The sequence below is a fragment of the Papaver somniferum genome, chromosome 10 (genome assembly GCF_003573695.1).
Source record: "Papaver somniferum cultivar HN1 chromosome 10, ASM357369v1, whole genome shotgun sequence".
Lineage (NCBI taxonomy): Eukaryota > Viridiplantae > Streptophyta > Magnoliopsida > Ranunculales > Papaveraceae > Papaver > Papaver somniferum.
The window spans coordinates 42,357,498-42,429,586 of NC_039367.1; the positions used below are offsets into that span (position 1 = coordinate 42,357,498).

The 72,089-nt window shown below is 35.1% G+C and overlaps 3 protein-coding genes, 3 long non-coding RNA genes and 1 other non-coding gene across 35 annotated transcripts in view; 2 read left to right on the top strand and 5 right to left on the bottom strand.

Moving 5' to 3' along the window:
* Positions 1-20,241: 20,241 nt before the first annotated feature.
* On the bottom strand, positions 20,242-21,934 carry LOC113317509. The gene is made up of 2 exons (XR_003343601.1): positions 21,388-21,934; positions 20,242-20,618 (listed from the first exon to the last, which is right to left on the bottom strand). It is a non-coding gene; the product is annotated as an uncharacterized LOC113317509 (long non-coding RNA).
* Positions 21,935-23,818: 1,884 nt separating this feature from the next.
* Positions 23,819-26,195, top strand: LOC113317201. Its single transcript, XM_026565340.1, has 5 exons — positions 23,819-24,027; positions 25,250-25,364; positions 25,468-25,557; positions 25,682-25,780; positions 25,873-26,195. Exons 1-5 carry the CDS (start codon positions 23,960-23,962, stop codon positions 25,975-25,977), a joined length of 477 nt encoding a protein of 158 aa, XP_026421125.1. The 5' UTR covers positions 23,819-23,959; the 3' UTR covers positions 25,978-26,195.
* Positions 26,196-26,347: 152 nt separating this feature from the next.
* On the top strand, positions 26,348-27,976 carry LOC113318508 (rubisco accumulation factor 1.1, chloroplastic-like). The gene has a single exon (XM_026566680.1). The coding sequence runs from the start codon at positions 26,427-26,429 to the stop codon at positions 27,765-27,767; it is 1,341 nt and encodes a 446-aa protein (XP_026422465.1). The 5' UTR covers positions 26,348-26,426; the 3' UTR covers positions 27,768-27,976.
* Positions 27,977-30,121: 2,145 nt separating this feature from the next.
* Positions 30,122-32,164, bottom strand: LOC113318893 (peptidyl-prolyl cis-trans isomerase CYP19-3-like). Its single transcript, XM_026567175.1, has 2 exons — positions 31,972-32,164; positions 30,122-31,065 (listed from the first exon to the last, which is right to left on the bottom strand). The coding sequence occupies exon 2, from the start codon at positions 31,045-31,047 to the stop codon at positions 30,523-30,525; it is 525 nt and encodes a 174-aa protein (XP_026422960.1). The 5' UTR covers positions 31,048-31,065; positions 31,972-32,164; the 3' UTR covers positions 30,122-30,522.
* On the bottom strand, positions 31,448-31,590 carry LOC113319909. Its single transcript, XR_003345881.1, has one exon. It is a non-coding gene; the product is annotated as a small nucleolar RNA snoR135 (small nucleolar RNA).
* A 5,646-nt stretch (positions 32,165-37,810) lies between the features above and the next one.
* On the bottom strand, positions 37,811-48,260 carry LOC113318774. 7 transcript variants are annotated; one of them, XR_003344800.1, is made up of 17 exons: positions 47,847-48,260; positions 47,201-47,334; positions 47,044-47,080; positions 46,896-46,942; positions 46,565-46,606; positions 46,376-46,453; positions 45,014-45,133; positions 43,560-43,639; positions 42,406-42,519; positions 42,000-42,216; positions 41,163-41,386; positions 40,499-40,608; positions 39,876-39,946; positions 39,645-39,782; positions 39,288-39,391; positions 38,612-38,744; positions 37,811-38,329 (listed from the first exon to the last, which is right to left on the bottom strand). It is a non-coding gene; the product is annotated as an uncharacterized LOC113318774 (long non-coding RNA). The 7 variants fall into 7 exon arrangements; XR_003344804.1 differs by lacking the exon at positions 39,288-39,391 and having other exon boundaries at positions 47,201-47,324; XR_003344803.1 differs by lacking the exon at positions 39,288-39,391 and having other exon boundaries at positions 39,884-39,946.
* Positions 48,261-64,428: 16,168 nt separating this feature from the next.
* The window catches only part of LOC113318380, an 11,530-nt gene continuing 3,869 nt past the window's right edge, over positions 64,429-72,089 (bottom strand). For 8 of the 23 annotated variants that reach the window (XR_003344481.1, XR_003344474.1, XR_003344467.1 and 5 more), the window contains 7 exons: positions 71,039-71,136; positions 70,672-70,877; positions 69,466-69,688; positions 67,851-67,967; positions 66,408-67,747; positions 65,550-65,776; positions 64,429-65,230 (listed from right to left, as the gene is read on the bottom strand). This is a non-coding gene — a long non-coding RNA (uncharacterized LOC113318380). Of the gene's footprint in view, positions 65,231-65,549; positions 65,777-66,127; positions 66,222-66,407; positions 67,765-67,850; positions 67,968-69,465; positions 69,689-69,858; positions 70,003-70,671; positions 70,878-71,038; positions 71,137-72,089 lie in introns of all 23 variants that reach the window. The other 15 variants (XR_003344483.1, XR_003344477.1, XR_003344486.1 and 12 more) reach the window with 15 other exon arrangements.

Here is a 72,089-nt window from a genome sequence, read left to right on the forward strand (position 1 = left end):
CTCATTGCTTGTTTCACCCCTCTGTTGAAGAAAGGAGCGAGTTTTACATGGACAACCGTCCAACAAGAAGCATTCCAGAAAATACAGCAGATACTATTATCACTTGTTGTTATGAAATCTCCAGTGCAAGAACACTAATACTTTACATAGCTTCCAGTGATGTTGCTATTGGAGCACTTCTTGCTCAAGAAGACGAAGAAGGTATCGAACGTCTGATCTACTACTTCAGCCGTACGATGAGAGACGCTCAACTCCGATACCCAAAAGCCGAAAGATCATGTCTAGCATTGGTGCATGCAATCCAGAAATTCAGGCATTATTTACTATCCAACAGAGTCGTACTCGTTTCCAAAGCCGACCCTATAAAGTTTTTACTATCAAAGCCAGCCCTGATTGGGGGACCAGCAAAATGGCTACTTCAGATGTCAGAATTTGACATAGCTTGTGTACCGCCTAAAGAAATCAAAGGCCAAGCAGTTGCAGACTTGCTCGCTGCTTTTCCAGGAGAAGATGCAACAATGTTACATGAAGATGTGCCTGGCTAGTTCCCAGAGGTCTTTGTTAGCAAAGAAGAGACGTGGCTTTTATACTCTGACGGATCTGCCACCCCTAGCAACGACACTGGAGGAGAGGGCGTAGTGCTAGTATATCCATCTGGCGAAGTCTTCTCACACTCGTTCAAGTTGGATTTTCACTGCATCAACAATTCAGCAGAATATGAAGCTTTCTTACTAGGTTTATCCTGGCCAAGCAAGCAGGAGCAACACACCTTGAGATAAGAGGAGATTCAAAACTACTGGTCAATCAAATGAACGGAGCATACTCTCTCAAAGAAATCACGCTCGCCCCATTCAGAATTGAAGCTCAGCGGATATTAACTCATTTTGTTGATGCAACGATTGTCCATACTAGACGAACTAACAATAGGTATGTTGACTGCCTAGCAACTCTCACTTCTAAGATGCAATTCGAATGAGCAGAGAAAACAATCATAGTACAGAGGCGTGTTGTGTCATCTACCTGGCTTGCTCAAGTCGAAGACATTCAAGCAAACGATTGGCGAGTGCCTATTATTCATGAATTGAGCAGTTCTCTTTCAGAAGGGAAAGTCAGTCTCAAGGAATTAAATAATTATTTCTTGCTTCATGGAGCGTTATACTATCGAAATCCTGATGGGTCCTTATCACGATGCCTCGAAAACGACGAAGCGGGTGAACAATTCAAACGCATACATGAAGAAATCTGCGGACAGACGTTGGTGGTAACACTTTACAAAAAGCTTCAAAGGATGGGATACTATTGGCCTTCCATGGAGACTCAATCAAGAATTCTGCAAAGATCTTGTCCCAATTGTCAGACGCCTCCTCATCACTTAGAAGCTTTGACAGTCCATGACACTAGGGACTGAAGGAACCTTACATCAAGTACCTTCGAGACAATGAATTACCGTTGGAAAAGAAAGAAACAATCAAACTCATTCAGAGAGCTAAAAGATTTGTCTTTCTTGATGAAATCTTATACCGCAAAAGCTTTGGTGGGGAACTTACTGAGATGCTTAGCTGAGCATGAAATCCCAACAGTTTTAAAAAAAATGCACGATGGAGAGCATCAAGGAAAAAGGAAATTATTTCTCCAAATTCATGAGAAATATTATTGGCCGACCATGGAAGACGACGCGGCTGCGCATGTTCAGAGATGTCATCAATGCCAAGTCCATGGTAATCTCATCCACACTCCTTGTCTCCCATTAAATTTTGTGAATATTCCATAACCTTTCTATAGCTGGGGACTGGATATCATCGGGAAAATCAATCCAGCATCTTCGAAGCAGCATGAATACATCATCACTGCAACTGAGTATTTTACCAAATGGGTTGAAGTTATTCCTCTTCGAAACACCACTGGAGTCACGATTGCAGCCTTCATCAAAGAATACATAATATGTAGATTTGGTGTTCCTAAACACATTGTTACCGATAATAGAACTCTTTTTGCCAACAAGCACGTGACAGAATTACTCGAGGAATACAGCATCAAACAAGTTTTCTCCACACCGTACTATCCCCAAGGAAACGGACAAGCAGAGAGCACCAACAAAACTTTGATCTGAATTCTCAGCCGACCAATTCATGATAATCCTTGAACGTGGCATGAACAATTACCTATGGCTTTATGGGCCTATCAGACCGCACCAAGGAGCTCGATCGGAAATTCACCGTACTCTCTCGTCTATGGAGCCGACGCCATACTCCCAGCAGAAATCAAAATTCCTTCACCAAGGATTGCAACAGCTAGTAGAGTACAATGGGATGAAGCCGAAGTATCCAACTCAAGAATCGCTGAACTGGACATGCTTGAGTCGAGGAGGGATAAGGTAGAAAAATACGTGGAAGCATATAAACAAAGGATCTCCAGATCTTACAACAATATGGTAAGACCCCGAAAATTCCAAGTAGGAGATTTGGTATTAAAGACAACAAAGCACATTCAACAAGATACGTCTGCTCCCAAGTTTTCTCTGAAATGGGAAGGACCATATGTAGTCATCAAGGCAGTATCCAGTGGTTATTACAAGATCTTATCTATTGATGGAGGAGTGGAAGGAAATATAATCAATGGTAAATGGCTCAAAGCATATTATTTCTGGTCTGTAGAAAACAATTACCTTTTCATCATTTCAAGCATTTTTCAAAATGTAATTTATGTTCCTTCAAAGAGCGTGCAAAATGCTCCTTTGTTCATTAAACATTTCATAAATGAAAAAAATTTCTTCATGCCATGATCAATTATTCTACCTAAAGAAAAAGCCTAAACCTATTCGAAAACAACAATCATAAATGCTCATCTAGAGCACACCGTCCAATAACAGATAATTCTTACTGGACATCATCTTCAACTTTGTTCGCAAGTTTTCATTTCTTATCCTCAGATCTTCAATTGCTTTGTCAACCCTCACTGATTCCAAAGCTAGTGCTCTCTCTCGTCCTCCATGATAGCAGTCGACGAGGAAATCATGTTGGCAACAATGACAGCTCTATCAATCTTGATGATCTCGATACGACGACGAAGCCAGCCTACATTGAACTTCAAGAGCTCACAATTGGAAACCATATCATTCCATCTGTAAAGCTCTTTATTCTTGACATCCCACAAGTTATTCTTGTTCATATCGTCAATGATAGGCAACAAGCCAGCAACCGTGGTCAAGAGAGTTGGAAGGAAACACCTCCATACTTCCGTGGTGGCGATGTGTCCATATTTTATTTAGATTTTAGTGTACAGCTGCGCATAACACTTGGGCATGATGAAGCCGCCAACAAGTTGATTATCTAGGCAGACATTTTCCATAGGTATGTCAAAAGGAAGTCCAGCAGTCGGATACTCATGAGCAAGGACCTCGACATCAGCATCTACAAGATTGATCGAATTGTCATCAACATGATCATCATCAATTGCTGCTGCTGTCTGTCTTTTCTTCTTCCCGTCCTCAACAACGTGAACATCAACCTACAAATACAGCATTCAGAGTTAATAGATATTTGAATAAACATTCATTCAAGTAAATATTTATCAAAACTCACAGATGTTCCAACACCAACATTCATAGCAGACTTGAAACGAGCAGGGATCTTGATGGTGCGTTAAGGCCTTGAGTTATGTGGGGAAGAAGAAGAACATTGATCACCCTGGTTCATCTGCAACAAATACTTTCTTTAGTCATCTTGACTACACAAAAGAAGGAACAAAAGGGACACCTCGTACCATATTGGATTTCTTGGCTTCCCACTTTAATGGAGATGCATGAGGAGATGAACTACTGTCTAACATGGAGGTATGACAATTAAAATTTCCTCTGTATGATGAAACTAACTCAGAAATGGAAGAAATATTCGCATAGATGATAGACTCAAAGTCCTGAAGATAGATACGGTGAACACTTATCTTCTGTGAACAGTCAATTCAGTTGCGAGTTTTACTGAAACCCTAAGTTTCAAACAAGATCAATACTGGAGACGCGTAGGAAAATAATGTACTGGGGACTGACAATGACCAAAGCTGGACATGGTCAGAGAATAGCCACACGACTTTGTGCACGTCACACGTGGCACATTCTAGTATTTTCACAGATGGAAATCATCAGGGCGAGCCGAAGGGATCATGGTGGATTTTGGCGCATGAACATTGGTCCATTTCATTTGATTCAATCAGAAGGAATCGATATTAATAAAAGGGTTTCTCATTCAAAAAGAAAATCCCAATCCTGAAGTGAAGTCGTTCAAATAATCAAAGAGATGTCTACTACGAAGACTAAAAAAAAAACATTTGAATGCTCGAATAAGATTATGAGCAAGACTAATCGTTAGAGTCACCTGATTCGTCATCATCATCATTTCTGAAGAATCCTCTTCAGACTCTTTCTCAGAATCACTGTCTGAACTAGAGAACTCTTCCTCGACGAGATCACCATTTATTGCATTTCATTGGTCCTCTTCGTCACATTCAGCTTGAAGATCAGCCTTGACCTGCCGCTCAATCTCCCTGTGTGGTGGATATGGCCTATTTTTGCGTTTCATCGGCTCCATACAGGTTCCTCTTCTTCAGCATCTGAGTCTGAGGCTACACCATAAGGACGGGATCGGAGCCTCTCCTCTGCTTCTTGTGTTTTCCGCTGAATTTTGTGTCTCTTCTCTCGATACTCAGCAATTTCCTCCTCCTTGGATTTCCTCTTCAAGAGCTCATCACGAGCATATTTCAACTTGTTGAGGGGCATGCTATTTATCGCCTTCTAAGCATGATCCGTATTGGCACGCATTTTGGCTGCAGAAGTCTTGGAATCTTCCTCAGAAGAGCTAGAGGAATAATCACTGCTGGAATACACCATTTTCTGGAACCAGAGACACAGAATCATGGATGTGCCAATGTAAATTTTACAATGAAATGGTAATTCTTAATTTTTACCTTTTTACGATTCCATTAACAGTAGTTATTGTAATGCAAGAGTTAACACTTCAAAACTCGCTCGTTTCTTCGAACCTACAAAGGACGAGCTAAACTCAGATTTCCATAAAATCATGAACACTTCCACTGTGTGAGCATTTTCCATAGAATTATGAAAACTGAACAATATTTTATCATAAATAATTGTTCACTTTTAAATATTACTCAAAGTCATGCCTTGATTTTCAAAAATATATATTTATATATATATATAAAAACGTGAATTACTCACGTAAATTTTTGAGAATTTTTTTTGACGTGAGCAAAACTCACGCAAAAAAAAATTGTGGATATTCCACAGTTTTATAAAAAATAATAATATATATTTTCCTTCGTACGATCGTCTGTCTTTAGAACGAGGGTTTATTTCGATATTGTGAAAATTCACACCTTTTAAGATAAAGTTTTGGTTTTCATGAAAGCTCATAAACAAAATATTATCACTACACACATGTCTATATATAGAAAAAATCTCTCTTAAGTCAGGGATTATTACTAGTTTCTTAAACTAACGATTGAACGAGCATACGTTTTCAAACAAGGGTTTTTCTACAAAAAGCTCACGCTCATATATGTACATGTATATAACTTTAGCATGAAAAAACATGAATAACTCATGAAAATTTACCTGGTCGGAGGCCGGAATATGGCCGGACGATAACGATCGGCGGCGAGCTCTGGCGAAAATCTTCCTCCTGCTACTGTTGACGTGAATGTGGAGAGGAGATGAGGGAGGTGGTCGTACGGGAAAGAAATAAAAAAATAAAGAAAGGGATTAATTCCTTTTATATCAAATTTTATTTCCAAAACCTAATTTCATAAGAATTTCCTTTTTGGCCCGGACCCGTGAATCCTAAACCGACCAAGGTTTCATCACCAAATCAGCGGTGCTATACCACTTTACGCTTGTTAGACGATGCTCCACTAGGAAATTCGTTCAAGCCATGGTTCGCTCTTGCAATAGAAAATCCGGTAACATCTTATCTTACGACTAAGTTCAATTACTTATTTCGTCTATAACTGGAAAATCACCACCCAATGCTGACAGAGGAATATGACTGTCCCTCACTAAGCATGGGACTTAATATAGATGGTGGATTTTCGACAAGGGATAAAATCGTAAAACAATAATTATACATGCTCCTGATCCAGCAATCAGATGAGTATTGAGGCTCATGTCTCTCATCGAAGCATGAAAGCTCATGCCACAAGAATCTCTGACTGAGAATATTGTCTTTCAGAGTATATATATATGTGTAGCCTCTCAGCTGAGGCAGCGGCATATCTCATGAATGCTGAGCAATTTCAGTAATTACTTCTATATAGAATCGAACGATTAGACGGCTCCTAGACAGCTTGCCTGCTAGTATAGAGAAATAACGTCTTCAGGATGTAACAATGTTTTTCCTGACTATATAAAAGAAATATGACGCTTCCACAAGCTCATATTACTCGACTCTCAGGTAATTAATGCTCCTAGACAGCACGCCTGCTAGTATAAAGCCATATATTAATTATCTATAATCCTTAAATTCATTAATTGAATATTCAGAAATATTCTACGTTCTTCATGATATTTCATTACTTCAATTCGTGGTTATTCCCAGCAGAATTCCATGGGTTAGTGATAAATATTCAACGTACGGGCATCTGAGCCGCTATCGAGTAAGCCCTGACCAAAATGGTGCAAGTGTACTCAGCAATAATGCACTAACGAGCACCTGAATGAACGAACGAGCATTCCAAAATACGAAGGAACGATGAACCTATGCAAAATAGGAAGAATAATAATAATAATAATAAAATATTAGCTAACGCGCTAGGGGACTGGTCCCACCGGCCGGCCAGTCACGCCATGGCCAGTCCCACGCCTAATTCTCTATTTTATTATATTTTTATTATTTTTCCTTGATCTCATGAAAATCACTTCATTTGAACAAATATCCTTCATTTTAAGAAAACTCCTCAGTTTCATGGTGTTTCCTCCGTATCGAGGAAATAATAAAAATTAGGAAAGGTGTCGCGGGACAAAGCTCACTAGCCGGCCGGTCATGCCTTAGTTGTGTCTGGTCCCACACCTTGCGTTCCTTATTATTTTATTATCATTATTTCCTTTATCCCATGAAATTCCTTGGTTTCATGATATTTCCTTCACATCAAGGAAAAGATATAAAATTAGGGAAGACTCACGGGACCGGGCCCTAGACGGCCGACCATGCCCTAGTCATGGCCGGTCTCACACGCCTCTTATTTTATTATTATTAATTATCATTGTTTCCTTCATCTCATGGAAACTCCTTCACTTTAAGGAAAACTCTTTTATTTCAACAAACTCCTTGATTTCATGGTATTTCCCTAAGATCATGAAAAATAATATAAAATTAGAAAAAATACTATGGGACCGGGCTTATTTGCCGGCCGGCCATGCCTTGGCCATAACCGGTCCCACACTTCATGATTCTTTATTTTATTATTATTATTTCCATCATCTCATGGAAATTCCTTAACCTTATGAAACTCCTCAATTTCATGGTATTTCCTTCACATCAAGGAAATTACATAAAATTGGGAAAGGTGTCACGGGACCGGGCTTGCTAGTCGGCGGCCATGCCCTAGCCGTGGCCGGTCCCACACCTTGTAATCCCTTATTTTATTATTATTTCCATCAGCTCATAGAAATTCCTCAGTTTCAGCAAAACCCTGAATTCTTCATATTTTCTCAAATGAATGCTCAAATGCACGCCAGAAAATATCAAAATTCTCAGGACTGAGACACGAACACTTTGGTGACATGAGTATATTACCTTGACCGACCAAGGTTGGATCTTTGGCTTGCAAGAGGTCGGTCCCATACTTTTTTATCATTTGACCTAATTTGTTCACATTAGGTTCAAACTCTTCCAAATAATTTGGAATTTCATAAAACGATCGTCATTCGGTCCCATGACCAACCAGGGTCGGTTTCATGACCCTTGGTCGGTCCTTCATCTCTTCATAATTAATTAGGTTTTATCACCTAAGGTTCAGACGAGCATTATTTCAATAAATGATTAAACCAGCATTTGATCATCTTTTCACCAACTGGTCTTCAAGAGACTTTGGTATTTTGCTCACTAGAGCATCTGGGTGTTACACGTTCGACTCATCATCCCATGTAGTTGGTCCGTCCTTCACTTCGTGGTTGATTTTCAATAAATCATCAATTGATCAACAATTGATCGAAATTAAGGTTTTCGAATCCAAGGTTCATAATTCCATATTCAAACGCTAATAATTTTATGTTGATCCCGTGATCAACATTTTAATTAATATACTCGGTTCAGATGCCAGTATTTTAAATTAATATTTTATTTGGTCATGTTACCAATAATTCATCAAACGAGCAACATTCGCTCAAATGGGAAATATTTGCTCAGACTAAGGAATATTGGTTCAATCATCAATATTCAACAATCCATCGAATGAGCAATATTTCTCACCTTAACTATCAACATTTACTCGAGAATTATACCTTTGTCTCAACAGACACCTTCGATTCATGAGTCTTGGAACATTTGCAAACCACGTTCAACTCAGCAATACAAGGACTCATCGTCCCATGAAGTCAGCAACTGACTAACTAAATACACGTCTGCCTTGCAGACTCACAATCACGAGACATCAATCGTGTTACTTGGGGCATATTAACTAGGATTTTGGTCTGGCGGTCTACGACACGTGTGTTCATACACACGATGAGAATGTGAGCAAGTCGTGCAATCAGTTGGAGGAGTTAGAAAAGTAGCGGATGGAAAATCAACCAAGTCTCCGCACGATGAGCAACTGGTTTTAACACGATTTCCACTTCCCCACTCTTTGACTCCAGCAACTGTCACACTTCATGGGATCAAGGTGTTTACAGTTCTAGCAATATAAATAAGTCTTTGAATCATGATTGAAACGACATAGAATTTTCGTAAAACAAAAGCACATGAACTCATGGTCTGAAAAATTACTCTCAACAGAGCAAATTCAATCAATCAGAACTTATCTTATTTCTTCACGCAGAATACACAACACACTAACAATTTCGATCACCATTTATCTCACACATTCCTCAGCTTCCCTCCTACGGATCGACCCATCCTATCTTGTGACCGAATTGACTCCGGAACGTCCATTGTCTTGGTTTAGGCCGGATTCCTACATATTGATCTCTCGAATTCAAAGCACTCCCTCTTGCAGTGCATCTGTGTGAGGTTAGACAGTTTGCTCGGTTCAAGGAGTTTCCTCCGCACGGTCGTCTCCTCAATTCCTTAAAAACCAGCAACTCGTTTTCCCCATCCTCAATTCCTTATGTTGAGCATTTCCGAATAAATTAATCTATAAGATCTTCTTGTGATTAATTTATTCGAGTTTTCTGGATACAAATTCATGTTTCATGTAATGTGTTAATGTCCAAAGAAATCCTTCTTTTCTTGTAAAAGTAAGGTCGCTCTTGTTGTTTTTTCGGGAATGACATTTTATGGGGGAGAGTTCTTTATTGAACTTGTGCTTAATTGCCAAATCTTTATGGGGATGTGGAATATTGTAGGAGTTATCTTGTATCTTTATTAACTCCTTGATGAATACACTAAGTTTCAACTATGTGAAATCATTGAAACAAAGTTGATATGTTCTCTTTTAGTCATGAATTATCTCTTTTTGAGAATTTCATTATGATCCCGTAATTTTCGTACCTTTGCCAATTTATATTGACAAAAAAGGGAGAATTATTTGGTAGTGCACACTACATACATATGGTTTACGGATAATTATGTAAGGGGGAGTGGTTTTCATTGTGAGATGGAAGTATTGAGTAAAGGGGAGTGATACATATCACCGTAGTATTATTGTCAAAGTTGTGATACAATTGGACTTTGATGTTATGAAATAATACTATGACACTGTATAACAATGATTGAGAGCATTTGTTTTTCATATGTTTTCTTATTGTTATGGCTACGGATCTTCAACAACAATGATGCTGAGTTGAACACGTTCAGAATCACTGGAGTACTTGGAATGGCCGAGAATTCAAGGAATATTGAAGATCCAAGGAAATCAAGCATGATGGATGAGAAGCTACAAAGTTTATTTATTTTGTAATCTATATGTATTGACAGTTTTGTTACTAAAATTGACAAAGGGGGGGATTGTTAGAGTACTGCTCGGTCGAATTCGCAAGCATTGCTATCTCAAGCTTGTTTGTCAAATTTAGCTGATCAAAACTGTAGTCTTGATTTCTAGTATACTTACAGTTATGTCTCAGATTAGGATAGAATGTGTAGTTGAGCTTTAGACTTCACGGCGTTCATCGATTGAAGATCTACTGAGGAGATCTTGGAGGAACTACATCACAAAAGGTATGTGGACACTAAAACTTATTTATCACTCAAAAGTATATTATATTCTATCTCCTAATGAGACTAAGTCGTATAGCTATTCAAACTTTTATATTATATACATTTGATATTTCGAGCTGAGTTTAACTCGTTTATCTATTTTTCGAAATATATGTTGGAAGCTTTTTGCTTTAGCTACGTTCATCATATTCTAGACGAGTTTAGTTGGAAATAATTTATTTGTTGGAAACTAAATAATAAGTCAAAAGATGATCATGTGGAAATTTCCTTGAAACATCTTACATGATTTGTGTGAGACAATCATTTGATGTCGACTCGAAAATTTTCGTATTGACATTCGATCACTTGAAAATTACTTATAAGCTAATAGTTTGTGTGAGACAACTATTGTCGTCTTCTAAGGATGTTTCAACGATTGAAATGGGAGTTTAGAACAAAAACCTTTGTCTGGATACAACACAGTATGCGTACCTAGTATGCAAACTGTTTTGGTATGATTCAGGTCCGGGAACCTTGTTTGTATACCTAGTATGCGAACGATTTTAACTGTTAAAGTCCGGGAACCTTGTTTGCATACTAGTATGTAAACGGTTTTACCTGATTTAGGTGCGAGACTGTTGTTTCATACCCGTTTCAAACGGCTGGACAAGACCAAAGTCCGGAAGCTATAGTTTGCGTACATGTTTGCAAACTTAGTGGTTTCAGTTCTAAAATCGGTTAAGTATGTTTTTCATACTCATGAAAAAATACATTTATGAATTAAGGAATGCAATCTTGGTAACCGTGACTCAATGTTCATGATTTGATTCTTACGAATCAATCTGATTTTGATTCAATTGGTTCATATATATTTCTATGAGATAGTGAACAATTGAACAACTCTATGTGGAACACAATTAGATTCATTTTATTATCTATGATTGATTCATCATCATAGTTGATCTAGAAGTGTTAGATGAATGTGGTTAAGACAAAAGTGTTCATATGGCTAACTTCGAGTTAACTGTTATTGAGTCAACTAAATATACACGTTTAGGTACGGTTACCATATCTAAATGAAGGTATATTTCATTTGTGTGTAACAAGCTAAGATCATCTAACGTGGAGAGATATTACTTTGTTTATAAGCAGACTTAGCTTGAATCTTAAATCAGGTTTTCATCTAACGGTGAATAATATTGAATGCTTTGTTACTAAGCTATATCTTAGCTTTGATTGAAAGCAAACCCTTATTTTAAATACTATATAAGGGAGAACTCTAGCAACTGGAAAACCTAATCCCGGCACTTTCCTGTGTCCTAGTTGCGACTAGAGTCGATTCTCCTTTAACCTAGGTTTTTCCAAAACCATTATAGGTTAACGACTTGAAGACTTCATTTGGGATTCGTGAATCCAGACCCAACTATTTTTTATGTAGTTGCGTGTTCTGATCTTACTTGTTCGATCGTATTGAATATTATCTTGTCTAAGATTTGCTCGAGATTTATCTCCGATGGGTAAGATATTAAAACTAATCACAAAGCTCTTCGTCTAATTCTTTGTGATTCCACAATAACTTCTTCTACTACCATATAGTTAAGTTATTGTGAGGTGATTGATATTTATAGGCTGTTCTTCGAGAGTATAATACCGGATTATCAATTTGTTCCTTCTCACCTTGATTTACCAAAAGACAAAAAAAAAACTTCGTAGGTACTTATGTGGAAGACAAATTTATCTATCAGAACAGACTTATATGTGGGAGACAGATTTGTTTATAAGTCTTAGACTTTGGGTCGTAGCAACTCTTAGTTGTGGGTAAGATCAACAAACGGAATCAAGTGCGCAGAATCCGACGTGGTTCTAGAGGCTAAGGAACACGACTGTATCTTAATCAGTGTGAGACTTGGTTAGGGATCAACTACATTCCAGTCCGAAGTTAACTCGTAGTAGGCTAGTGTTTGTAGAGGCTTAATACAGTGTGGTGTTCAAATCTGGACTAGGTCCCGGGGTTTTTCTGCATTTGCAGTTTCCTCGTTAACAAAACTTCTGGTGTTTGTGTTATTTCTTTTCCGCATTATATGTGTTTATATAATTGAAATATCACAGGTTGTGCGCAGTTCAATCAATTGGTAAATCCGACCTTGATTATTGGATAGGAACTGATTGGCTCTTGGGCATTGGTCTTTGGTACCGTCCAAGTTATTTCTCATATTAATCGGGCTCACAGATTTCTATTTGTTCGGTTGCAGATTGTATTGAGAAATTGAGATATAAATCTTTGATATATTTCTTGATTGAGCTCGGTTTATAAGCTGGTGCTCTCGGAATTATATTGGAGTTAGTCCATACAGATTGCAGAACGAATTATTGGGTGTGGTTGTTATACCCCCGCTTTTTCACCTCCCATCTCATGATTATGCATTGCACACTGATATAACCAATCTACAATGTGAATTCTTTTATCTACATGAAACCAAATAAAATGAAAAAGACTAATATGAATAATGGTGTTTTGATTAAACTTCAACCATATAGAGGCTTTTTCTTTGATAAGATAAAATATGTTGCAGAAGTAGTTTCCGCCAACCATTGTAATCACGACCCTTTTCGATAACCATTGATCTTACTTATATAAATCTTGATCATCGTCGCGTCAGAATTGGTCGTCTTCAACGATTTGCTTGAACCTCTCATCGGATTTCAATATAAGTTCCTAGAGGCTATATTAGAACGCACTAATGGAGATTAGGATTAAAATTATTACAAGGCAAGAAATAGCCATTGCATACAGAAGAACGGTAACATAAAAGAAAAAAGTAAATTACAAAACCTACATTTTAGAGTGATTTATATTGAAAGCAAGAAAGTTAACTATACAATTACAAACCCAAATTTACCTGAAAAATCTGATATATCATATTTAATCCTACTAAATCTGGATTTGAAGAAGAAGATGTTGAAAGAACTAAGTTTAGATAATTTTTGGAAAAACTGGAGGGCGTGAATTCTTTAATTTTGATACATTCCGCATGTTTTCACCTAGTCGATCAGTTTTATACATTCCGCATGTTTTCACCTAGCCGATTAGTATTAGGGATATGGGGGCGGACTATCAGCTAATTCTTTGAAGAAATTAGGATAAGGCCCAAAAAATATATTATTCTTACTGTCAGGCCCAAAGTATTTTTTTGTTTCTGTAACACCCATAATTATTTGAAATTATATATAAAAAAAACAACTAGGAATCCTATTTTCTCAGGGGTATAATTGGCAAACAAACTAGAATGCAATATATCTAAAAAACCGTGCCTTCAAATTTTTTCTAATTGGAAAGCTTTTAAAGAGATTTACACAACGAGTACAAACAACAATATCAAGTTTAAAATTTTAACGAAATAGTCGGAGGTGACTATTCTTTTAGGCAAAAAAATCGAAAACTGATTAAATTCATTATGCAGACACCATCAAAGATGCATAACGCAATATGTCGGCACCACAAAAGATGCATAACACGTTATGCATCCATATATTGGTTCATGCATCCATTGTGCAACCACTAAAACGATGTATACAATTGAAAAATAACATTCCAACAAAAAAAAGGATGTATAACGAATCATGCAGCCACCACATAGGATGCATAACTCCTTATTCAACCATATTTTAGTTCATGTATCCATTAATTTGGATATGCAACCACTAAAACGATGTATATGCCTAAGACATAACATTCCGACAAAAAAATGCATAATGAGTTATGCAGTCATTTTCTCAACTGCATGACATGTTATGCAACCATTGTTTTGGTTGATTTTAGTGCTTAAAAAAAAACGTTGATGCATACATATTTTGGGATGCATGTCAGATTATGCATCCATTTCTCGGATGGATAAAAGATTATGCAACATCTTTTAGTGCTAACAAAAAAGTGGTTTCATAATGCGCTATGTATCCGGCAGGCAGTTTAGTAGGTGCATAACAGGTTACGCAGTGTTTTTTTACGTTGATTTCAGTTCTAACAAAAAATTTGATTCATAACGCGTTATGTAAATTGTCTTCTCGACTGCACAACAGGTTATCCATCCATATTCTCGAATGCATAATAGATTATGCATATATTTTTATAGTTACATGACAAATTATAACTGATAAAACCAAACCAAAACAACATACAATCGAGTATGCTTATAGCCTTATATACAATTGATTGGAATCTTGCAAAGTTATTTATCCATTGAATAATAGTACAAATATTTACTTGATAAAAAAATAAATGAACCAATCAACGTTGATGCACATACATTAATTAAATCACTGGAATTGTCATGAGAGTTATTTTCTTTAGCTTCCTCATATATTCAACAAACTTGATATCCAACGGTAATTTAGACGTTTCATGGTATCAACATGGAAGATCTACTCTATTCAATAAACATTCTAATTTATCTAGGAAACAGACATATCGAACATATCTGAACATATCTGGATTGTAAAGCTACACCAATCAAGAAAAACCCATCTTATTCTTGAACTGATTGTTGATTCTTGTTTGAAGAAATGACATGAGAGAGTTTAATGGATACTAAAACGAAAACTGGAACTGAAATGCAATCTGTTGATGGAAAAGACCAGTTCTATTTAGAGGATACTCACAGACTAAAGAATAAATGAAGGCAATAAGCAAATTACTATGAAAGACGGTGCACAGACAATGATGCACGGAAAAAGAAGAATATTTGACAATATGCAAGTGGTGATTATGATTAGTGTTCTTGTAGGAGTAAGGGATGTATGAAGGGATAAAATACCTGAATTTAGTACTTACACCTTTCCGTGTCATTTTACTGGAGATTATTTTTTTTAGTCTGGTTACCTACACACTCGAAAAAGTTAAAGACTACTGCTACGCAATTTGGCTATGTAACTCGCAGAGATTCTATCGCCATAAGTATATATATAAGTATCATTTTCACATGCGCATAAATGCTGTGTTGCGTCTGTAATCCTTTACAGAATCGAGGACTCGAGAGCATATTGAAGAGAAATTATGTCCGTGCTAGTTAGCATATCCATCTTTCTTTGTTGGTTTGGCAGAGTATACCTGCCAATAAGTAGATAATAGTAGCAAAAAAAAAAAAATTATGGACTTTAATCCATCCAGTACAAAGTCCATATACGTTGTATAAACTTATATGATAACCGAGGACATCTAAGGTCTTTCACCTTCTTGGTTATCCAAAATGAAAAAGACTTGTAAGGTGTAATATGTAAACAAGCACTGTGATTAAATGTGAAATATTCACAGTAAAAGATGATTATGATTAGTGTTCTTACATAAGCAAGGGATGCTGGAGCTAAGGTGGGGCAAATAGGTACTTACAAAGTTAACCGGGATACATTTATGCCTGTATATGAATTTTGAACAAAGATACATAAATGTTAAGATTCAAAATTAAATAGTACTCCCTCCGTTACTTTTTAATTGGCCAGTTTTTATAAATAAATATTTCAAAAAAATAGGCCAGTTTCTTAATTGGGAAAGTCAAATGTTACTTTAATTTTCTGGGACCACTTTTCTTTTAACTTCTTTTGATGACAAGTGTTATGTGGACCATTTCACTTATTTCTTTGGCTGACAAGTGTCATGGGGACCATTTCACTTCACTTCTTTTATTAACAAGTGTCTAGAGGACCACTTTCAATAATTAGTTCTCTTAATTTCCTTAATGTTCTCAAAAAAATAAACTGGCCTATTAAAAAGTAACGGAGGGAGTAACAAAGAGAATATGGTGCAACATTACTGCTCTTAGGGAGTTGGGAAGAACCCTTATAACAATATATTATAAAAACAAAAGTTTAAAAGAAAAAAACAAAACCCTATCGATCACAAATTAGGGTTGAATGACATCAGAGAGTACAATGGATACTACTTGATCTGTACCTTTGTTATCTCCTTTATAGAATATGTGTATCACGATCTAAAACAAAGACTTAAAAACTAACAAAAAATCAAAGTAAAATTCAAGAAAACCTGACCCAAAAACCTTAGATCTACATCAAGATGGAGATATCTTACGCGTGGATCAATGAAAATGAGGTCGATTAGGATATTTGTAATTGGGGAAATGAAGGCTGCCCCGTCAGCACCAACATAAATCGACCAATACTAATCGTCACTCTCACTGTTAAGTTTAGAACTGATGATTTAAAATTACAACTACGAAAGAAGATGATGACAAACTAGAGAAATTGCCTTTCTTTATGAAGAAGAGAAAAGAAGTCTCGGAAAAAAACATAATTTATGAAAATATGGGCTCATGAAGAATCTTTTTCACCAAAAATGAGTGCACGCGTAAACTCTTCCGCACGTGGGTTTGGCGTTGAGAAAAAGTGAAAAAATGGGTATAGCAAGAGTTTTTTTTCATAATTCCTTTTCCTCTTATGATCATGCAACCTAGCTGTTCGACACTATGCATGAGCCATTCTTTTTGGCACCACTACTTTTTGGAGGGGGATCATGATTATTAATGCTAACTTGGTGACACTTATAAGAGGTATCTTAAAGTATGGAAATGACTAACCTACCCTTTACTTATTTTATTATATCAATAACAAAGCAAAATCAAAATCATACTCCTAGCCGGATTTATGAGTTTGAAACTAAAAATTCTCATATTCTTCTCTTCTTCCCTCTTTCAGAAGTTAGTTCGTTACTCGTCATCGTCGGTTTCCTAAATTTGATTTTTTTCCCCACATCTTCCTTTTCTCACAAACCCATTACTTTTAATTCGTTTTTGGTTGTAAAATTTGAGCAGAAATCATCAAAATGTGGTGAAGATGGAAGATACAAATAGTAGTTCGGTTAAGAGACTTATTAGAAAATCCTAGTTTTGCTAACCGAATTTTTGTAGATGAAGAAAACTTCGGTTAAGAAAAAATTGTTTCTAACCAACTCACAAACTTTTTTTCTTAACCAAATTCTTTTCTGTACAGGCTAATGTTGGGTTCAGTTGGATCGTAAGTTTTGTTTCTTAACCGAACTCCTCTATGTAAAAGTAAATATTGAGTTCGGTTAAGTCGATATTTTGTCTACTAAACCGAACAGAAAGTTTGGCTATATACGCAACTTTGCGAACACGCCGAACAAATATCTTCCAAAGTTTGGCTCGGAAAAGGTAGCCAAACTTGACACTCAGGTGGTGAAAACTCCATTAAAGCTAAATTCGGCTACATGTGTCACATGAAACACTAGCCCAACTACGCTTACAGATAAGTTCGACTACCTGTTCTTCAGATATTGCCGAACTTTCCTAACCTAACTGAAACCAATTTGTAAATTTTTCATTTTTAGGAATGTTTTGGCCAATTCAAGCATCATTAACTAAATTTGAAGTATCCTGAGTACCCAAAACATCATACTCTGGTTGTGGATTTTAAAAGAACAAATCTATTATTTTTTTTCAAAGACCCTCTTCTTCTTCTTCTCCCTCTCAATAATTCTTATTTTAAACAAAAATCAACTTATTAATTTAATCTTAATAATCATTAATTAGCTTACCTTAACTCACTAATCATTGCACTAACTTAATAAGAAAGAGTAATTTTTGCATTAAGGTAAATATTTGGATAATGGGTGTTCTACTTTACTTCCAAATGACCTACTAGTGAAAAGAAAATTCCCCCTCAATTAGGGGTGAGCAAAAAGTCCGGAACCGCGGATTTCACCTGTGTCCGTCCACAAAATTGTGGGTGAAACCCAATCCGTAAGATCTATGGGCCGGACACGGGTGAGATTCTCAAATCCACACTTTTAACGGTTTGGTTGCAGTTGGAGTATGCAATCCGCGGATTCACCCGCACCGTAGGGGAAAATTAAGTGATACATTTCACACAAGTGCAGGCTGGATGTTCGAGCAGTATAGGAACTTCATCCATCACATGTACTTCACCATTGAATTTGTCAAACCCAAGTTCGAGTTCTACATCCAACTTGAATACAAACGAGTCGGATACATATCGGTTACCAATGATTCCTGATTTTCCTAACTGCAGATATACAATTCCAAATAGTGGAGCAGTTCTCTCTTGCTTAGATTGTTTCCTTGCATCTGGAACCCCACGTGTGTATGGATATGGAGTGAGCAAAATGACTTTCTTTGCTCAATTCAGGGGTGGGACGTGTACGACTACCAAATCTGGCGATCCAAGTATTGTTATTCACAGGGCAATGTATCTGCTGCTTTAATCGGGTTTCGGGATATATGATACTACCGAAAACAACTGTGAAGATTTTGCATTATATTGCTAGACAGGTCTTATACATCGCAAGAAGATCACATAAGCTATGAGCAAACCAGTTGTTACTAGCGGACAAGCTAATTAAGTACCATGTTATGAGATACCGTAATGATATTGGTGTTCGAGATGATGTGATCAAAGTGTCTGTGGAAGACTTGGTGAAGCTGGGTCTGGGTCCTAATCCTGGTAAGGACGCAGCTCAGGATGGCGCATATGCTTTTAGAAAAGAAAAGTCAATCCATGGACCTGGTTATCCTTTCAGTTCCCAAGCAAAAAAAGAATCTAGTTGAACCAGATTTTGTGCCCGTGCTACGCATCGGGCGGACTTAAAAACCATGCATTTTCATTTGGTGTGGCTCGGTTTCATCTCGCCCTGTCCCAATGCAGGCTTTGGATTTTTTATTTAGGTGTGTATCGGCTTCGGCTCGCCCCATCTCGATGCATGGTTAGATGTGGCGAATAACTAATAAATTGAAAATGAAGAAGAGACTTGTACATGCTCTAAAGAGTCAGCTGCTCAACGAAGAATCACCTGTTCCGGATATATTCTTTTACTTTTCTACTTTATGAAAATAATTTGACGGACCCGAAAATCATGCATTTTTTATTTGGTGTGGCTCGACTTCGCCTCGCCCTGTCTCAATGCAGTGTGTCGGTTTCGCCTCACCCCATCTCGATGGATGGTTTGGATGGGGCTAATAACTAATAAACCGAAAATGAAGAAGAGACTTGTACATGCACTAAAGAGTCAGCTGCACAGCCAAGAATTACCTGTTCCGGATATATTCTTTTACTTGTCTACTTTATGAAAATGACCTGGTGAGACACAACCAGGGAGCTTATGAACATGTATTTCACTGCAGGCCCATGTGATGGCCAACATAGTCAGCTGCAGGTTGAGTAAGCATCTACTTCAAATCAAGCAGGAGTAGTCGATTGAGCATCAAGATGATCTGTCTCGGGTTTCACTTCCTTAGTATTGTTCGTGCAAAGAGAGTTCAAGATAGATAAAACAATTCAATGCACCGTTAAAAGTATTCTCAAGGTTCGAGTTGTGTCTTTAGCCATTTACGGTTTCCAATCCTCGACGTCCTAGTATCCTATTTGCTTAAACAAAAAAATAAAATGATTCGAACTAAACCATCGACATTTTAATGCACCAGTGAATCTGTTGTTATTCTCCAAATTAATGAATTCTTTAAAGCTTTCGATATAAGTTAACCTATGGGGTTACATATGGTGACGACCAAACGATAGATGAAGCTCTATATTATTTACTTAACTCGAGGAGTGACCATTTTCATTGTTGTACAGCCGTCAAGGCATCGATAAATCATTCCATACATTGATAGTTCCAACTTCCAAGTAAAAACTTTTGAGTTTCATCAATAGATGAAAACAAAAGAAAAATTATGAGTTAGCTGGAGGAAAAAAAAACTTACACTAATGTGAAACCAAACAAGAAAGTCTAAAATTCAACCTGAGATCTCCATGACATTTCAAAATTCAAACCATTTTGAAGATTATCAAAATTACAGTTTCAAGCCAAAAGTTTGAAACTAAAAATTAGAATATGATGGAGATGAAGTTAGAATTTCGTCCCATTAGTCACTACACCAACGTAATAAAATATTCTTCCATTATAAACTTGAGCGAAAAAACATTAAGCAACCTTAATCAATTTACAATTTAGCCAATTTATAGCATCATCAACTTCTTCATTACAGTTCACAGTTCTCGGGATAATGAAAGAACAAACCTTCCCTGAACCTCTACACTGCCTGCACGTTCCGAGCTTGGTTCCTAGATGCGCACATGATCTGCGACTCCCTTAAAAAAGATCAATATAAGCTGTGAACAAAGAAGATAATGTACACATAAAAGAAAAGATCTGTAGCTACTTACTAATCTAACGAATCCGTAAAAACAATAAACAACATTTCCCTAGCTAATAACCTGATGCATAAGAAACATTGCAATAAGAAGGTTAAATAGTCCGCCAGCAACACAATATGATGAGGAAGCATGCCCCAAGAATGTCCAGCAAGATACCAAACACAATATGTATTCATAAGAGGTTATGCTAAATTAAACAATCAATGACAAAACAATCACTCATGGAATAGTAATGAAAAAAATAGAAAAACTGCATAATATTAGAGGGATGAGTGAATCATATGGTAATGCACTAAAAAGAATAACACAATATATAAAAAGGATCAGAGGGATTCTAAAGAAAGAAACACAAACTAATACTATATTACTGAAGCTGCAATGGTCTATCTATTTCTTCTGTTTCGGTAGACTTCTATTCTACCGTTCAAAAGGAATCAAAATTCAATATTTTCATGGACAATTGTGATTCAAGGAGAACAATTGTAGAAACAAAACTTGATTAATAAAAGAATTTGGTGTTTTCTTTAATATGCTACATAAACTCAAGATGGCATCATGCAAACTGAACACAAACTGAAGAGCAGATTTAAGCATAACCAAAAAAACAAAAACAAAAAAAAACAAAAAAACAAAGTCGGTTCACCAATTTTAGCATCTAAATTTATATCTCCTTACAGCTAAACTTGTCATTAACTCAAGCCTTTTTACAAACAGATGGATAGTAGTATTCACGGCAACCATTGTTAAAGACATTAAGACCCAAGATAACTACAACTATTTAAGCCATATTTAATCTATCAGTAAAAGAAATCTCAAAAAGCTTACATACCTTGATCAAGCTTGTTTTTTGTGATTCTAATTTGGTTCCTAAATCAAAAAGTAAAATAACCCTGTCAATTCCCCTGTAAAAAAAACAGTAGAGTTTAGAGGGGTTTCCTTAATCACCTCCAAAAACAGCAAATCAACTTCATCCTCTCCAATCGAAACCCTAACTTTCTTCAATAAACCCTAATTAGCCACTGATAACGCTTTTTCTCTAGTAAGGTTAAGCATGTTAAGGTTAAGAAGAAGATTCATCCTCAATTTACAGAACCATAATTACTCAATTCTTCCCCAGAACGGCTACAACATCTAATTCACTTCACCCCGTTCCTCAATCGACTAAACCCACTCCTTAATTCTTCTTGTACATCACTAACTTGAATCAACTTTCTGAGAAACCCTAAGTCCTTTCTCTGAAACCCCCTTTTCAGTTGAGCCTAATTAAATTACCTGACGATCTTCACCACCAGAAACCCCTCTTAGATCTTACTCTTATTCATTCAATGTTCAAACTCTCAGTTTTTGATTCTCAAAGCAATCGCAGAAGAAGAACATGTAGAAGAAAAAAAAAGAAAGAAGAGGAGAAGAAGATAATCGATTCTAGGTTTAGTTATTTTAACGGAGGTAGTGTCTACTTGACTGGCGTTAGTAACGTCCAGTTAAGTTTTCGGTGTAAATCAAATGTAAGAAATTTATTAGCTATACACCTCTACGTAAGTGTCATATACCCACCTTTTGTTTAACGGTGTTACAATCGGTCGGTTAAATATTGGGTGTAAACATAGTGTTATTAAAATTTTAATGTCCCGACAAATAAAATCACGTCACTTGTCCTTTCCAGAATTGATATGTGTGAAAGTTTTTATCTAATTTAATTTGAGGAGGATGTCATACTCACCGTGTAATCGACGTGGGTGCTCATATGACTTAGCATTTTAAAGAAGGGGAGATGTGGGCATGAAATGAATCTTTGGAAGTGGGGATAGGCCTATGAAAATGTTGCTGCTTGACACGCGTTCATATGGTATTTTGTCAACTGTTGTGCGGATTGTTGCTTTTTGCAATGTAGTCAAGTGACTCAAATTACATGGTTTTACCTATTTCCTATCCCCATTTCTCCTAACTCCTATCCCAACTACATAGAATATATTTTATATAACTCTTTTTAAAATGGGTAAATAAAACTCACTTCCTTACTTTCCATTTTAAAAGAACAGGCTGGAACATAATTATCAAATCCTCATTTTCATCATATTTGAAAATGAATTACAAAACTTATTTTTATTCCCGTAATAATATGATAGCATGTTGACAAAATTGGTGATGATTGATTACATTGCAAACCTAATTAAATACTGATAATCCAATTATATGATTCCATCTTAATTTCACTTTTATACACCCATTCTCATTTCGCATCTCGCACCAATACAAAAGATCAATAAAGAAAGCAAAAGTGAATTGCTGATTTTATGGTTGATTACAGGCATCATTCTTTTCAATTTTAGTATAAAACCATCATTAGATAGATCATTAAAAGGAAACAGTTGTTGCATAATCTACGGATGTCAGTAGTGGTTCCGAGGAAGAAAAAAAAGATGTTAGCAGATAGTAGTGGTATTGATCTGTGACTAGATTCTAGAGAAAGGGGATGAAGGAAGACGGTGATGAAAGTCACTCCTATAAAGCAGTAATATGGTGAGTTTTGTTGACCCAATCTACAAAGAGTTATAAAAAAATCTAGTTTATTGGGTTGGGATAGGATTTAGGAAAAGTAGGGATGTGAAATAGGTAAACCAATTACATTATCAGTTTTTTCTGACCCGTAATTTTAGTCAAGTGACTCAAATTACATTATCAGTTTTTTCTGACCCGTAATTTTAGCTCTACAAAAGTTCATTTTTTCTTTGGTCTATCAGCGGCCTGTAATTGCATCTTCTCTGCGGCTTTCAGTGGTAGTTTCAACTTTTTTTTTGTTTGACTAAATTCACGGTTAATCCTCATCTGGTCTGTATCACCCGCTGATCCGTGGATGTGAAATCTGCGGATGATTGGACCGGACACGATTGAATTTTACAAATCCACAACTTTGACGGATTGAACACGGGTGATCCCGAATCTGTTGCACACTCCTACCCTCAATATTGAGGGAGCGGTGCTCAAAAAATGGTTCCTCGGTATGTGAGGCCCACATGCTATTCAGATCACACCAATATCGTGAGGCCCACTATCTATTCGTCCCCACTGAAATTTAGTGGTCCCCACTTCTGATCCTTACGAATTTAATCCTCTCACACGCGTCAGATTAATGTACCTCGAGATGTTCAAAAGAAAATTACTCAAACTGCAAGGATATTAACGTACTTCTGTAAAAAGTGTATAGTTTGCTTTGTCTTCTGGTCTTCTTTAGTGTTCTGTAAAAAAATTTCTTTCTTTTCAAGTATTATTATTATTTTGACTTGATTTAGACCAGCAGGACTGGTTAGTTCGAGGTCGGAGAGAGAGAAGTTAGAGATACCGAGATTAACTCTTACTACTAGAATCCCTCTCTCTTAATACATACATAGACGCCTGAAAGAATGGGATTCATATCTTTTGTTGGAAGGGTTCTCTTTGTCTCTGTTTTTATCGTCTCGGCTTGGCAAGAGTATGTTTTACTTTTCTTCTTCTTCTATAGATCTAGTTACTTTATGTGATCTAGTTTGTGTCTTTGTTTTTAGCTAAACTAGGGTTTTATGTTTTTCTTTAATAATGTTGATATACTTGGATCTGATTGTTATTAGCACTCTGGTTTAGCTTTGATCTATTCGCTGATTGATTTGTTTTTATGGAGACGATGTCAAACTATAGTTTCTAAGATTTTTTTATTTTTTATTTTTATGTTTAAGAAGAGGGCAATATGCATTGACTGTTGTATGCTCTATTAGGTGCAAGTATTTTGTATTATGAAAAAATACAAACCCAATATAACTTAGTATTGCAATGTTTAGGTGGTGTATATATATATTTTTAGTGGTTTTGGGTAGTAATGAATTCACATAGATGTAATTTAGTAATTTGGAAATCGGAAATCGGAAAATTCCTTGTATATTGAAAGAATGGGATTCAGTGATTTCCTTTGATTGATTGAATTTTTGTATATTGAACTCTGCTTTCAAATTTGGCAAGAAATTGAATGGTATATTCTGCTTTCAAATTTGGCAAGAAATTGAATGGTATATTTCCAATTAGTCAGATTTCCAATAATTGTATATTTGATGAAAAATGGGGAAGGCACGTGGGAGGAAATCGAAAGGAGTTCCTTGCCTTAAGGAAAAGCAAAAAAAGAAAAAAAAAAGGAAGGAAATAGAATAAAGGGGTAGTTCTGTGGACTTAGCGGATATATAGTGCGTAGTTCAGTTACCAATTTGGATAGGTTTTCTCATGCAAAAGGCACCAAACATTAGTTTTGCATTGGTACATTCTCAAACTGTTTTGGTCTTTACTGGGTATTATTACCTCACCCTCTCAGTAGGTGTCTGTATGTTAGCTTACATAATGCTTTCTTAAAATCTGTTACATGATTGGAATGGCTGTATTCACTTTTTCAAGAAGTTGGACGACAAATTTCATAATGGCTGAAAAATTCTCTTGGTTCTGAATCTAAAGTATCTTAGTAATGTTTTTTGTTCTTTGTAATACCTTTCATGAAACTTTGTTCTTGACCTCTTCTTTGATGTCTATTGAGTTGGTGCATGTTCCACACCTGCTGTTCTTTCTATACAGTTGAATTGTTGGTATTCCCTTGGTTCAATTATTTTAAAACAGGTAAACTGAATAAGGGGCTTGAGATGGTAGTACTAATGGAATGCTATATCATATTAACTCAGGTTCAATGAGTTTGGAGTTGATGGTGGGAATGCAGCAAAGGCCTTTGAACCCAAGTACAGTATTTTCACCAAGCATGTAACCACTTATACTGGGAAAGAGCTACCAAACATTGAGGTGAGAAATCTGCCTTCTTTTAACTTTCTTCTCATATGGTCTTACACAGTTGATTCTCCTTCTGTACAATGTGATTCAGCATACATGTTTTTGTCCTTAACAGATAAAACATATAGTTGCAGCTGCCATTGCACTGAAAGGGATTGGAGGCGTACTTTTTATCTTCGGCAGCTCTTTTGGAGCTTATCTACTGGTATAGATTCTCCTTCCAGTTTTATCTGTATTTACCATTTTTCTCCCGGAAGTGTAGGCATATACTCCTTTAAGAAACAACTTATTGCGTCCATTTGTTCTTACTTGTGCCATTTATATTGTAGTTGATTCATTTGGCTATCACGACTCCGATCTTATTTGACTTTTACAACTACGATATCGAGAAACCTCAGTGTGTTCAACTGTTCGTCAAATTCACACAGGTATACGTTATCAGATAATCGTTCTTCTGTGTTTCATGTGTCATCATCCTTCGGAAAACAACTGGGATTAACTGGAAGTAACTTTTCTGCAGAGTTTGGCACTTTTCGGTGCACTGCTCTTCTTCTTAGGGATGAAGAATTCAGTAGGTCCAAGAAGACAAACCAAGAAGAAAATTACTAAAACCAAGACGGGTTAGATAAAGACTAGTAGAGGATGAAGTTATCAGATTGCAGACGTACTTTTAGAATCTTAAACTTCTTGTATCAGTTTTACATTTTACTTGCTTTTTTTTTTTTTTTTGAACAGAGATTCATGAAAATATGATCTTCTATTGGATGAACCTTTGTTCTATCGAAATAGAAATCTCTTGTAGTACCAGTTTTTCTGTTAATTTAAAATTTTCTTTTCTCCTAGTTTCAGTTTTTGCTTTAGTTTCTGAAGAAAACTCACATCTTCTGTGGGGCTTATTTGCTATTGTCTATTTACTGGATCCCTTTATAGTAAAGTATCTAAAATATGTAGATTGTATCGTCCACTGCTGTACCAGACAGACGCAGATAAGGTTCTACTTACAGCATCACATCGTCCCAAATATACATTTCTTCTTTCAAGATTTTTCTTCATTCCACTTCCACTCAGAACACCATGCTATCTCTAAACCAACCAAAACCACCACCACAACTCCTCCACCAAACGCTAACCTCCTCTTTCCTTACCCCTCAGCCACTCCACCAGTCTATCTTCGGGATCCAGAAACACCGGTCTAAATCCATTATCACTGTAAGAGCATCACGACGACCGCCTCCACCACCAAGTCAACAAAATCAAAGCCTCTATCAACCATTCCGTCCACCACCAGCGCAAGTTCCAGCTCAATACCGTGATCTAGACCTCGAAGCTCGTCTGGCAATCCTTCGAGACCGTCTTGGCGTCTGGTATGAATATGCTACTCTAATCCCACCACTATTTCAACAAGGATTCACACCTTCCTCCATTGAAGAGGCAACTGGGATCACTGGGGTGGAACAGAACCGGTTAGTTGTGGCTGCAAAAGTTCGAGATTCATTTTCTCAAACAGAGCTCGAACCTCAAGCCCTTGGCTTCTTCGATAATGGTGGTGCTGAAATACTCTACGAAATCCGCCTTCTCTCTGCCGCGCAAAGAGTCGCTTCTGCCCGGTATATTATCGAGAAACGGTTTGATGCCCGGGAGACTCAAGAACTTGCCAAGGCAATTAAGGATTTCCCAAGAAGGCAAAGTGATAAAGGTTGGGAAAACTTCAATTACTTATACCCAGGTGATTGTCTCGCTTTTTATTTCTATAGACAAAGTAGAGAACATAAGAATCCATCTGATCAAAGAACCATAAATCTCGAGAAAGCATTAGAAATGGCTGAAACAGATAAGGCAAAAAAGAGAATTTTAGATGAATTAAACATAAAATCAGGTGATGAGATTGAGGAAATCGAAATTAAGATTAAGGTTCCAGTAGTGAGGATGAAAATGGGAGAGCTTTCAGAATCATCAAAGGTCGTAATGTTGCCAGTTTGTAAAGCGGAAGATGGTGAGATACCAGTGATGGAAGCACCTGAAGAGTGTAAAAGTGAAGGGGAGTTTGGAGTGTTGAATGCAGAGAAAGGATGGAAGAGATGGGTAGTTTTGCCTGGCTGGGATCCAGTGGTGAAGCTAGGGAAAGGGGTCGTGGTTGAATTTTTGGATGCTAGAGTTTTGCCATGGAAGGTTAATAGATGGTACAAAGAAGAACCTATTTTGGTTGTGGTTGATAGGAACAGGAAGGAAGTTGTAGCTGAAGATGGGTTTTTCTTAATCTCGAATTCCAAACAAGGTGATAATGGTTTTAAGGTGGAGAGAGGTTCAACTTTGATTGATTTAGGAGTAAAGGAATGTTTGGGTAGTGTAGTTTTGGTTGTTAGGCCTCCTAAGGAAGAAAATGAGGATCAATTAGCTGATGAAGATTGGGAATGAGAGTTTGTTTGAGGAACAAATAAGGGTTTTTTTTTTTCTTCTTATTTGTAGGTTTGGTTTTTGAGTTGAATGAGGGTGCTTACTGATAGTTGGATACTGTGTTTTTCAGTAAGGGTAAGCATCATGCGCTGATCAAAGATTTTGTTGTTCTTTTGTCACTGCGAAACTCGGTTTTCATCTAGTAAATCCAAGTATTAAGTTCTAAACTATTTTGCAGTGCATTTCATAATTCATTCATGGCTAACATAGGTTGCAACGACTTATGAATGTTTTAAGAATAAATCAAATGCACCAATTGCCAAGAAAATGTTGAACAAAATTTTATAGGGCTCCAAGAATTACACCGGTGAGCATTTTATGAATTCTGGTGGTGCGTCCTACCGTTGAGCAGCTGTAAGAGTGAATCCGTCTTGGTTAACGTATTAGCTGCCTGATTCAATGTACGAGGGACATATGTACAACTTGGAAACCTAGAAAACATTATACGTATTACATTGTTCTAATAGAGTTGAGCGCTTTACCATGGGGGCACAAGTTTCTACGGTTGATGAAGTTACTAACTATTTGGTTATCAGTTTGCCATCCCTGTTGAACTACAGTCTTCAAATAATGCGCAGGCTTCAGCTGGATGTGCACGTTGAGTTCTCTTCAGCAGTCTTTCCGCTCCTACATATGTTCCTGCATCAGTTGTCAGCGTTGTGACCAAGGTATTGAAAGCGTGAAGCGTTTTCCATTTTTAGGAAGCGATGCGTACGTCGAAACGTGAAGCGTCGCTTCATGGTTGATGTTTGAAGAGGATGTTTTCTTATAAATAAATTAGTCGTAACTAGTAATTATAAATTTATTAGGAAAATAATATCTATATAAATTTTATATAAGTCTAATTTTATCAAAAACAAAGCGTGTGTACGCCAGTTCAACCTACTCCAGACGAGTGGGAGGTGGGGTGTTGAATTCCCCCTTAAAACATTCATATTTTTCTTTTAAAAGCTTTAAAAATTAGGCGAAATTTTTAAAGCTTCATGAAAGATGCGCTTCACATGACCGCTTCGGAGCGAAATGCTGAAATTTGCAGCGAAACGTACGCTCTGAAGCGTGAAGCGTACGCTTCATGAAAAACGCGCTTCACATGACCGCTGCGGAACGAAATGCTGAAATTTGAAGCGAAACGTGAAGCGTACGCTTTTAAAAACCATGGTTGTGACACCTGCTAGATATGTTAAACTAGAGGGAGATTCATCAACCTTAATAGTAAGATAGCCTGATTAAGAGGTGGTATTTAGTGTTGTGTGTTTGGTGGTACTGGGGAAATGGCACATATGCAGTGCGGATGAAGTATGCAGTAAAATTGGTGGTGGCAATGATTCAAAGTGATGACATTTATGGCCTTATTTATTAATCTTTTATTAAATTTTAATACTGGCGGCCTAATTTGGATTGGCATTTGATGTTGGGAAATAATCTGACATCGATTTACCGGATGGGATGGCCCATAGGATGTTGCAAAATTTGATGTCCAATTTAAGTTGTTCCAAAGAGAGTGTCCGTGTTCAATTTAGTATCCGTTCTTGTATGGTTTGTGGTTACAAAGATCTGGATAGCATGCAAACCAGGTCTGCTCGTGCAAACTGACATTGGAGAATTGGAGAATGAGTGTGTGATATGCTCTGACTGGTGAAGAGATGTCAAGTTTTGCCGGTTGCGGTTGGAAGCTCTAACTGGGACTAGATTGCGCCTAACCTTCCACAGGAAAAGTTGTGAAGATATCTAGATATCCAACATTTAAGCCAGAAACTGGTCGTGAAGATGTTTGATTATTATTTATTTTTTTTGAGTGAAAGATGTCTGTCTGTGTTAGAGGCCAAATCAGATTGTTTTGTTGATTCTGGCTGCTGGGGAAGGAATAAGTTCCTCAGGAGTGCCGTTTCCCGTTGTGATGTGGAGCGATTAGTTGAGATACCAGTTGCACATCTTTTGAAGAGAGAAGGTGTTTGTGTTCCAGTTATATTTTATCATTGTGCCGCCTCTAACCTGCCATTTTGCATATAAGCGTTCAGACCTACTTTCATTGAAAACAAAATGATCAGCTTCATGTTCTGTAACATAACAACGTCCGACTTTTTATGAACATTTCTTCCAAGTAGTAGTTTTCTTGCTCTTGCCTTTTCTTCATTTACTGCATTTCCAGTAGCAACAATAGTCTAGTAACTGAAAACCATCCAAGTTCCAAATCTTTCCAGCCGTTTCAATAACTATTGGAGTTACTTCCTATTCAACTTTGACAAATTTAACTACGAGACCCAAATCCCTAGATCTAAAAATAAAAATGATCAGTTAAAACTTCAATTATGATCTGCAAAAAGCCAACATATTCCATGTAAATTTCTTATGATCAAAAGCAACTCTTGAAAATGAAAGACAAGCATTCCCATGAGATTAGATGAAGAGGCCTGAGTTGAGTGTTTAGGTTAAAGGGCAACAATCTCAACCATCTTAACTGCCTCTAAGCCTATTCATGAATCATGATACACAAAAAAGATGTTCAACCTTCATCCACTAGCATATCCATGCACAGTGTCTTAAAGCAAGTCAAATTATTGGTCACAATAGAACACCAACTTGTTTTTCAGCATATAACCCAAGTAATACTACTATTAAATTCCTACGGTGAGATCAAGCAAATGCCCCAGCTTTGTGATCAAAAGGAAAAACTACTGTAGACGACAACATTTAATTCTTGACATCTAAATGATGTTTAATTCTCTTTTACCTCGCCACAATCCTCAATCTCGACAGCAGCTTTAGGAGTTCCAGCATGTGAACCAACTTTTTCCATTGCTTCAACAATGTTGTAACCGTCCACAACCTTACCAAAAACCACATGCTTTCCATCAAGCCAACTGGTTTTTTCTGTGCAGATAAAAAACTGAGAACCATTGGTGTTTGGACCTGAATTTGCCATTGATAAAATCCCAGGACCAGTGTGCTTCTTCACAAAATTCTCATCTGTAAACTTTGTTCCGTAAATGGACTCTCCACCAGTCCCATTACGTCTGGTGAAATCCCCACCTTGACACATGAACTCTGGAATGATCCTGTGAAATTGAGAACCTTTATAGTGCAGGGGTTTCCCAGATAATCCAATCCCTTTCTCACCAGTGCAGAGGCACCTAAAGTTTTCAGCTGTTTTTGGAACGACATCCTTAAAGAGTTCCATCACAATACGGCCAGCTTTTGCCTTTCCAATAGCTATGTCAAAGAAGACCTTTGGATTCGCCATTTTATCAATTCTTTACAACTGTTTCAACAGAACATAAGGTTTTTAAGCAAATGGGCCTCGGTCATAGAGTAAAAGATCATAAATTGACAAACTAAATTCTAAAGTGTCACGGCTTTAGGTACTAAATGACAACAACACGTCTAGCAGTTTCTTCAAAATACATGACTACTTAACTAGTCGAATTAGTAAATTACAGCTTTCATCACTCTGCAAAATTGAAACAATGTCACAGAATTTCCACGGGATTCAGGTTCAACTCAAGCAAAGCTACACCAACAAGGTGCACAACACTTGATGTATATGAAACTATTTCAGTTCTGATGCGCAAAAGTAAATGTGAACCAAAACTTACAAATCCTAGCAAAAAAAAATGAATATGACTAAATCAAGGACTGATTAGAGATGAGGAGAAAATGATTGTTGATAAATCATAGGAGCATGAAACTCAACTGCCCACCTTCACCAATAATCAATTTTGCAGAGAATTCTTTCGGATTAAACTGCATTTAAATCAGAATTCCGATACACACATATCTCTGCTCAATAAATTCATTAACTCTAAAATCATAATCAAGAACTACATATGATTTACAAGATGTTAGTCTTTCTACAAGGGATCCAAATGTTGAAGTTTACAAAAAAAAAAAAAAAAAAAAAAAAAAAAAAAAAAAAAAAAATTAAATTAAATTAAATTACAAGAAGATACAAACAGAAAAAGACTAGCAAGATTTTGCACAACTTTTGAGCTCATCAGGTCTTTTATAAAAATGTCACCTGTAAGCCTTCGAATGTGCTTTCCGAAAAGCCATTAAGATTTACAGAATTACATGAGAAAAGAATAAAGGAACAGATTTTTTCATGGATATTTATTAGATTGTTTTTCACATACTACATAATCAAGTATTTAAAGTTTAGGGTTTATACCTCAGATTTGAAAAAGAAAAATCGGCTGCGGATTAGTGTACGCGATCACTTTATATATAACATATATAAGCAGAGATGACCGAGTTTTATTTTAGGGATTAGTTTTTCCAATTCGGTAGATATAATTACCAAAAAAGTGCCGAGTTCCTTGCAAAGGTATTAAAATTAGGGTTTCATATACCCGCAGGCTGCGCATATCCGCCCTACCCGCTACTAATTACCCGCACCCGCCATCGGCCGGTAGGTATGAGTAGCCCTTTTTCATAGGATAACTAGGTATCACCGGGGCCCAACCTCTCATTATAGTTTTATAAGTGTAAATATATTAAAAAAGATCACATCGGGACTGAATATCCCACTTAGTGAATTATATTCCAAATTTATTTCTAATTAGTTTTAAATCAATCATCGTTACTGGAGACAGAAATAGATAAATCAAAAGGACAGATGAATTCATGTTGGAAACTCTAAATTAGTTTAGTTTAGTATGTGATGGTGATACGATGAGAGATCGATAAATTGAAATTTTTCTCTATATAACATATTTCAATATACTTAGGGAATGATACAGAACAGAAGTGCTCAAATTAGGTCAACTCTTTTAGGGCTTAGTACGTGAATCTTGTATGTGAATCATACAACAAAATTTTGAAAATTAAATTTTTGAAGCTCGTATTTTTGACATTTATGTAACTCTATCTTCTTGTACATATGATCTTTACATATACATTTCACCATGTCAGCCATTGTTTGGATTTATTTTTTTTTATGCATCTTGTCCTTGAAATATTCCATTTAACTGTTTGAAGTGTGGGATTTCAACTATTTTTTTTAACCCCGATTCCATCCACGTTGACATTGTATTTCGATGTATATGTTTTTTTAATTTTAACAACATATGTTTTGTCGTGTTCTTAGTTTTCTTTCATCTTCATAGATATATTCTCCATTTTTTTTCTTCCTTTCTCTTCAGATCCATGATTTAGAAAAACACAACTTAATATATATTTTCTGTAATGAGTTTAGGATAATGACACTTGAGTGCAAATGGTTCACAGGCATAAAGGGCTATCCAGCAGAAGATTTTTACCTTCAGCTTATCCATTAACATGTAAACAATCATCTTCTGAAACAAAGTCTCGAATAGACATTCTTCCACCATTTACAAAGCAGATTGTGGAACTCCTAAAACTTGATTCAACCCTCTTGAAAGATCTTATAGTCGAGCAAATGTTAATAATCTGGATCATGTCTTATCCAAATAAGGTTCAACATCTTACCAAAAGTTGTGTAACTCACTCACTAATGAGTAGACACTTAAATATATTGGGACTAAGCTATTTCCACATGCTTTAGATTGGCCCCTGATCAGATGCTTTGCAACTGACCCAGAAACACTATGAGTGAAGGCTCATGAACTTTGTACCCTTTGTGGTGCTGAGATTGCCATTATCGTGTTTTCGCCTGCTGGAAAACCTTTTTCTTTCATACATCCTGAATATGTTATCGATCGTTACCTCTCGGGAAATTCTCTTCAGGAGAGCATGACTCCAACTCCACTGTTCGAGTGTAACCACCACTAAAAAGTGCCAAATGCCAGCCAATTTGAGTAAACTGCTCAGTCACTTGTTTTCTTACGATTGAAATCACTTCTTTGTATTTTTATTTAAGTATATTTTTCTTTCAAAACAATATTTAGAAAACAGAAATTGTTTACCTTTTTAGTGTTGTTGTCGATACGTTTCTTTAGTTGTTTTTCATGACACACATTATCTTGTTGATGTATTTAGTGTCTTCCCATGCTAAGAATTGATCAAATGTAATACCATTGCAATCTTTGTCTAATTTTAGATATTGTATATAGTTTTTCAATTTGTGTTTCTGTGTTCTCTTGCATTAACAAAATGTCTCCCACGTTGGTGGTATTTTTTGTATTTTACGTTGGTGGTATCCATACTTTTATAATATCAGTAAACACCTGGTAACATCAGTATTAATGGAATCAGTTTACATTTATACATACAGTTCCAACAAATATATATCTTGACGAAAAAATATCAATGACTTGATTTAATTTAATCAATATTTATCCCTGATTAGTTTTAGAATCAATCATTGTTACTGAGGACCGAAAGAGAGAAATCAAAAGAACACATGGATCCATGTTGGCAACCATAAATTAGTCTAGCTAGTACGTAAGGATGATAACGATGGGAGAGAAACAAATAAGGTGACCTTTTTCTCTACAAAACATATTTCAGTATACCTAGAGAATGATACGCAACAAAAGTGCTTTGGATCATGTCCATGAAAAATTAAATTGCCGGTGCTTTACTTCGAAAGTACAGTACGGTAGACTTTGTTAGCATAAAATATATGATTTAGTTAAAGATGTAAATGTGAGCCTAATTGATTGGCTGCTTGGCACTTGAGTTGAGATTCCGGTTTTCCCACCAATACGCCATCACATTTCATACATGGTATTGTAATTAAACTAATTAGTTGAGAGAATCCAGTCGAAGACATAATAAGAAATAAAATACAACTATTTTTTTTTTTGATAAATTACCCTGTGATGAGCAACGTCACCAATTCTTTTGTTAAGTTCTTCTAGCTTAGTTGGGATGAATTTATAAATTGGAATCTTATCATGATCCACTTTTTATGGTTGTATTGTACCATCTTTGAAATGCAACCTTATATTTCTTGGAGAAAGTCTCAATTCACCATTGAATTGAAAGTGGCAATCGTAAAGTTTGAACATGGTTACTTCCTCCTTAATTTTTATTATATCCAGATTTCTTACTAAAAACCTATCACCTTTTTAAGTGCTTCTTTTTCTTTATGTGAATAGTAATATGATTAACATTTTAATTTTAAGTTTAATGTTATGGCTTGGATAATTTTCAAATTATTATTCGTCCAAAGTTTGTTCATAGTTATGGCACTCATTTCCATTTAAGAATCTTATAGACTCTACACAATTTGAATCATCTGTTAAATATATAATATATCAATGCACGGCGTGAGGGACATTATGTTAAGGTAGATTTTGTTAACACTTTAAATGGTGGGATCAAAGATAACTCTTTCTCTAAGTACCCTCTCTATCATGTGCTTTGCGTAAGTTTGAATAACTGATGCCGATGTTTCTATCTAGATTTATTTCCTCAGTTCTCATTTTATTTCTCTTGCTTTTACTAATTGCATGTGATATTTTGGTACCGTTGCTACGTATAATGAAAGTGTGTTTTTCAGCATAAATAGTGATTTTTTCATTCCGCGATATTTACCTAAGCAAATAGTAAAAATCAAATTAAATAAGTATAACTATTGTTCTATACATTTTGAACATCTTCTACATGTATGATTACAATGTGAACTGAAATACGAAGAGTAATATAGTATATGATATGTTATGTATAAATTAGAAAAACAAAATTTGTCTTACTTGATCTATATGGAAATCATGTTTATAAATTTCAACAGATATAGTGGTTCATGATACTGCAAAACTTTCTTTTCAGATTTGATTGGTGTTTATGACTTATGATGTTGCATTTATTAATTTGAATATCATTAGTATATAAACATCATAAAATTTGACCTAACATTGTATCATTTCATTAATTATTGACTCCGATGTAATCTTCTTACCTTTTGTATCATGTCGAAGTTATATTTATCCTTTAGATAACGGTCGAGGTGATATATATGTTGTACAGTGAAACTTATGTACCGAATATTATTCAGTTATTTGAACTACATTCTTTGCGAGGTTATTCTATAATTAATTTTTTAGTTGATGGCACATATTTGCTAGTAAAGTAGGGTGTACATTTGTGTAGGTTGCCATTCAATACCTCTCCTTTAAGTAAAAATATCAATTCCCGAGATTTCGAAAACTCTCGCATTATTACCGAGTATAACTGTTGTTATAACAATTATTGTTTTCATCCTAAAATATCCATGTACTTTCAACTCTAGTTTGTACCTATAAAACTAAATTTTCCAGTTTAAAATAGTTAATCATAAAGTGTCACAATCAAACCATCACCTTTGCACAAATATTATAAATCTGCAAGTCATATATAATATCATGTGATACACCATTTCACTTAACTTAAGTTTTTCATGCCTAGAAGTGCACTTCGGTTAAGTCATATATAATATCATGTTGAACCCTTACACAAAAAATATAAACCCCGTTTACTATTGATAATTATTGTTGGCAAGTATTTAATTTGCACACCCATTTAGTTAGACACTATCATTAGTCATTCTTCTAAATACAATACATATACAAAGGCTTTACAACACACCTCTTAGTTTTAGTTAAACAACACCTTTTTCTCATGTCCACAACTTCTGGCATATCGAAGTCTACAAATATTTTTGTGGCCTTCGTAGAAGATAAAAAAATCCAACATAATACATTCAACAAAATTATCAATTTAATAAATTTATGAACAAATTATCGTTATAATTTTAAAAAAAATGATAATTAGTCACACCTTACTATTAAAGCTCCACCTCTGTTGAGGTTACTATAAGATTTACTTGTTTTCATTTTATTTTTTTTCATATTTTTGCTATAATTTTATTTTAGCATCTCCACAAAGTATAATTCTGGTATAGTAATCATATTCATGTTGTATTAAAATATCTCTTTTCGTTGTTCCTTAATTAGATATTTGGAACTTGGGTTCGGGTTCTAATATGCCAACCAATATACACTCATACATAGTATTGTAGTTTGCGTTAATAAATGAGAGAATCCAGTTAGAGACAAAACAAAAATAAAATACAAAGATTTTTTTTTTTGATAAGTTATCCTTGGAATTTAGGACCTGACAAACTCTTTGCTAAGTTCTTCAAGCTAAGTTCGAATAAGATTATGGATCGGAATATCCAGAATTTTTGGAACATGTCTTCATTTATCATGGAAAGTGGAGTATCATGGTTATATCTCCCCATGATGTTTTGTTACATCCAACTTTCTTACTAATAGCCTAGCACATATTTTTAAAGTTTTTTCCTTCTTTATAGTTAACAATAATATGATTGCAACCCTAATTTAACTTTTTATCTTATAACTTGGATATTCTTTAAATTTTAATTTATTTTGACTTTACTAATAATTATCCAAATCAATTATTTTGAAGCTTCATTTAGACATCTGAATTCCTTGCTTAAATGTATAATGTAATCAACACAAATTCCTTGCTTAAATGTATAATGTAATCAACAGATGAAGCGGGAGACATCATGTTATAGCATATTTTGTTCACACTTTAAGTGGTATGTGTCACGGTGACTCTTTCTTTAATTAACCTTGCTCTTCTATGTTTTGATCCGAAGACTCTAATTAAAATTATTTATTTTGGTTCTTCATTCTATCGCGCTTGCTTCTATAACTGCGTGAGCTCTTTAGGTGTCAATGTTGGGTGTTAAAAAATTGTGTTTCAGCCTAACTCGCATATTTCCCCAAGAAAATGGTAAAAACAAAATTGAAAAAATAAAATTAATGTTTTAGATGTTTGAATTTAAATTATACAACTTCTATGTATATATGACTATAGTGTGAAAACTCCCGAAGCAATAATTTATATAAAACATTACGTATTAAAAATATATATATAAAAGGTTATTTTACTTAATCTCTATGCAAATTAATATAGTTACTGATTCATGGCACTGCACAACCTTCTTATTAGATTTGGATGGTGTTAGTGGCCGATGATGTTGCATTTCCAAATTATTTAACATCATCAATATACAATGCTGGAGAATCATACCTAGCACTGTAGCAGCATTTCGTTAATTCTTGACCAATGGGTGTCTGCTAACCTTTTATAGACTATCAAAGTTAAATATAACATCTAATTCATTATCGAGCCGATAACGAAACTCCTATAGCCTGATAGCATCTTGATGATTTTATAATTCAAAGATGCATATAATGCCTAAAAGTTTCAGCAATCCCACAATTATTATTCCTCATTTTGGTAGTAAACTTGATTAATTAGTTTGGATTTGCATTTTGTTCCCCTCCTATATGTGAATCAACTTAAATGAGTTTGGAGACTTTCGCATTATCACCAAATATACCGCAAGAAAAGAAGCATAATATCGGTGATTGGACCTGACGTGAATCGAACACGTAACATTCTGACTTGAAGTCAGATGCACCACCATTGCGCCACAGTTCCATAGTTTAAAGAAATTAAAGAACCTTGCAGCATTTCATAAGCAAGGGAGGTAGAGATAGGATTTATAAGGCGCCATATCCCTTGTCGGAGCTCAACCCATCCAGTTTCATCAGACGTGTAAATTCCATAGCAAGTAAGAGAGTCGCCTGCCATAACATCCAGAACACAAATGACTGAACTACGAATACATATAGTAGACTACAAAAAGATATCAATATATATTCTCTAACATCAAGATGAAGTACAAATATCATTTGCAACATTCATTGCTCGGATTAGTATAAAAGTAACACCAACTGTTTAGGAACAATATAAATTCCAAGGACAATATAATCATGCTAAAAGGCTGGCGTTAATGCTTGTAGCAATATAGTCCATGCATTTCTTTTTTCACTTCTTACTACGGAAGAAACAATTTTCAAAATTACCTGCACTTGGGACACAATGACACATAAAATAAGCCGGCAACATCTATGGTCAAAAGAAGTCCATGCAAAGCCCAAATCTGTAAACTCCCAATTCGGGCTTTTATTGCAAGTGAGGAGAACAGTGCACCACTACCTGTACATGGAGAGAAAGAAAGAGAATCAATTTTCAGTATACCGAGCACTGTAAGTTACGGAAAATGAAGCAAAGTCAAGTACATGTTGCTTTATAATTAAATTTTCTTCTTGATTTAATACCTGAAATCCTTGTTTATTGATTACAATGGAATAATAATCTATGGGTTAATATTAATAAAATTTTAACAATAATCTTGTTGTCTCTGCGGCAACAATTGTAATCTGAGAAAGATAAAGAAGTTACTTGGATACTGGGGAAACAAAATTGCACAAATATAATCAATGACGAACAATAAGAGCAAAAGATAAATACATCTGTTCCCCTACAGACTTAAGTTAAATGTTTGAGCACCTATTAAGGTCATTGTTATCTAAATACATATTCAAACCTAAAAGACACTATTTCACTCAAAGTGAAACTCCAAAGAACAACCAAAGTAATTAAGTTAAATAACCAAAACCGACGTCAATTAACCAAGGATGAATTCTAGATAATCACTAAAAGAGTAGTCAAAGAAGATATAGCAGTAGAAAGCTGTACCCCTTTCAAGCAATGGTGCTGGTAGATAGTTTTAAAAGAAGCAAAGCCAACTGCAAGATGTCTAAACAGCTTTTGTTTTTTAAGCAACTCTTCAACTCATTATCCTACAGAAATTAACGTTATCTGAATGTGTAATCCAACTGGGAAAAAAAAATCTAGTATGCAGAGTTTTATTATTTCTTCCACGTGAGGCAGAAACATTAACCATGGACGAATTCTAGATAATCAAACAAAATAGGTAGTCAGAGAAGAGATAGAAGCATCAAGAAAAATACTGAAACACCGCATGTGTACCATTTCATAACTGACTGTGGGACAGTGAAATAATTATAGACAGAAAAGGGAGAGAAGTAAGACCTAAATGAAGGGGACTATTGATTGCATGTTCTGCTTGTATTCATTAAGGGTAATGTGTTGAAAATCAACCCCAACTGAGTTTAATAAGCAGCCGTGAGCTTCAAACTCATGTGGATGCCTGTAGTTCCTCGAGTATTCCTAAAATAAATCAGACAACGACTGAGTTTAATTAGGGAGCTAAAGTAAACCGCTCGACTTGTATTCATTAAGGGTAACGTGTTGAAAATCAACCCCCCAACTGAGTTTAATAAGCAGCTGTGAGCTTCAAACTCATGTAGATGCTTGTAGTTCCTCGAGTATTCCTAAAATAAATCAGACAACAACTGAGTTTTAATTAAGGAGCTCAAGTAAAACGTTCTTCTTGTATTCATTAAGAGTAACGTGTGGAAAATCAACCCCATAAATTATCTTCCTTCTCTCTTTCGGGCATTTATCACTTGCCCTGACCACACGCATTCAAAATGACACCGAAAATACTAAATAAAAATTTTAAAAAAGAAGGATCCCCAGCATGCTCACTGTGGTAGTCTTGCAAGGATTTACAAATCGGTGTAAAAGCAAGCAGCAACCTTCCGTATACAACATAAACAACACAAATAAAGCACGGGTCACAGAAGGCTCCTCACAACATCTCTTTCATATAAAAAAATTAAGCCACCATCCCCTTCAAATTAAACATGATGAAGAATACAATGATATATCTTCAGTTGAACATTATACCTATTTAGAAATGCTTTAGATGTATAAAAGAACTTATACATGGATAACCTAAGGTATACGTATCAGGTGCTGGCTAAAAACATATAAAAGTATCAATTATAATTTCATACCCGATCTTCAGAAAGATAACTTACATGCAAGGATCTTATTGCTGGTTCAACACTGAATATAACCCTTCCATAGGATCTTGAAGGAGAATCTTAGCATTATAAAGGCTCCATGGCCTGTTGAACTCAACCTTAATCTGCAAGAAAATATAGGCTCATTAGATAGCAAGCTCATAAAATTTTCTGCAAACAAAATAACACGTGGTTCCTGGAAAACAGGGTCTCCAAAATCTGCAACAATTCAAGGTCTCGACATGTGTTGCGTCGGTCATTCTACAAAAATATACATATGGCGAGGATTAGATGAGTTACGTCAGGAACTGTTCCACCACTTTAGGAGTTGTAATGGTTTCATGATAATCAAATCCTAGATAAATTAGAACTTAGAATATTCACCAACTATAACTGACAGAAGTTGATGAAAGTTTACAGGAACATTGCCAGATTTAGTTCCGTCCAGCCACTTTTTATAATACACATTTTATTTTATAAATTCCCAGTTTTTAGGTGAAGTGTATGCACTAAACATTTAGTATTTAATTTTGAAAAGAGAAGAAAGTGTTATTTCGCTCAACAAATTTAAAGTTTAAACAGAAGATCCAAAACCTAACATAGTTCACAACACACAGCAGGGTCAGATTTGACAACCCACGGTATAGGAATTAACGAAAGAGGTTATTGATGAATTTACCTTGCGATCGCTGCACCTACTAAACTTGTCCCTATTTTGGGAAGAGATAAGTTGAAGCAGTCAGTAAAAATTGCTTTGGACCTCGAGAGGTGTGGTGGATGCAAGAGACAACTCACGGTGTAAAGAAGCTGCAATGAATAGCAGCTTCCACACATTTTCAAAGACAACAAAGAGCCGCCTCAGGCCAACAAAAATTGTTTCTTCCTTATTAGGGATGTGAGTTCCTGCAATACAAATAATTAGATGCTACATAATTGTCGAAAGCTAGCCGAAATTAAAAAATGTGTATGAAGAATACAATGATATAGCTCCAGTTGAACATTATAGCTGTTTAGAAATGCTTGAGATGTACAAAAGAAGTTACATATGGCTAACCTGAGGTATACGTATCAGGTGCTGGCTAAAAACGTATAAAAGTATCAATTATAATTTCATTACACCATTTCGGTGAGTACTCTCTTTTCATGATCAAGTCACTCTTAATGATCTTTGAGCTTTGAGTAAAACAAATCAGAAAGATAACTTACACGCAAGGATCTTATTGCTTGTTCAACAAAGACATGCTGAGGCACTCACCTAGGCGGAAAATACTAAAGAAAGAGCTACGTGATATGAATCTGCTCAAAATGGAATCTTATAGTTGGTCCAATTTATATCACTGACTAACGGTGGTGCATCAAAAGCATTTAGAACATAAGACAATCAAGAGAATGCATGAACATAGATAAGCAAATGATCAAAACAATGGATCCCGGAGTTACAAAGTTATGGCTCTAAAGAATGATCATTTGTACCAAATAAGGTCTAAAACTAAGGATTTTGCCAACAAAAGCTTACATGTCACATTTCTCCTAGAGCAATCTGACATCTAAGAGTTCTTAGACCCGAACTTGTCGACACCAACACCTTAATTCTTCTTTCAAATCTTGAATAAACTCGTGTTTTTTAATGGAACATTCATACAAACTTGTGGAATCTTTCATACAAATTTTGTTAAATCGACTATCAGCTAATGCAGTGCTCCTTAGATGAACAATTTTTCCACCTACATTTCCTGAAAACATAAAGCGTATATAAAGGATGCTTAAATATCAAAAATAAAAACAGATAAGCAAGAATCCAAGGCTTCTGCGCAACAGGGGAGAAGACCCGTAGTAGCAGTAATAGAAAAATAGAAAAATAGGCGTAATGTGAAGCGGATAATTTGTTAGTGCTTAGGTAGAGAGAGCATAGGGAGACTTACGCAATTCTTTCCTGACCACCACCTTGAGACCCAGTATTGTAGAACATTGCAGTAGGTTTGGCATCCAAAGATTGTGTTCTCCATAGAACCCCTTTGCATCGAGCTTCCATAATTCTGAATCCGGTAAGGAACACAAAGATAAGCAGCTCATCATCAAAAACATCATTAGGAGTGGCAACAATATTAGCAATAACAGCAGAAAACTAATAAGGGAGAAAATAATCTTAAAATTGATCAATATCAATTGGAAATCAATGTAGACAGCAGAAAAACAGGGATCCGGAGGGTGACTATGGAGGTAGCCGGATTTTAGATTTAGCCATGACTAATTATGAAAAAAAAAAAAGGAGTTAGCGATGTGGCACTATGACCATGGAGATGCGTGTAACATAAATTCTTCCATAAGACGTTACCCCCTTACGCTAGAACATGTATTTATGAGGGCCTCAACATAGTCAAGTATTTGTGACGTGATATTACATGGCACCAGTTCTATAGATGATTGGTAATGCATTCATAGTATACCTGCCCACATTTAAAAAAATGAGCGACCATATTAAGTAAGCCTGACATCAAAATCATATCAGGTAGTTACATGGCACGCAAATTTGCACTAACTTACATATTCTATACCTAAAGTTCACCAAATAAGGGATCACCAACAGATTCAATGACTTGCATCAATAACCTAAAAGAACTTCTCAATATATACTTCAAATACTATTCATAGACCTGCAGAATCTAATCTACTCCCACAATGATCAGAAAACTGACACTATATAAGAGGCCTCTACTCCGCAAATATGACTAATATGGAAAAGTCAGCAGTTACCCAACGAAAATATTATCCCCAACTTCTTCAGCGAAACTATAATCTACTGGAAGAGAAAAAGACGTAAAAATGGTGCAAACAATCCTAAAAACTTGTTTTGGGTATAATTTTGTACACACAAACAATCAAATTAAGCCAAACCAAATGGTTCTTAGCTATTAGCTCTCAATCAGGATAAATTTTAATGTACAATCAAATATGTGGCATCACTAAGTCAACAGAAGCCAACTTCTCAATAAAAACCCAATTACACCAAATTAAAACCCAATGTGATATTGAAAAGAATTACAGATCTAAAAATCTAGGGTTTCCACATGTTTACCTTGTTTTTCCATTCCTCTGCATCGTCTTTGTAATTATACTTTGCCTCCTAAATCAATGTTATAAATTTCGACTAATTTCCTGCAAACATCAACCACGTAAAGCAAACATAAATCAATCCAAAAGAGAAAAAAAAATAAAGATTTAAAAATTCTAGGGTTCCAAAATGATTTAAAAATAAATCCTGAATTTCCATAAGAAGCATCTTACTGGCGTAGCTTGTACAGTAAAAAAAAAAGGATCTGGACTACTTTGGTTTATGTAAACCGCGATACATGTCTCAAATCATAAACAAATAGAAGCGGAAGCTTTCTAATCACGTATATCAAACCACACTTATGAAAATCTGTCAAAAATAAGAAATCAACAGCTTACTTAGCTGTATTGCAAAATGTTAAAATAAATAAGCAGATCAATTGCCAATACAAACATCCTCAGCAAAGACAATACAAAGGTAGTTAAGAGTTTGAGAAATGAAGATAGCGGTTAGTGCGTAGCTACACACGGGTGTTTCTAGAAGGGTGCTCCGAATTTTTCGATGTTGTATTTATCTTCGTTGTTGTTTCTACTTCCTCTCTATCTTCACCTAGCTAGCAAAACGTAATACGTGGCTTTTGATCCACCGGTCACATAGAATACACACCATTCACTCCAAAAACCATATTTAGCAAAAGATAAAAAAACAAAGGCATAGAAATAATTCTAACGATATTATATTGAATCAACAGCAACACAATCACAAAGATTATATCGCAGCCAAAATCCGACATTGATGCCCTTAGTATGGGATAACTCTTTTCAGTTTCAGTCCCTTCCCATTTTCATCCCCAACTTCCTTAACATTTATGTACATTTCTATTTTTTCTTTTTTGCTGAATACAGTTGATGGGTGTAAATGGGATTTTTCATCAAAGAATATTACTTCAGCTGTGCAGAACATAAAAACTTGGTCACCCCAAAATTTTCTTATTCAAACAGATTTCATTGGTTCGATGAAGTAGAACCATAATTTTGGATTACTACCATGCCTCCCAAAGTAATATCTCCCATCCTAAAGGTCAAAAAGTAGATTCAAGGAACATGTCAAGCCATATACTGAAAATCTTCATCAAGTTATTGTAGTTATACAGCAAGACTGACATCACAATTGAATATTGAAAGTTTCTTTAAAACTTTGTCTAGACTTGCTTGATAGGAATGTCTTGTTTTACTCAAAGAGAATTTCTACAAATAAGACGTGCATTACGTAATAAAATATTACACATATTACCTTCCAGTTTGTTGCGAATAACAACTCAAAACTATGAAAACCATAGTTCTATGGTCTACTGGGAAAATACCTTGAATACCCAATCTAGTAGTACACTGAGAATCAGGATATCCAGATGCTAATAAATAGTTACTTTGTTGCCATTTAATCATAATGCAGAATTTATAGGTTCCAAATTACTCTACCATATATTCATCCATTAACAGGATCTGACGGCAGCAAGCTCATCATGAGAAGAGGTCCACATTGATCTACAGAAACCCAGAGTTCCCTAGGTATTCTGACTGTATCTTCATGCTGGCATACTGAGACAAATTTAATTAGCGAGATATATCTGGATAACACGTATAGTTAGTTAAGTTTACGAAAAAAATCAAGTAGACTGGTTATATCTGAGACACCCTTCTATTTTAACACAATAGTCAGAACCTCAATAACTGAGGGGACTTTAAAACTTGAAAAGGGTATAAAGGACGGGTAGTCTAATTAAAGTGCAACCTCAAAACAGTTCTTCTCTGAGCTGAGTATGCTATTACTGCTAGGATTTACCAATTGGTGTAAAAGCAAGCAACAAGCACATGAATACAGTCTAAACAACACAAATAAAGAACAAATCGCAAAATGTTCCTCGTAACATCTCTATCATATACAACGATTACGCCACCATCCTTTCAAATGTACACATGTTAAAGAGTACAATATATCTCCTGTTGAACATTATAGATTTTAGGTTTTCTTGAAATGTACAAAAGAACATATTCATGGATAACCTAAGGCAAAGACCATTACTTTTTTGTAACGGTAGCTACTGGCCATACACTTCAATTCAGCGGTCCACGGTGCTCAACTTACTGAATATAATTATCTTCTGTAATGGTTATGCAGTGTAAGGCTCACTTTGTGATGAAGATACTAATGAGCTGTGTCAACTCACTCGGTTGTCCGTTCTACATATATAATTGTGGACCATTCAACTGGACAAAGTAATACAGCTTAGAGGTACATAAGCATCAGGCACCGGATGTAACTCTGAGACTTCAGGCATCTTCACAGAACGCCCTCTTTTACAGATACATCCTAGTAACACAATCTAAATAGAAAACCTGCACCCTAAAGAAAACAGAATATACCCCTGCATCACATTCTTTTTTGGTCAATCGAACCAACGCCTCCTGTACATTTTCCGCTAGTATGGGCTTTCTTCCAAACTCTAACGGTTTGAAGAATTTCAGTAAGCAAAGATTCTTACCCCGCATATTTATACATATGGATTTATGGTGGCGCATCAGGATCAATTTAGCCTGTCCCTCTTTGAGATCCAATTCTTGAAGATTACTACTTTCTACATATTGGAATATTAACATACACCATGCAAGGCTTGCATCTCTCTAATTTACAATGTTTTATGGCAGTCTAGATAGAGAATCCGCATCCCCATTGGCCACCTAACAATCATAACTGCTACTTCCCAGCGATCCCCATCTTTAATAATTACTAAAATAATAGTTTAAGTGACTCTCAAGTAAGATTCAATATGAGATTAGTACCTGAAATCCCTTGTGCAATTGCCACATGAGCAAACGTCATTTTTCCGTTCACATCACCATTGAGTAATAGTTAGGAACCTAATAATCAAAATCCCACTTCATAAGCGACTATTAAAACAACCGATGAACTTAGAAAATTTAAACTGAACGAAATAAATGACACACCAACTTGCAATCCTTATCAATTACCTGCATTCGCTCATCAAAATGAAAATCTCATTGTGTGTCTACCTGCAACAATATTGTAGTTAGTGTTCTATAAGGAAAATTGAATATTTCTAAAGAAAACGCTTAAGGAAAGTTGTAAGCTAATAGTCTTCCAGAATGAAACTAAATTACTTTCCCTGAAACAAAACGGAACCATGAAACACAGATTAAATATAGACAAAACCAAGTTACTGTAGTCAATTCTACACGCCTTTACAATCAAATCTTCTAAAGCTAGAGAAATGATGCCTTACTTTCTACTAAGTTAAAGAATCACAAAACTACATGAAGAGTCATCAAATTTGTAACTTACCACTGTTCTCATAGTTAATTTGTAACTTTCTATTAGCCTCTGAAGACCTGCAATAGTGTAAAATTCAAGACTTCGTTTTCAAAAATAAAATAAAATTGCATTAGGACCATGAGCTCTAGCCAAATGGTCTTTGGATATTCGAACTTACCTAAATTTGTCGGTGCGGAAGAAAATCTTGAGCACAACTGATGATGCAGGGGCATAAGAAACCCATCAACAACATAAGGAAAAAAATTAGTCCGAAACTTTAGTAAGGACACAAGAGGCAATCATGTCTGGAGGACAAAGTATAAGGGTGGTGATACCTTCTGGATGAACATAATCAATCAATGAATAAATAGAGGAGTGGTGCGGTTAATTTCACATTTACACCATCCTTAGAACTGAAGAACCATGTTTGTATCCTTGTACCATCTTACTGGAGTAGTTCTGCATAAGCCTACGTGTATGAGATACACATTAAAACAACGGAATCAGAATCTTTTTCCTAGACAGTATATTACTAACTCGAGACTATCCACATTCACAATTCTATAGTATTAGGTATATTACAACATTCATAAACAGGCTTGACAGCAAGTCCAAGGAAGACTTGAGCTTTAAGCTTATTAGGACTTTCCAAAGCAATTAGGTCAGCACCACAGTGTACGTAGAATAAGGGAATATTGCCAGCTTTAATTATAATTATATAACAAACTAAAATTTTAATAAACACAATTTCCTAAAAGACTTGAGCTTTAAGCTTATTAGGAATTGTCAAAGGAATCAGATGAGCATCATAAGATATGTAGAATGAGATAAAACGCTAGAATTGTCCTCTCCAAATTGATCAACAAAATCGTGAAAATCACATAATTAAAATTAAGAATACGATTAAATAATAAAAATTAATTTACATCATCTATCTAAAATTATTGGTGAGACATTAAACAAATAAGAAAAAGATAATACCTGAATCTGATTTTGTTAAAAATTAGAGTTGAAGTTGAATAAGTAAATTTCCATTAACAGGAAGAACCGACCATGTTTTAGGTTTAGTGTAGTTCCTGTTTAATGGATTCCATTCTATGAATTAATTAGCAATACAGTTCGATGGAGTCGTTGTTTCAAACATTCTCCTTGATGGTATTGGGGTAGGGCGTGAAGCATCCGGAGGATGCGGCGGAGCTTCTTCTCCCCCTTCTTTGAGTTGATTCTAGTTCTCTCTCTAGATGGGTTCCTCATGCTTCGATTTCTTCTTCCTCCTTTTGTTGCAGAAATTAAACCTAAGGAGAAAGACAATAAACGTGAAGATTGAAATCAATTAATCTAAGAGAAAACTGTATTCTAGAGACGAAATAGGAGAGAGAATGTGTTTTGTATGAATCTTTGTACGACACAAACAATAACCCTCCCATATTTCGTTCACCCATATTCCCGCGCCGTAACATAGCCTATCATTCCTGGCCGTCGAAGTCAAAACTCCATCCGGATAATTCCGGCCGCCGGATCATGGTCCCCGTTGAATCCTGACCATCTAATGACTCTCAAATCAAATCTAAGAGTCAAACACCACCATTTTTTAGAAGGCCATTATAAGGGCTTCACATTTCAACAGAGGGGTTTCACTTGGAATCCTAATGACTAAAAAATTGGCTATGCGAAATCTTGATACAATAGCCAAATGTCTAAATTATCCTTTATCTAAAATAAAATCCTAAAAACTAAAATCAAAACGTAATTTTGACTCAAAAATCCGCACTTCTTCTTCTAAACTTCATCTCCTTCGTCAACAGCAAATCCTTCTTCTAAACTTCATCCCTTCTTCCAAGAATTCCTAACCGTAATTAAAAAGAAAAAAAAAAAAAACACTTACAGGGTGTTAGTCCTCAAGGGAGTTGGGGGAGTTGGGTGTAGTTGTGTTTTTTCCCGTTAGTCGTGAGGGAGTTCGAGGGAGTCTCTTAAAATCCCCGTTAGTCGTGGGAGAGTTTAGAAGAGTCTCCCCAACTCCCTAGAAAACCCTGTTAGTCGTGGGGGAGTTTGAAAGAAACTCTTAAACTCCCTGTTAGTGGTAAAAATTAGAATGATAGGGAGTTTGTTTTTTTTTTTTTGAGTTCTGGGGAGTTCTAGGGAGTTTATAGTGTATTTTTGCCTCACTCCAAATCTCTCAAAAAAGTAGAGATTTTGGAAGAGTCTCTCAAACTCCCTACACTCAACATACCAAACTCTCTCAAACTCCCAATACTCTCTTACACTCCCTCAAAATCCCCAAGATTCAAAATACATTAAACTCCCTCCAACTCACTCGTGGACTAACCCCTGTTAGTATATTGTTACTGTTAGGTTTGTCACCGTAAATATATTTATGATTGGATTCGAGTCACATACAACTTAACCGTAAAAAATCCTAGGTTACACTTTTTTTCCAAAAATTTACGAATGAATTTACGGTTGGGTATGGTTGGGTTTGATTTTATGTAAACCAACCGATTATTTTGCTACGGTTTGGTTCTATTGGTTTTTAACCAACCGTAAAATGTCTCGTGCATAGTTTCCTTTATTAGTTGATATATATATATGATAACTAAATATTGATCAACAAAGAGATTTGCTGAGATATTTTAGGAAGAACTTACTCATTTTCAGTCACGCGGGGCCAGGAAGGATGTTTTATTTTACCTAAATAAACTAAACTAAACACGTTAATCACATTGAGTATTTGATCCCACTTTGTAATCTTAACGTTAGAAAGAAACCGATCATCATTAAGTATAAATATACTTATACTTTCGGGATATGTATTGAAACTATACTTGCCGGATTTGTGGGAGTAAAATTCTCAAATACAGAGAGAAATATTTAGGGTTGGTAAATATAATAAATAAATCTGGCCGTAAGAAAATTTACGGTTTTTTTTTTTTTGTTTCCTAATCGTAACTGGTTTTTCTCAATTTTGGTTTTCCTAATTTTACTCAGTTACGGTTAGGAGTTCATCCCTTTCTAAACCGTAAGTTTGTCTAAAAAGCTAAAGTATCCTGTTTTTTGACGTGTTTTAACTAACTTGGTTTCTCCTTATTAGATTCACCTAAAAGTGAATCAAAATCTAAGGTTTTAAAAAAAAAAAAACTCTTTTTTTTTTTTTTGCCTTTCTTTAATCATTAGATAATTAAATAAAATTAACATTAACTAAATAAGGGTTGTTTAGTCATTATAAAATTATTTTAGATAAGGGATTTTGAATATTACTTATGGGTGACCCGTTTTTGTCCTATTAGGTGACGCCCCTCTATTGGAATGTGATGTCCCAATAATAGCCTTCTTTTTTTATTACAGTGACTAGGTATCACCGTGGCCTTACGGCCCCGGCTCAACCTCCCATGTTAGTATCAGTTTACATAATTTATTTTTTTCTCATTCCATGGTATACTCATAATTTTATTACATTAGTAAACACCTAATAATATCAATACCAATCGAATCAGTCTGCATTTAGGCACTTATTTCCAGCAAAAAAAAATAATCAATCACTTGATTTAATTTCATCAATACTCCAATAATTGTTACCATTGCTGGAACGTTTGTAATCGAGTTTCGAGGTTAGTGGTCCGTTTATAATTAACCAAGACATGTTCCGACAATTGCATATTTTTTTACCTAACAGACCATTATCCCTTACAACAGGTGCGCTTGCATTGGCGACTACCAGTGCCTCTAAGAGTATTGATCAATCTGGAGGTATGAGTCAATGAATTCAAGAAGAAGTAAGTGCCTAGAACAAAAAGTAGTACCATCTTTTTTTGACTGCTAAACCACGATATAAATTTACACATGTTCAAATCTGGGGACAACTGAGTCACAATGACCTGCGCGCCACAACCGGATGATCCCAGTGAAAATAGGAAGACTATTCAGGAAGCAACTTAGTTTAGTTTAGAATGTAATGATGATAACGATGAGAGAGCAACAAATGAGATGTCTTTTTTCTCTACCAAACATATTTCAATATATTTAGAGAATGATACAGAACAGAAGTGCTCAAATTGGGTCAACTCCATGAAAAGATTAAATTGATGATAACTTACTTTGAAAGTACAATATGATAGTCTTTTACTTAACAAAAGACATGTAATAGAGCGTAGGAGCTACAACAACGTGATACTAAAGCATCAATTTGGTGAAAAATAATGGTATAAGCCTGCTCAATTTGGTAAACAATATTTTTTAGCAGATAAGATTTTAATACGTTGTTACTTTTTTTTCTAATCATTTTCTAATCATCTGATTTAGTATATGTAACCAATTTGATTGCTTACAAATTTTCCGAGCAGTTGCACGTTGATAAATTCTCTTGAACAACTGTATCAAGTTTCTAATGTTTAATGAAACTTATAGAATTCATTCGCGTATCTACTAATAGCAATAACAATGTAACACAATGTACATGTTTGGATTACATGATCATAAGAATCCATAAAATCGTTCATTAACTAACACAGAAAAATGAGATGTTCATCCCCACTTTCAGTTGTCATATTTTTACTAAACCGGTAACTACACACATTCACAAAATCACCAAAAACATAATCTATATCACCATTTTCATCCACCCCCATCGATCAACGACATCATGAGAAACATAATCAACAATATGATCTGGTTCTCTCTTCCTTAGATCAAAAAGATAAAATTGAATCTAGTGAAAGCAAGTACACTATTTAGATTAAAATAAAAATTCAACTCACGAAAGGTAAAAGTCATATAGTCCTAATTTTATTCCGCGCACTTACTTTTTCTTGAATTTATTGACTTCTGGTATATCCAAATTGATTAATACTCTATAGGCAGTGGTAGTAGCTAATTCAAATGCATCTGTTTCAAGGTATAGTTATCTGTTAGGTGAATAAATGTTAATGTCAGCACTTTCTGCGGTTAATTAGTAACAGACCTCTAACCTTGAAACTCGCTTAAAAACGTTCCAGTAATAATTAAAATTATCAGAGTATTCGTATGTTCCTCTACAACACTCTTTCCTACTGATTTGCACCATTCAACCCAAACAACAACGTCACAAGATTAATCGTCAAATTATTAAGGATCTCAGTTCATAATTTAGAAATAATATACCTTTTAAATCAAAGTTACTTACTTTGTATCTTCGATGACTATCTCTCTCTTATGAACTTCGCCAGACCCTTTTTGGCCATCAAATGCAACCATAGTAATACCTGAAAAACATTTCAATCTTTTAATAGTATCTGCAAGTATCAACGTTTTATAATAACCAAATTTGTATGAGGTTTCCTATACCCAACCTAAATCAATTTTGGTATCTATTATCAGTCGATTCCCTAAACTAATACACCTAAGTGAACTTGAATTTGGTCGTGCTGTATTTTATAGTTCAAATTGGGCTAGTATTTGACTAGTGGTCATGGGCTAGTAGTTGTAATTGAGACTCCAAGACATTGAGAAAGAAAAAAAGAAACCTATTTTTTAGTGTTTCTTTTTCTTCCCGGATACAACTAAAACAATTAGATGTGGAGGTAAAACACTTATGTAGTTCAAAATTTAAAGTAATGACTATAGATTATGGCATTTTGAGAAGTGTCATTGAATTATAAGACATCATAGTTTATCCACTTTTGTACCTTTCTAGAGTTTGATTCTTTAACTGCATTCTGAAAATTTGAACGCCAAGCCTTTTATTATTCTCTCCAAAATCATCAAATCGAGTATCTTCTTTGGGACAGCTTCTGCATTAGAATGACAGATAATTAAATAGATTTTCTTCCTGAAGGTAAAAATTACACTTGAACAAATGCATATTTATCGAGACAGAGATTTACTGAGATCTATCTTAGTCTCGCAAAATTTCTACTATTTGCAGCCACACTAAATCTACAAAGTATTACATACCCCTTGTAGAATTGTAATACCAAGAAAAATTCTATTTTGGAAGAGCCGATTTTCCTCTCAAAGACAGAAAATAGGAACTGAAAAAGCACAATGGAATAACAATACACAAAATTCCGAATATAAATCAACTTGGTTGTACCTGCAACCCAATATCATGTAGTTGAGCATTGATGGTGGTTTCCTCAGCGTATTCGTGGTGAGTTCAGCAAATTTTTCTGCCAAGTACCATAACACGACATAGCTTCAACATAATAAACTTTCTTGATGCCACTGGATTCTCAAGTAATGACTGGAATCATAAAAAACAGCAGTTCTTGAAGGAACGAGAATGGCTTGTAAACCTTTACTATAAATACTCCCACATGTAAACAGAAGCAATAGACTAATCCAGTGAAATAAATATAACAACCAAACACTGCCATTGACAGAGAAAAATCAACACAATCAAATAACCCATGTGATGGGAATTATAAACAAAACCTCGACTTGATTCCTTTGCCGCTCACTTAGAGAGCCCACTCTTGATTCTACTTTTACTTGCTCAATTTTTTGCATTGCCCTGTAAAGTGGTTAATCTAGATGCTTAGTCGAAAGCTACATTATAATTGCATTGCAGGAAACATGGGTTTAGAAGCCGAGCAAACTTTTCCTTCGTGTGGTATGTCTCTAGAAACTTAAGTTGCTCCTTCCATATATTTGTGTTCAGGTCAAGTACTCCAATATCAACTATTATAACAAAGATTGAATCTGTAAGGTTTTGGATGCACACTCCAGTTCTCAGGGTTTCACTTATTGAATTATCTACACTGCACCCATGAGTATCATTGCTTTGAAAAACTTCACATAGAATTTGAATTAGCTTGTTCTATTCAGATGCTTCTCATGTACCGAGATGATATATGACACCCCTCATGATCCCATAAATGTGTTGCACTACGTAATGAAGAGTTAATATTGACAACAGAAGCATATGAGGTCCTAGCCTACTCAAATAACAATGCCATCTGCGGGAGTCGAACCCACAACTACATGGTTGAGAACCATGTGCTCTTTCATTTGAGCTAAGAAAGCAAGTAAAGTGATTACATGAATGAACCATATGGTATTGTGCTAACATACTATCCAAGAGTAATTTAGAGTAAGGTTTCAAAAAGGATCAGAGGGATTCTAAAGAAAGAAACACACAACCATATTATATTAATGAAGCTGCAATTACGTCGTCATATATTTCCTCTGTTTTGATAGACTCCTACTTTACCAATCCCAGTTCAGAAGGAATCCAAGTTCAATGTTTTCATGGACACTTACAGATCACAATGATTTTTCTTGAAGCATAACATATTGTAAGTAATTGATAATCCAAAGAGATCAGTCATAGAAAGAAACTTTACTAATGGTTGACGCCGATTTTTTGTTTTAGTAAACTGTAATTTCTTATTTGTTTTTTCCTCTAATAAAAATACTTAAATTTTTGTAGATATCGTATTATTAAGCCATGAACATGACCAAGATCCAAATTAGATAACAGAGACCTAAACAGAGGATACTAAATTTTTTTTAAAAAACACTACCAACAGAAGAGAGACTTGAAAGAAAATAGCTATAGAACATGAATTGAAGAAAACAAAATTCTAGAATCATGTTCAAATGGGAAAAATATCTCATTATCCACACCCATAGAGACACGACACGAATATTCACCTGGTATAGGTAACATATGATTCCCCTTTGGCTTTGCACGTGATCTTTACATGTATAAGTTTCAAATTTGAAGGTATAGAAGAATACCTGAATAGATGTTGATTGGGCCAAGCCCATCAAAGGCCTACTCCATATACGTCTGACAGGGTCTGCATCCTTGAAAATGTTGTATCTATTGGATCCAAATTAAAATAAGCATTAGACTATCGTAACTACATGAATTGAAAAATTATAGAATACTATTTAGCACGCATACATCAATAGAAAGTTAGACCCCTAATTTAGCAGAACTTATGACGTAGCACATATTATATATCATTTGCAGATTCCAATATAAACTGAACACGATTTAAGATGGTAGGTCACGGGCTTATGGATGTTTCACATCCAACCAAGCAAAGTATATTAGCACAAAAGAAGATAATACATGTCCTACTATTGCAATGAAACCCCCAACAACAATAACTATCAAGTTTTCACTGGTTCCAATATATTTGGATCCGCTCTTTCTAAGATATAACTTCTTAAAGTAGTTGTCTCCATAGCAATACACAACAGTGAAAGATTGCAAATTGTGGGTCCCAAGCCCTTGGAACTATGGAATAACTTGTAGGAAATGCTTCACATATGACATCAAAAAGGTTCCTACAAAGATCATCCACCGCAAGTATAAACAGACTACGAAGAGTGCTGCAAGTTTTTCTCCAGTAAACTAATTCACAAAACAATGGTACTCGTGAACGTCAAGATTTAAGAATACACAAATAAAAAAATTATTTAGAAGCTTAAATGTGAGACTATGTAACCTGTTGATCAATGTCATAAGACATAAACAGTTCTAATAACGTCACCTCGTCGTGCCATTATCTAATTTGGAATTTTGATCGAGTTCCAGCTGCTAAAGCATAATTATCATTCTCAATTTCTTTTGCAGTTGAGGATTTAAGAATACACTAATAAAAAATTATTTAGAAGCTTGAATATGAGACTATGTAACCTGTTGATTAATGTCATAAGACATAAACAGTTATAATGACGTCACCTCGTCGTGCCATTATATAATTTGGAATTTTGATCTCAAATTCTAGCTGCTAAAGCATAATTCTCATTCTCAATTGCTTTTGCAGGTTTCAACTGGAAGCAAAGATGCAACAGTGAACTTAGATATTCATGTTTCCTATTATGACCAAGTTAACCTTAGAGATTCCTATTCTAGAACAGTTCATAAGTTGAACAAATTAAACAATACCCCCTCCCTACCTGAATTGCATGTACAAACTCAGAAACCCCTTCCAATTTTTTATTTTCTATTAGTCTCAGCATCCCTAATATCCGCAACAAAAACATCAGCTCCTACATCAAATCGAATAAATTGAAAGAATAATACACATGAATACCTTTATACCAAGAGATTGACTTATTACCAACACACGCGTTTCAATATTAGAATCCACGTACTTGAGATAGTTCCCTGTGATTCAACATCAATTCCTGTGATGAATAAATAAGGATTTCCATAATAGAAATCTCTAATTCCAGTGACCTTGTACAATAGATACAATCAAAATAGTGTACACCCAACTATCAGAAATAGATTTGAACTTTTGTATTAATTTGTTATGCAATGTTTAAATTCATTTGATGGTCATGCTTGCAATGGTTCCGATATTGACTATTCAGTTTATGCAAAGAGGCTTGGGGCCAAACATGTGTTGATTCTGAAGTTCTTAGATTAATTTTGAAGTGGATAATGAAAAATTACACACATACCTTTGCACAACAACGTTCCTGAAGATAGTGTACTTCACATGCATTCTGTTCGTTTTGACTTCAATCACAGAGCGGAGCGACACATTATTCCTAATAAGAGGATCAAACTATTATTTGGATCGCCTCTATCAGCGGATAAGTGAAGTTATAAAAGAAAGATAGCTTGCATCATCGATAGATCCTCTGGGAACCACCAGTGAACAATAAAAAATATCAGCAACACGCCGATATATGCCCCTTGTACAACCTGAGTAATGAATGCTTTTAATCTCTTGTTTTTCAACAGTTCCAACATGTCTACATGTGCATGCTTCTGAAAACGGGGGATTTCACACCACTCAGCATTAGTTGCTTTTACAAAAAGCATCGACGGAAGGCCTAAAAATTAGCGCTTTAAAAATACATATGCATCCAAAAATGAGGCCTTATAAACTACTACAACAACAACAGAACTTTCTAAATCTTCAAAGAAACAGTATCCACTACTAATTAATACCGAGAAACATACCCCGTTTAACTGCATAGAGAACCTGGCAACAACAACATATGCAGTTTTTCATATTTTTGAAGTCCATTGGCCGAGATAATCAATAACAATACAATATAGATGGAATGGCTTGCACATTTATAAAGCACCTGTAAATTACACACATCAGTAAAAAGCTACTCAAATCAAGCAAATTTACTACTCAAATAGGCTGTACTCAGTCTTACTAAGACCAAAACCAACGAAAGAATCGGACTAACTAACTTTCAGCATCTGAGTATCCATTGTTTCTATCTACAGCCAATTTTAGGTATTCAAATAAAATCGAGTTTCAAGAGAAAAGCAGCAAAAAAAAGACTCACATCAAGTAGAACATCACAGTAATAGCAATATCCGAAGCATCAGTAGTAATCCAATAAAAAATCACTAGTCAAAACACCAGCAAAACCTTGTTGCCAATAGGTAGTCACCAACCTAACCAAAAAACAAAACGTCTTTTGTTAATTTGTGTTACCCTGGACGGGAGGGTCATCCGGCTAATAGGTAGTCAAACCTGTTTTGTTAATATGTCAACCTAACCAAGCAAACTTGTGAGTGAATAACTGTCTTTCCCGAGGGAGAGAGAGCACCTGTTGGTAGTAAGAGAATCAGGTGTTGTAAGAAAAGAATTGCAGATTTACAGCAAGCAGTATAGATCTACTTCCTTTGCTCTGTCAACAGATAGATATCTTAGATGATCATCTTCTCATCATTAGACCACTTACTCTATTGATGAAAGTTCACCAATTGCACATCTCAACTTGATGAATTGCAGTCAGTAGTCAATCAGCGTCCTATCAGTTTTCAAATTCACTAAATTACTACATTACTAAAGATAAAAATACACATACCTGCTTACTACCTTCCCTGCTATTTGGTTAAGAGAGTGCATGATCTTAAAGATGAGCGATATTATCCCTCAAAAAACAATTACTGGGATATACGCATATAATTTGATTTCAAGTCTTTTAGGTGTTCAATTTCTACTTCTTTTAAAAGTACTTTTATCTTTCAATATTCTTACTTGTTGCAATGGGCTTATGTACCTTATTTTTGAATACCTGATAACAAATTTTAAATATCTGAAGTTCACTAAACAGTTGTGGAACCTCAACTTCCTGTACTTAAATCTCATTTTATATTTCAGAACTCATAAAACCTTCTCTAACTTTACAGCCTCAAAGATCTTCACCTAATTTAGCCATATCTGATACAGATCCATCAGCTTATGGATACCTTCCGATCCCCGATGCCATATTCGCATTCTGCCTGTACTCATCTATTTAATCATCTAAATTACAAATCGAAGGAATGTATATTACCTGGAAATTTTCATTATTAGTTGCAACGTCAAGTTGTGTCCCCATCCAACTGAAACACTATCATCCACTCCCAAGTCATATAATTTAGTTAACTACATATATCAATGCAACACCTAATTCACTCATCCAGTAAATAATACCCAGTGCCAAATACAATAAGATCGAGAAAAAGTTGTTGCCTTACTACTGCAAGCATTCCATAAATAAACACAATTATCCAATCCAAAAGCCTCACCAATGGACATGATCTCGGTGCTATGATGATGCTCAAATACTGATGCCAAATGTGTTCTTATGTCTAATAGCTCAACAGACAAAGTAAATCTCCTCTCTGGACAATCAGGTATATATGAAATAATATAGAAGAAAAAGGAATTTACTCTAAACTAAAATCACAAATTGTTTACAAAGATTTTGAGAATGATAGGTAAAAGTAAACACAATTTTGCAGGTTCAGGCTTATGTTTCCATGTTGTAGCTAAGAGAACATCATCAGTCAAACAAAAACCCTAATCACATAAAAATAAACAAAAAGCCGAATCAAAACTTAGCAAAAAAAAAAAAAAAATCTGAGACACACAAATCACTTCAGAAAAGTTTCAATTGAAATTGAGTGAGAAATTGGAAGATTTTTCATCGGTGAAGATGAAGAAGAGTATAAGGTTGCCATTAATCAATCAAATTCCAAACAATGAATAAAAAAAGCCCAACAAATTTCAACACCTAATCGGCTTGCTGCATCAATCCTATTACAACAACCCTAAAAGGCTTCGCATATTTCTGATTCGACATTTACCCGGCACAAAACCTGAAAAAAAAATCAACAAACTGCAAACCAAAAACACAGGCAAATAAAAAAAATAAGGTTTTCAGGTGAGGGGAAAAGTATTTGTAGATGTAGAGAGAAAGAGCAGAGAAATCCAGTTAGAAAATCCTTTTGTTTTCGAGAAGAAGCTTACGAGCATCACCCCACCGTATCTCTGTTGACCCATTTGGAAAGGAATATCAAGGACTACGTCATTTCATTGCAAAAATGGACGAAGGAAAATGCAAACTGTCCTATAATGCAATACGAAGTTGAACCACTGGTTATGCTTCCTAAAGGAGCAAAGCCGACTGCAAGATGTCTCAACCACTCTCATTCTTAACATTTGTCGATTCTTCCTATAAACATGCCATTTTCATTGTTGTCATCATCATCTACCTGTCAGTATCTTCTTCTCTCTTACTTTCAACAGAATCTGTGAAATGGCAGGATTGTAAAGACCTTATGCTTGGCTAAAACTCAATGTTTTCCAAGTTATTTTGCTGTTTTTTGTTCCACAAACCACAATACATGGAAAGCTTAATAGTATGTACTGATTTGTTCCACAATACATGGAAAGCTTAATAGTATGTACTGATTTTGAGACTTTATGTTTGAACATATGTATCTCGAACCAAGAAGTATCTACAAAAGCAACATATGACGTTAGGTGATAATCCCACTATTAGATTACATTATTGACGTAACACAGTAGTGAAACAAAAATTTACATTAATAACAACAATTGAAATTTCTGATCAAAACAAAAAAATGGTAACTGAAATGCTATCGATATGAGACGTAATTAGAGGAAAACTACATGATTTGAGGTATTTAATTTTCATTGACGTCTAGTATGTAATGGAATTTTTTTTTTAAGCAATGGAAGTTATATGTGTAACATCTTCAATTGAATTCCCAATATTTTCGAGATTTAGAATAAAGAAACCTAAAAACTGAAATTTGATTTATAAAAATTTACCAAAAGTTTGTAAGCTACTCATCAGGTGTAACATCTTCAATTGAATTCCCAATCTTTTTCGAGATTTAGAATAAAGAAACCTAAAAACAGAAATTTGATTTATAAAAATTTACCAAAATTTTAACCTTTCACCGATTGGACTATATGATATTTTTTTCTGCAACAAACATAGAGACTTTGGATTAAGATGTAGACCTAGAAACAGAAATCTGATGAAATATACCCAGAATTAAATCTGATGAAACACCCATTGTAGAAGCAAAAATTTGCGTGAAGAGAGAAAACGGAATAGCAGAGACAGCCAGAAAAACCATTCGAACAAAAAGGTAGACAGAAAAAAATAACTTTTACAATAAATAAAGTTTTGTTGCTAGGAATTATACGGATGGTTTTACCTTTCAATTACTCTTGTAACATCTTTTTGATTAATTCTTTTCTGTTTGCATCGTTTTTCTCAGCCTTAATTAACATAACAAAAAATATATCAATAAGCCGACAGATACTAAACGTAAGTTATTGATAAGTTCAATCCCATAAATTAATCTAGATTGGAAAAAAATTGACCTGGATTGGAAAAAGGCTTCTCCTTTGGAGATGGTTTCAGCAGAAATGTGTATTCGTAGCTAGATCTCTTATTACACCACAGTAATCAGCATCCAAAAGTTTGGAGAGACTTCTATTTGAACCATTTATGGTTGAGAGGAGTAAAAGACCCTAGAATTTGCTAAACCCAGAAACCCCAAAGACCCTATAAAGACCCTATTTTGCAATAACCTTACGAAACTTATTAGAACCATGCAAAGGAGTAACTCAATAATTCGAGATGAAAACGAATGAAAACCCTAGATACATATACGAAATTGATAAATTAGGGTTTGTTGCAACGAATTTCGAGATCCATACCTCTTCGAATTGAGAAAATCAAACAGAAATTACGATAATCTGTGGAGAAGAGGAAAAAAAATAGACCGGGGGAGTTGGAAAGAGAAGTAGATTTATGTTCACCCAGACCCCACCCCGTAACTTAGCCCATCATTCCCAACCGTCCAAGTCAAACGAAATCAGGACGATAATGACCGTAAGATGACCCTTTTCGGCCAATCCTGTCCACTCTTTGACTCTTTGATCAAGGAGTCAATTACCACGTTTTTTTTGTAACTATGACTAGGTATCACCGGGGCCTTACGGCCCCGGCTCAACCTCTCTCATTACAGTCTTAAACGTAGTATTTTTTTATTTTTTATTCTTGTAACAATACATTAAAAAGGAAAATAACTTAGTTAACGTATCCTATTATTTTAAAAAAGATTACAATTTAATTAGTGAATCAGTTAATATTCAAACACACAATTCCAGTAAAAAATACATTTTGAAAAAAAATACCAATCACTTGATTTAATTTCACTAATATTTATCCCTGGTTAGTTTTGAAACTTATCATCGTGGACCGAAATTGAGAAATCAAAAGAACAGATGAATCCATATTCAACTATAAATTAGTTTAGTGTAGTACGTGATGGTGATAATGACGGGAGAGCAACAAATGAGGTGACATTTTTCTTTTTACAAATTATTTTTTCAATATACTTTGAGAATGATACATGACAAAAGTTCTCAAATAGGGTCAAATCCATGAAAATTGCATTGATGGAGATTTACTTCGAAAGTACGGTATGGTAGTCTTTTTGGAAAAACATGTATGATTTATTTAACATGTGATTGCGAGCCTAATCAGGTCAAGCTAAGGCGAAATTACACAAAGGACATGTAGTAGAGTGTAGGGAGTACAACAACGTGACACTAATGCACCAATATGTCGAAGCTCCCAGTTTACATAAAAGCAATTGGTATATCATCCTCCTCGATTTGGAACTTAATAAGTATTCCAATTTATAACCAACTGTTATTGGTTAAATGAGAACAAAAGTACTTAGACCCTCGATGATTTTCACATGTTATTGTTAACTTACTGAAAATATATTACTCTTTTTGAATTTATGATGCTCCCAAATCATGAAAACGCATTTTATAAGACCATTAATTATGTATAAAATAAAATACAGGTCGATGAATAATAATAATATAATACCGTCTCATTAAACACCTAAAATACATTTACATCTACATTAACAGAATAAAAAGTATTTCATGAAATGCACGCTGATATGAAAAAAATAATGTAATATTGTTTTGCTTATCACCCAAAAATTGGTTTACATGCTTTAGGAAAAAAAATATTGGTATAATATTTCAAATGGAAAGAACTGGGTCAGTCTTTAAAGCTAGAGAGCATATTATTACATACTTAAAAGTATATGATAGCAGTTCGTTCTGAATTGAATCTGAACAATAAATCATATTCCTTTAACAAAAAATACACGTGTTAAAAGGCTTGATATTAACAAACTTTATGACAACATTGTGGGCAACTAACCAACAAAAAATTTCATTGAGTAACATGATTCTATATAAAAATCTACAAAACTCATTAACAAAATTGCGGGCGAAATTTTTTAACCCTTATAAAAAGTAAATCAATAATTCCAAATAAAAAGATAATATTAAAAGCCTTAGATATGTACAGATTCATACTTCTTTTACTTTTAAAGCAGTTTTTTTCCTATTTGTTTTATCATCACCGGCAAAGTACATATTCATACCTATTATATAGTCTACATTGGCAAGTACATATATCACGTTCAACCAAAATAAGAAAAAACATTCATTTTTGTTGATTAAAAAGCGACATGAAAACACTCATAAAGTTTACGTAAAACGTAGCATGACATTATCTTTTAATCCTATTTTATTTGTGCTAGTCATTTAACGCGAAACTGAATCTATGTCTTTCAGTTGTGCTCGACTTCCATATTCTTTCTTCAGTTTTATATACTATAAGACCTTATTTGCATATCTTTATTATTTCTGAATCATAAATTTTATCCATGTTTACACTGTATTTTTGTTGTAGATGTTCTTTGAATGTCAACATCCTACATTCTTATATTCTTTTTATTTTTATTTTTCGTTTATCTTTGTAATAAGGTTTCCCAAATTCTTCTATTCGTTTGGGAAAAGACTACTATTATCATGTACTATATATATTTGTTATGTTACTTGTTTTCCTAGGAATGAAATAACTTCTACGTCTATTTCTTTTAATATTTCTTCATCTGAACAATATCTACATAAATTGTTTATTATTTCAATGCTGCAAAGATGTCTTTGTAGTTCATTTGCATCCAGTCCCTCATTAGACTCTGGACCCTTTCTGGAAAAATTTCCCAATAAATAAGCTTCAAGCATTCTGTCACGTGACAATAGATGAGTTGTACAATTTTTTCATGCATTGTCGATTTCATCAGTGTCATCCAATTCTAAAAATTGGCTGAACGTGATGCCATGACTAAAAAGATATATTCTAGATTTCTATCTCAGGACACCTTTGAAGCTCTCTTTCTTTTTCATCCCACCAAAAGCTTCGATACCCATTTGCAACATCTTCCTTAAAGTAGTTCATGAACAATGTACTCCAACTAACCTCGTAATGAGTAACAAATTAAAATTGATGCAAATCAGCTTATAGATGTGAAAACCATTATCTTAGTGGTAAGGGAAAGCTCAACTCGGCCTAGGAGCTTCTTTGATGTATTGGAACATAAAATCTAGGACACTCCGCATTTTTTCCTTTTTCCAAACCTACTCTTCCACTTCATACTCTAGTCTTTTTTATTTTACCCCTTTCACATGATAAATCCAATTAATTATTCATTATCGTTTTCAACTCTATGCATGTTTGACATTAAAATATTTTTGGTTATTAATTACCTCTAATAAAAGATACTTCAACGCAAATACCCCTGATGCTTTTTATATTTGCATCGTTTTTCCATCTAAACCATGAGTAGCCAAAACGAACCCAGAATCAAGCCGGTAGGATTGAGCACTTATCCTTGAGCTATATAAAAAAATATATTAACAAAAAAGGTATAAAATCAGTAAATCACAACCAACTTTTTCCTGCTATACCATGCTTTTTGAAATGCATGAGGGATCAAGGTATAATTTTAGTTTGGTGTTTTTTTTTTCATTCAATTTGTGTAATTTAGTGATCATGTATGCAAATTTCGACATTTTATTAGCCGCACATGTAATTTAGTGATCATGTATGCAAATTTCTGACATATTTTAATTATAAACGACACAAATTATGGCACCTGAGGATTGAATGCTGGCGTGGAAACATACTTACGTAGAGTGTGTATGTTTACTATAATGTCAGCTAAAGATATCCATCTTAACTTTCAACTGTCTCAAAAGCCATGATTTTTTATCATAGTATAGCATTGTACAATAACCTTGTTATCACTTGAGAAAAATACTCTAGAAAATATTGATATACCATATACGTATTTTACAGCAGGGATCTCGCTGGTGAGTTTCAGGAAGGGCTAAAATTACTAATTTTACCGTGATGCAACATGAAAGAGTTATTAATGATTATTCTATTCGCAGTTCATTATAAAAAAAAATTGAAGCAAAAAGTCTATGTTTGCGTTCTTTTGCTATAGGCACCAAAATGATAATGATATATGACATGTTTTTTTTTTTTAATTTCAGTGTATGTATGGCAGAACTAATATTGCCATCGGAAGCATGTACGGTTTTAGCCTACTAAACAAACTGTGCCATCCGTGGGAGTCGAACCCACAACTACATGGTTGAGAACCATGCGCGCTGCCATTTGAGCTAAGATAGCAAATACCATTTGTGCTGTAAGCGGAATTTAATGACACTTGAGTGCAAATGATTCACAGGTATAAAGGGGTCTCGAGCACTGGATTTACCTTATCTTAGAACATAAGCAGACATCTTAGGAAACAAAAATCCTGAATAGCCAGCTTCCACCTTTTACAAAGTAGATTGTTGAACTCCTGAAAGTTTCAACCACCTTGAAAGAGCTTGTACCTAAGAAAAGTTTAACAACCTGGACCCTATAAGGCTTAACATCTTAACGAAACTAAGACTCACTAATAAGTGGACACTTAATAATCTTGGGATTAAGCTATTTCCACATGCTTGAAATTGGCCTCTGCGCAGATGCTTTGGAGATATCCCAGAAACACTATAAGTGAAAAAGTAATCTGAGAAAGAGTGTGCCGAAAGAAAAAAGGATGAAAAATGAACAACAGTCGTACGTGCATTGCCTCATTGTCGTCATGATAAACTAATTGTTTTACATTTCTTCAATTGTAGTCCAAACCCAACATACAAAGCAAACGGGCGCAAGCCATGTAGATGGGTCTAACAGTGTTAGCAGATGTATATTGAATCCTGTCACAAATCAAAGAAGCAAAAATACATAAGAAGCCATTTCATTCCATGCATGCCTATCTCAAAAAAGGAACGATTTAGGAAAATCTGCAACCTGCGGGCATATAAAAGGAAGCTGAGCAGGGGCCTCATTCTATTACCATTGAGTCCCTTCTCATTCTTTGTTTATGTACTATATAGCCAATCAGAGAGCATACAATTTCTATTAATTCCAAAGCTACAGCCTCATCACAGACCTAATCAATTTTCTATGTTAATGAGGCATTAATTAGCTGTAAACAATTTAATTAATAATAAAAGAGTCAAAAACGACCATTACCAAACACCGAAACTACCACATCCACCACCATCTGCAAGCACCGACCACTAAACCACTTTATCTTGCATCTTTTTGCAACATTTATGGCACCTGATAGACGTGCAGCTACACTTAAAAACAATTTTTTCCCCATGGCTGCAGATTATAAAACTCTTTGCATGGTTATGAAAAAGAAGCTTTAGCTACCACTTTCCAAGAAGATACTGTGCTTCTAAAGTCATACCTTTCTGAAAAAACATATTAGATAAGTAACTAACCAAACTAAAGGTGTAAAAATTGTCCGTTAACGCAGATAGATAAATAATATCAGAAAGCTAAAAGGTATACACCAAGTAGTGTATGCATAATAAGCAAAACAAAAAAAAAAGGTGCATAATAAGACAATGATCAATTCTGCCACCAACTTTCATTGTTTTTGTAGACAGTTTACTGCACCGTGGTATTTGCTTCTATCAATGCTACCTGAGCATTTAAGTTTATTTACGTGTGTACATTGTTTCTTATAGTTCCAATGAATTTCTTCATTGTACATATATTAATATTTATTGAAATCACTAACAAAGGTGAGCTATACCTACCTAAGGAATGAGCAGTGGGGAAGGTAAAGTTCTAATAAGCTTTTACTTAATCGATTGTTGTGAAGATTGTCTTTCTTCTTCCTGAAAGAGGAATCTACAGCGGGTAAGACCAACCTTGTAATCATAAAATAAAAACAACATCTGACTATCTAAAGAATCTAGTCGAAGTCCATTAATTGTAATAAGTTCACACTGTTAATTAGGATCCATAAATAAAATATAGTTTATGGAGATTCAGCCATGGTCATTATCAAAATACAAAGGTAAGAAACAATAATACCTTTGTTTGCTACAACCCCATCCATGCTGCATTCCACCATTGTGTTTGCTACACTGTTAATAAGTCATTATGCACAAAGGCTTCTGGGAAAACCTCAGGCTTACCAAGTTTTCCATTTCTTTTCTTTACAGTGTACAACATCCTCTAACAATTTCCACCATGCGTAAGGACTGAGAACTATTTGTAGGAAAAAAATCAGCCTTTCCAAACTTGATATGTATTGGAGTTATCTGCTTAAATAGCCCAAGATACAACCACATCAGTTGTTTCTGTGGATATTACAACATGTAGCAACACCCATGAATTCAACAACGAATAAATAAGATTACATTCATCGATTCGATTCTCAACTAAAAGAAGTCTTGTCCAAGCATAATTGAGCGAACCAATGGTATAAAAGTAGTTTGTTAAAGCTGACAGATAATAAGCATAAAGAGCTAAATAGTAATACACCAAGCTATGTTGTCATGGGCGTAAGGCGCCGCGCGGCGTCGGGTGTAAAATCCCAAGCCGCAGCGAGGCGCGGCGAAGCCGCATCATAGAACAATAAGTATCAAAAATAACTAATACTAAATGTTATGTTCTTGACATAACTGATAATTAGTTTAGACTTTCTATATTAGCTTGTAAATCTTAATGAAAAAGATTTGCAAAGGATTTAGAAAGATTTTTTTTCCTTTATTATTGTTTAAGTAATTAACAAAAACAGCTAGGAATGATCTGTTTCTTACCATAATTAGCTTAGGGTTTAGAAATATTAATGTATGACTTGATGAAAAAGATTTTCCAAAGATTTTGGGAATATTTTTTTTTCTTTCTTGGTACAAAATGTCATTTTGGCACCCAGCAAACTGGCGCCTTGGCCTGAGCGCCTAGAAAGGAGACGCCTGGGCGCCACTTTTAAAAGTGGCATCTCCTTACCCACTGCGTGGCGCCCAAGCTCAAAATAAGGCCACTTTGACGCCTAGGCGACGCCTTTGACAACATAGACACCAAGTTGTGTGTGTGTATGAAGATAAATGACCAATTCCATAGCTAACTTACAGAACTGAAGTTCTATAATTTTCTTTGTAGATAGTTTAGTATTGATCTCTGCTTCCATCAAGGCTACCTGAGCATAGAAGTTTTTTTTACGTATGTGTACTGTTTCTCACAGTTTTTATGAATTTATTTATGTTACAGAGTTAATTGAGATTACTAATAATGGAGAGAGCGAGTTATACCTGAGGAATGAGTAGCAGGAGAAGGTCAGTTCTAATAAACCACCTACCTGAGGATGACACGCACAAACCTTTCTGAAAGCAGTTGCTTGATGGATTACCGTGAACATTTCTTTTCTTCTATCAGAAAGAGGGAACTGCAGTGAGTAAGAGCAATGTTGTATTTCGAGAATCAAAACAACATTTGTGCAGTTGACTATGCGAGACAAAGAACACCATATACCTATAGTTGGGTAACTTCCTACGCATAACTCGGAGAATCACTAAAGTAGCGTACCTCAGCAACGTCAATGAAGTACTTTTTTCCTGTGCAACTCCCCTGTCCATTTTGTATGATCTCCTGCACAAACGGGGCCGTAAATATGGTTAGGCTTGACCATAATGCTGATCTAGTTAAGACATGGAAGAAAATTTCCACAGCAGCAATACTGATCTGGTTGAATAAGTGAGGAACAACAATTAACAATCCTATGATATGATTAGGTTGAAACTGTATAAATACCAATAAATCTAAACATTTAAGTATGTTGCTTCTTTAAATGAGATTTCATGACATACATACAGCTGCACGTGCAGAGGGTGGAGTAGGAGGAGTAACATCATCTCGGAAACAGTTAATGGCTTAGACGCTAAATCCCTTCGCTAAACCCAGAAAACCCCCAATTTGGAAAAAAGACACTAATACGGCAACAACAATATTAAGAATCTTATCAAAAACTCTAGATATCATATAGGAAATTAAAAGATTTGGTGTTGATACAATTGTATGGTTTCTTTAATACTCTTAGAAGGATTGCTGCAATTATTTCGAGATTCAGACCTCTTTGAAGGACTACATCACCTACCCCTTAATGTTGTTAAACCTACGGATCAAATAGACAAAAACCTAAGTATTCTGCTCGAAGTGGTTTCAGAGAGGCAAAAGAGAGAAAAGAGGGTGCTTGAGAAATATTCAGAATTTCCTAAGGTTTAACATGACGAATTCCCCCCCTCCATTCCCAATTTCATTCACCCAGACCTCCCAACTTAAGATTACCCAAAATTTCCTGAGCTTCGGATGGGGAGAACTCCATCAGGAGGACCGACCGCCGGATGGAACTCCCAGTTTAACGATGACGTCTGATAGCTTTTGCTATCACCAATACAAACACCATGTGTTTTTAGAAGTACTGCACCATTCAATGAAATTCCCAGGGATGACAACCACTAAAGCAGTTTCAAAACAAATATTATTGGAATGACAAATATTACAACATATGAGAAGCCAGCTTCCCTGGACATAGCTCCTCCTTTACGGTCATGTATACTCCATCTGTTTTGGTACCATATATTTCTGCTATACCCTTGACCTAAATAGTGCAGTCTAATGGAGTGATGGTTCAGCAAGTTCATCAAGTTATATAAATAAAACAGTAACAACATAGCCACTTTATGTCGTAGAAACAGATGGTACATCAAGCATAAACTCTCGAAATAACACATGAAGTGGTAAAGACTTGCAAAACAATTGGTTGTTCGATCCTATATCAATCATAAGAGTTTCCTCTACTAAAAAATTTTGTACATTAGTTAACCTCCTTCAACAACTTTTACAGAACTGGTCTGACCACTAACGTGATCCATGGAAGCATATGAAGTAGTAGAGAAAAATATGCTATAAAGATTATTGCCCTCAACCATGTGCACATATTATGACATTAAATTCAAGCTAGAAGTACAAACCTTTTTCTGAGTTTCGACTGAAATTTCAAATTTCACCATGTAGACCGGTAATTTATGATTATCCTCAATAAAGCCCAATGTAAGAACATATAAAAATAAAGTAGGAATCTACTAACCTTATGCATGACTATGGCCAGTTAGGACGGCTGCATTCATCTACCTTGATATTTTTAAGCGTTGGGATATGTCCAAAAGTGTGGTTCGGCTCATAGATCACACTGTTGTCCTTAATTCTTTTGGTAACATACTTATAACTGGAATTGTATGCAATGCAAGTATTCTTTTTGTTGTACTGCTTACGACCTTCAAAATCTCTAACCCACCAGCAATTCTTTACGCCTGCGAAGCCAATAGTGAGTTGGCAAATTTAATTGTTACACCAAAATTTTCATTTATGGATTTGCTGTAGAATGAAAGAGACACTGAAATCCTAATTCTGAAAATGTAATTTGAATTCGAAAGTCTGCAAAGAAGAGTGAATATGAGTAAAAACATCTGAAGATGAATACCATAATGCAATTGTAATTAAAAACACATTCGGTTCTGCTAAATCCATCCATCAAATCCAACAACGTCGCGACCATTGTTCGTGAAATTTCATATACTTCATCTTTTCATGCCAGAGTAATAATATCCAGCACATCATTGAACACCTTTAATTTAAAATCTTGCTTTAGAGATAATCTAACATTTTATATGGCTTTCACATAGTTGATAGCCGTGGGAACTTAAATCAAACTAATAGCTGTGTAAATAAATAAATAAAAACTACACCCAATTTGTAAATAAATAAATAAAAACTACACCTAAATTGTAGGAGAATGCAATAAGAAGAGAAGGAAAAAAAACTCAACTGTCTGAAAAATATTATTAGACAATCAACATTTGGGTTAAAGCATTAGTTGCCCGTACGCTTCTGCCCAGACGATATTATTGGATTAAACTATTTGGATTAAATATTATTGGATAATTAACATTGAATCGTCTCATCAAAAGTTTCATTTATACAAACCAAAAGGTAGATTTATTCCAAATATTTCCTAGTAAGCTTAGGCCCATACACTTAGTAGCAAAATGAGTTGGGCTTTTAGTGAAATCTGATTCCACTTCACGAAAGTCAAAGAGTTATATATCTGTTTATATACCTCACAGGTTGTAGTTCTGGATGAGTTAAAACAAATTAAACTTTCAATGCTTATTAAATATTGGTTCTTTTGTAAGAATCAAATCAATAGACCTTTTTCATTTGAGAGTCATCTAGAATGATATATGAATACATAAAAAATAGACACCTAGCTGACTCAAGTTTGTAGACTACTTACATGATATCTCACGATCAGAATGCACCTTTGGAGGCACCGGGATACTGCTCGATATTCCTGAAAATTGTTGTTTTCGCAAGTTTCCACGTACTTGTATCTGTAGCTGGCGGTATTGACAACTGTGATTCATGGTACTTCACAAAATTTCTGTACGATATCGAACTTGTCATCCCAATATAGTATATTCAAGTTCTCTCAAATGAAATCTGCACTCCATGAAATAAAATATTGAATCAATAAAACTCCAGTGACGGATTGATACTTGTGACAGAATTTGAAACATTAGATGTTTCATTGGAGCTCTAAGAAACAGTTGTTTGATTATTGTTCGGATAATAAAGATAGAGATAAAGCAATTCTGGCTTACCGTAGTTAATCTCTGTATGCTATTTCTGATTTCGCTTGGTCTACAACAATCCCAATCTCCATTCCACTTGCAATATACATCCATTACATATACACATACTAAAGTAATTTAGAAAACACGTCTAGTCTCACCTTAACTATTAATTTGACAAAGAACCGACTATGACTTTACGACCCATGGCGTTCATTTACATGTCACAAACATAATTTTTTGGCAAAGCTAAATTCAATTGTTAGTGTTCGTGTCTTCATTGGACGTTCCTGGTTGACATTTCGAAGCTTTACAGTCTTTTTAAAGTTAGTATTCAAACAATTTTTATTGTGGATCAAAGAATATCCAAATGCTTCCACCAAATTTAACTAACTGTATAATCTAAACATTTTACCTTTTGGTTAGTAAGTGAAATGTACTGTCTAGTTGGTATTAAGCTGGTAGCGCAAGTGCAGAGACTTGTGTGAGTTCCTAACAGTTCCATCTCCAACTGCAATGGGATATATCCACAACCCATGCTTGAAGGAATTAATAACCATATGCAGAAAACTAAGAACTACGGCGGTATAAAAGACCTATATTAGTTTGTTTTCCAGGTGCCTATTGTATCTCCTACCAACAGAGTTTCTAAGATGGTAGTCATAAGCAGACCCACTGGAACAGAAGAGGCTACACATACATGGCCATATAGTTTTGCACAACATATGTCGCGAAATATGCAATCTTGGTATCAGATATTAACATGCAGAAAATGTACCATGAGTTTGATGATTGAATCTTTGAACAGTTGAAACAAACGAAAAATGGCAACAACAACAAATTCGTTGAGGTTGAGGTCAGCTAATGGCTAGTGCATCTTAATTTTACACTGTAGGCCATATCTAATGTACTCTAAATTACTTCATCAAAACAAACATTTTTTTTTTTAACTTAAATTGTCTTTGGATTTGAGGGAATGAAGCTCGACCCAAGTAAATTGGCTCTAAACTAATTACAATGGCCATCGTTCAGTTTCAAACATAATCCATTCAAAATTATTCTAAAATGTCAAACAGGGCAC

Coding starts and splice junctions, on each gene's coding strand:
- LOC113318508 (XM_026566680.1), top strand. CDS start 26,427: ATGCTATCTCTAAACCAACCAAAACCACCACCACAACTCCTCCACCAA.
- LOC113318893 (XM_026567175.1), bottom strand. CDS start 31,047: ATGGCGAATCCAAAGGTCTTCTTTGACATAGCTATTGGAAAGGCAAAA.
- LOC113317201 (XM_026565340.1), top strand. CDS start 23,960: ATGGGATTCATATCTTTTGTTGGAAGGGTTCTCTTTGTCTCTGTTTTT. Junction 24,028..25,249: donor ATCGTCTCGGCTTGGCAAGA/GTATGTTTTACT, acceptor ATATTAACTCAG/GTTCAATGAGTTTGGAGTTG. Junction 25,558..25,681: donor CTTTTGGAGCTTATCTACTG/GTATAGATTCTC, acceptor TTTATATTGTAG/TTGATTCATTTGGCTATCAC.